The 66050-nt window shown below is 56.6% G+C and overlaps 2 protein-coding genes across 2 annotated transcripts; one reads left to right on the plus strand and one right to left on the minus strand.

Annotated features, from left to right (window-relative positions):
• The first annotated feature begins 6 nt into the window (after positions 1–6).
• Positions 7–5373, plus strand: SNX33 (sorting nexin 33). Its single transcript, XM_039732218.1, has 2 exons — positions 7–2272; positions 4495–5373. Exons 1-2 carry the CDS (start codon positions 832–834, stop codon positions 4746–4748), a joined length of 1695 nt encoding a protein of 564 aa, XP_039588152.1. The 5' UTR covers positions 7–831; the 3' UTR covers positions 4749–5373.
• A 6323-nt stretch (positions 5374–11696) lies between these two features.
• On the minus strand, positions 11697–38957 carry CSPG4 (chondroitin sulfate proteoglycan 4). The gene is made up of 10 exons (XM_039732018.1): positions 38643–38957; positions 25529–25692; positions 20951–24529; positions 20175–20654; positions 19606–19782; positions 16643–16841; positions 16351–16485; positions 16055–16209; positions 14617–14800; positions 11697–14417 (listed from the first exon to the last, which is right to left on the minus strand). The coding sequence occupies exons 1-10, from the start codon at positions 38737–38739 to the stop codon at positions 12514–12516; spliced, it is 7074 nt and encodes a 2357-aa protein (XP_039587952.1). The 5' UTR covers positions 38740–38957; the 3' UTR covers positions 11697–12513.
• Between the last annotated feature and the right edge of the window lie 27093 nt (positions 38958–66050).

Here is a 66050-nt window from a genome sequence, read left to right on the forward strand (position 1 = left end):
GGCCGCTCCCCGCCGCGAGCCGGGCGGCGGAGCGGGGAGCGCTGCCCTGCGTCACGGGAGGCTGGCGGCCGGCTCCGCCACCCCTCCGGCAGCGGGAGCTGCCCCGCCACAGCCGGGGGCTGCAGGAGCGGCCCCGACACCGACACGGGCACCGCCGCCGGCGCCGCCTCCGTCCTGCGCGAGATTTACGGATTTCAGGGAAAAACCAGACCCCGCCAACCATCGGGAAAGTCGGCCCGGAAAGGAATTGCAAAATCCCGGGATCACCGGGAGGTTGGACGGGGTTTGGGGTCGTTCCCGGCGCTCTGCCGGCGCCCACCGACGGGAAATTTAGGGTGCTTTATCCACAGGAGCCCCGAGAAACATCGCTTTGGATTTATTTCCTCATTGGCAGCCAGGGGTTTTCCTCCCGGAGAGTGAAACCTCGGGATCAGCCTCCCGGAGAGATAAACCCTGCGCGGACATGGCAGAGCCCGGCTCTCGGGCCGGCCGGGATTCACATCCCGGAGGAGCCAGGGGAACGCAGCTCGCCTGACTGGGAATCTTGTTTTTATCCAGGGAATGCCGTTTTTAAACGGGGAATGTTCTTTTTAACCGGGGTGCCGGGATCCGGGGGGGTCACTTGGACATAGGGACATTGGCGTCACCTCGTAAGGGATTTCTTCTCCACCTTTTTTTTTTTCCTTTTTGTTATTATTTTCCTGGGAAAGCGGCCAAGCCGTTTCCCACAGCGCGCGGTGGTGATCCCGGAGCGGGATTGGGGGGGTGTTTTGGCCGGGGGGGTTGCGTTCCGCTGGCTCCCCCCCCGCTCTTCCCGACCCGGGACCGGCCATGGCGTTGAAAGCCAGAGCTCTTTACAACTTCCAGAGCGAAAACAAAGAGGAGATCAGCATCCAGGAGAACGAGGAGCTCGTCATCTTCAGCGAGAACTCCCTGGACGGGTGGTTACAGGGCCAAAACAGCCGTGGGGAGACCGGCCTCTTCCCCGCTTCCTACGTGGAGATCCTCCGCTCCCGCTCGGGCTCCAACTACACGGACTGTTCCAGCAGCCCGGTGGGCTCCCCCGGGCACGATTCCTCCTTGTACTCGGCATCCCCCAACCCCGCCATCTCCTACCAGGGCAGTTTCGAGGATGATGATGACGACGATTGGGATGACTGGGACGACACGTGCACGGTGGTGGAGGAGCCCCGGAGCGCGCCGGGCACCAACGGGCACCCCTCGCCCAGCCTGCCGTACCCCGCGGCCTACGGCCACCACCAGCACGACGGCCACCGGCCCAAGCCGGCGCTGGAGAGGCAGGACAGCATGAGCTCCTCCAAGAGGGGCAGCGTGGTGGGCAGAAACCTCAACCGCTTCTCCTGCTTCGTCCGCTCCGGGGTGGAAGCCTTCATCCTGGGTGACGTGCCCCTGATGTCCAAGATCGCCGAGACCTACTGCATCGAGATGGGCTCCAGAGGCCCGCAGTGGAGGGCCAACCCCCACCCGTTCATCTGCTCCGTGGAGGACCCCACCAAGCAAACCAAGTTCAAGGGCATCAAGAGCTACATCTCCTACAAGCTGACGCCCAGCAACTTCAACTCTCCCGTGTACCGGCGCTACAAGCACTTCGACTGGCTCTACAACCGCCTGCTGCACAAGTTCACGGTGATCTCGGTGCCGCACCTGCCCGAGAAACAGGCCACCGGCCGCTTCGAGGAGGACTTCATCGAGAAGCGCAAGCGGCGGCTGATCCTCTGGATGGAGCACATGACCAGCCACCCCGTCCTCTCCCAGTACGAGGGCTTCCAGCACTTCCTCTGCTGCCGCGACGAGAAGCAGTGGAAGCTGGGCAAACGCCGGGCGGAGAAGGACGAGATGGTGGGCGCCAGCTTCCTCCTCACCATCCAGATTCCCACCGAGCACCAGGACCTGCAGGATGTGGAGGACCGCGTGGATGCCTTCAAGGCCTTCAGCAAGAAGATGGATGACAGCGTCCTGCAGCTGACCAACGTGGCGTCGGAGCTGGTGCGCAAGCACGTGGGGGGCTTCCGGAAGGAGTTCCAGAAGCTGGGCAATGCCTTCCAGGCCATCAGCCACTCCTTCCACATGGACCCTCCCTACAGCTTGGATGCCCTCAACAACGCCATCTCCCACACGGGCAAGACGTACGAGACCGTGGGGGAGATGTTCGCTGAGCAGCCCAAGAATGACCTGTTCCTCATGCTGGACACTCTCTCCTTGTACCAAGGGCTCCTCTCCAACTTCCCGGACATCATCCACCTGCAGAAAGGTAAGGAGGCATTCTTCTCCCCAGGAATGGCCCCATGTGAGTGGGAATGGTGCTGCAAGTGGGGTGGGGATGCAATGAGGAAATCCTTAGTTGGAATGGGTAATGAGGATGGGAATGGGGATGGGAACCACTACCTCTGCCTCTTAGGGGCACGGTGTGGTCCCTGCTGGCACAGCCCTCCAGTCAGCCCAGCCTGGCAGAGTCTGCTGGGGCTGTTGGGTCCAGAGTCTGCCCCAGCGATGCCATGGACTCTGTAACTGCTGCTGGTGCTACCCAAAGCACTGCCAGGGGTGGTCAGCACGGATGTCACTTCCCCCAGACCATGAGAGACATCATCCACCTGCAGAAAGGTAAGAGGCATTCTCCCCAGGAATGGCCCCATGTGAGTGGGAATGGTGCTGCAAGTGGGGTGGGGATGCAATGAGGAAATCCTTAGTTGGAATGGGTAATGAGGATGGGAATGGGGATGGGAACCACTACCTCTGCCTCTTAGGGGCACGGTGTGGTCCCTGCTGGCACAGCCCTCCAGTCAGCCCAGCCTGGCAGAGTCTGCTGGGGCTGTTGGGTCCAGAGTCTGCCCCAGCGATGCCATGGACTCTGTAACTGCTGCTGGTGCTACCCAAAGCACTGCCAGGGGTGGTCAGCACGGATGTCACTTCCCCCAGACCATGAGCACTGCTGCTGTTAGGTCTGGGGTAACCTGCCCTGCACCTCTTGTGCATCCCCACCCACTGCCACTTGTCCCTCCTCATCCTCCCTTCCTGTCAAGGCAGTGGGGGGGTGGCCAGCAGGAATACCAGAGCTTGCTCCCTCAGGGCTGGAACATGGCTGGACATGGCCTTGGGTCAGTCAGAGGGGCCAAGGGGGCCCGGCAGTGGCATAGGGGACACACTGAACCTCTGGGGACAACCAGGGTCACACTTTTCAGGAGTATGTCCCTGCACCTCCAAGCCCAGCAGGAGGGGTTAGCACCCCCAGGGCATCAGAGCTCTTCATGTCCCATTTGTCCTGTTTCCCTGGATTTGGTGGGGTCAGAGAGGGGGAGAAGTGTCTGCTGTTCCCTCCCTGGGGCAGGCAGCAGGCAGGCAGGGCTCGGTGCCCCTTTGCACCCAGGCAGCCAGCAGTGTGGGTGTGGGGCCAAAGTCCACACACACTCCTCCCCGCCCAGCTGCCCGCAGCAGGGAGGGGGCACCCACACCAGAGTCCCCAGAGTCTGGAGGACAGGTTTTCCCCAGGGCCGTTTGTGTCCAAGCGTGCAGGGATGTCTGTGCATCACTCCGCATCCCTGGGGGAGGCTGGGAAGGCAGAGGGCGCAGGGAGGATTCCATCCTGCCCGGGCAGCTTCCCTGCCTTTCCTCGGAGTGTTGTTTACCCACGGAGCGGGGCTGGATCCCGTCCGGAAGCGAGGCCGCGTGGGCAGAGCGGAAGGCAGGATTTGGCCTCCAAACTTTGCCTCTTCCTCCTCCTCCTCCTCCCCTCTGGGAGCAGGGCTGGCGCAGCGGGAGCACTGTAACCCCGGGTCTGGTGCTGCCGGCAAGGGGCAGGGAGAAGGGAAGAAAGCCCAGTGCGGGCCAGATCCTGTTTTTAGTTTTTTAGCCTCTGTTCTAATGAGGGGGAGGAATGCAGGGCTGGAGCCAGGCAGGATTCTTTCGAAACCAAGCTGTAAAAAAACATGGAAGGAGAGGGGAAAACTGGTGTCAGAGCATCAGCTGCCTCTGGGAGTGGGAGATGCTTTCCCAGCTGAGCTCCAGACAGCACCACGTGCCCTTGCCACATCCTGGTTCACTGCTTCCTGGGCTGGGGTCTCCCAGGGCTGCTCCTGACCCCCGTTCATGGAATGGCATGGAATATTTGGAGGGCAGGCTTGGCTGGGGTGCTTCGCTGTGCTAACACTGCCCCACGTCAGCTTTGCACCCCAAGCCTTGAGTCACAGCGCTCCAGGAGCCCCAAACCAGCTATACATGAGGCTGGCTGCCAGGATGGAAAAGGAGCTGGGGATGCCAGAGTCCAGAGGGAAAATGCCCCCAGTCTTTGCCTGCCTGGAGGAGAGGGATGGGTTTGATGGGCAGGGGGAGCTGCAGGCAGATCCCTCCCTTCCACGGGGCAGTCTGTGCCTCTGCTTTGGGGCAGGCCGGTGCCCCAGCACGGGATCAAGCGGGGCTGTGCAGGGAAGGGGCCCGAGGGTGGCACGCATCCCCTGACGCTGCTCCCTGCCCCGCCAGGCGCCTTCGCCAAGGTGAAGGAGAGCCAGCGGATGAGCGACGAGGGCAGGATGGACCAGGAGGAGGCGGACGGGATCCGCAAGCGCTGCCGCGTGGTGGGCTTCGCCCTGCAGGCCGAGATGAACCACTTCCACGAGCGGCGCGTGGCCGACTTCAAGAGGATGATGCAGTCCTACCTGAGGCAGCAGATCGTCTTCTACCAGCGCGTCAGCCAGCAGCTGGAGAAGACGCTGCGCATGTACGACAACCTCTGAGCCTCGTCCCCCTGTGTGTGCCCGCAGCCCCCTGGGCTCCCTGGGGCCGCACGGGAACTCATCACGCTAGTGACCAAATGACTTTGGGCTTTCTGCCCCCTCCCCGGGCTGGCAGGGAGGGGCTCGCCCGCGGGCTGGCCGTGCCACCTCTTCCTTTCTTTCCCTGGGGAGCTCCCACCCTGCCACGGGTCTGGCGGGAGCGTGGGGGTCCACAAGAGGGACAGGTGGAGAGGTGACGGTGCTGGGTCTCTGCCCAGTGATTTTTAGCTTTCTGAACACCCACTCTCCTGGAGCAGGGGTGGGTGCATGCCAGCCCGCTGGGAGAAGAAATCCAAGCGGTCGACATTTTGCACACTAAAAGCTTTTCTGATGGAAAAAAAAAAAGAGAGGAAAAGAGATCTTTATTTGGAAGAGATTTTTTTTGTTTGTTTGTCACAAGATATTTTCAATATTTTCCATTTTTCTGCAGCATTTTTACCGATCAGTTTTTAACTAGATGCACAGAGGCAAAGGGAAATCTCTTTCTCAAGTATGGCTGCTGACTGGGAAAAGGGAGAAAAAAGGAAAAAAAGGGAAAAAAAATAGCCCCACAGCCTTTTCAATAAAATCATTGGTAGAAAAAACACCCACCTCCTTCCCAGAGATGTCTGTGGAAAACAGAGCTGCTCCAGGATCCTTGGGAAGGCTCTGCCTGAGCATCCCCTGGCTTCCAGCCAGCTTTGAACATCCCCGTGCTGTGGGGGGAATGACCCCAGGAGGGGTTCCCACAGCAGCCCCCCTCCTGCTCTCTAAACAGCCCCCCAAGGGGCAGATCCTGCCCCGCTCTGCCCTGGCTGGGACAGTGTGCTGCTGCCTGGGAGACAGCAGGGCTGGCACGGGGGCCTTGTTTTTGAAGGGAAATGGCTGGGATAAATCACAGCGAGGAAAGTTAGGGCCGCCTTGGCCTGGCTCCAAGGATAAAATTAGCCCCGGCATGCAGGCCAGCGGGGTATTGTTAAACTAACAGCGACGCTGGGAATGCTGCGGGCTGCGCTCCATCCTCCCGAGCCCTCCCGGCCCCAGGCTGCAGGGACAGCACTCAGGACAGCCCTGCACACAGCCTCCATCCAGGCAGGACGTGCTTCCTCCTGCATCCCACAGCCAGGGCAGGCCCCTTCACCGTGGCCCCATCCCACCCTGGGTCCATCCCACACCAGTCCCATCCTAGCCCAGCCTCATCCCACCCTCATCCCACATCCTGCCTTGGCTCCATCCTACCCTGTTCCCAGCACGCTCTGGTACCATCCCACCTCAGCTTCATCCCACCCCAATCCCATCCCACCCTAATCCCACCCCAGCCCCATCCCAGCCCCATCCCACCCCAGCTCCATCCCACCCCAATCCCATCCCAGCCCCATCCCATCCCAGCCCTGTTCTAGCCTGGCCACATCCTAGCCTGGCCCTGTTCCACTCTAGTCCCATCCTAGCCAGGCTGCATCCTTACATGGCACCATCCCACTCCATTTCCATCCCAGTCCCATTCCACTCTGGCCCCATCCTATCCCAGCCTCATCCTACTGCAATTCCATCCTACCCTGGCCATGTTCTGCCTTGGCCCTGTCCCACCCTGGTCCCATCCCACCCCAGCCCCATCCTCACCTGACCATATCCTTCCTTGGCACCATCTCACCCCATTCCCTCCTCATCCCAGCCCCGTCCCAGCTCAGCAGCCGTGGGAATGGTGTCTGAGCCTGTGCTAATCCTGCAGGAGTGACAGGTCCCCAGCCCTGCTGGCCATGCTCTGGATGACCATGGTGGCCTTGGCCCCACACTGAGGCCAGAACGTGTCCCTTCCCCCAGCCCTGCTCCCTCAGGAGCACAATGGGCTCTGGGATTGAGCCTGCCACCGCCGTCCCCGGGCTGGCAGCCAGCCCCTGGCACTGCAGGCAGCCTCCAGAGCTGAGCCAACATCCCAGCTCCCCTGCACCTGCCTGGGCAAGGGCATCCCCTGCCTGGGGTGCCCCGTGGAAGCTCAGTCCCTGGGATGTCCTGAAGTTGGGGTGTGCAGCTGGAGCAGGGAGATGTCCCAGTGCCCCAGGAGTTCATCCTCTGCTCTGGTGTCCTGGCATGGGGACAGGGATGGGCTAAGGTCCCTGTGGGCTGCATGCACCCCTTCAGAAGGCCGTGCCTCAGTTTCCCCAAAGGTGGAGCTGTGCTCTCTGTGGTCCTTCAGCTTCCACTAAGGTCTCCCAGCTCCACCATCCACCCTCTCTGTACCCTCATGTCTGGACCACACTCTCAGCACACAGCAAATCCATTGGCTAGAACCCATATTCCACTAGGATTCCTGCCTTTTCCCTCTGCCACCTGGCAGTAGGCAGCTGGGCCTCCACTGCCCATGGGTGGGCATTTCAGAGTCTGCCTTGGCCCGATGGGGGGTTGAGCATCCTGCTGCTGCCCCCCACACCTGTGACAGCATCCTGCAAACGTGCCAAAGGCTGGAGGATAGAACCAGCCCCGAGCATTTGGTGGCTGTCAGAGGGGGCAGGATGATGGTGGGGGGCAGTCTGGGGGTGCACACAGTGCTGCACATGCCCCAGCAGTGTCTGTCACTGCCTTTGCTATCTGTGACACAGGCTGTTCCCTGCTCCCACGAGAGAAAAAAGCCAGGGCATAGAGGGCTGAGAGGAAGCACCGGGAACATAGAGCAGATCCGTTTCCTCCTCCCACTTCCCAAGGCTGCTCCCGCGTGGGAAAGCCAAGGCTGAGGCCCTGTGTGAGTCCCATCAGTGCTGACAGCAGGGTTGGGAGGTGGCAGCAACGGTGGTGGCTGGAGCATCCTCCCTGCAGAGCACTGCAGCCAGCACCAGAGAGCCCGTGGCTGCCTCCAGTCCTGCCTGTGGCTTCCCTTGTCTTGCTGCTTCTCTTTGGGCCTCCCTCCACCATGGGAACAAAACCTGGCATCCTTGTTCTGAGCTCTGGGAGCACAGGGTTTGTGCGTGGGCCAGGCTGCCGGGCTGTAGGGACCACCAGTGCATGCATCCCGAGCCCAGCAAGATGCTCCAGGGTGGGCAGAATCAGCTGGGCTCCCGCAGGGACCGGCCACACTGCTGGAGGGCGAAGGATGGGACAGGCAGAGCTGCTGATCAGCCCTGTCAGCCACACGGATACACCCACCAGGGCTCAGTGATTCGGGATCAGCCACCAAAGGAGCGCAGTGACCCAACCCAGCTCCTCCCAGGCGAGCGCAGGGTGCAGCTGCTGCAGGGGCAGGACGGGGCTTGCTGGGCACGCCACGCTGCCGGCACACGCTGGCACGGGGTGGAGAGGCACAGCTGCCAACGGGGAGCAGGGAGCACCCCTGGGGGAGCGGGGAGAAGTCCTGCCTGCCCATTAGGGTCAGCAGCAGCTCGGGGGAGGGAGCCAAGTGGAGTTTCAGTGCCACCCCCACCGTGCTGGGAGGTGGGTGTGTGCCCGCCTAGAGGAGTGATTCCGGGCGGATGCAGGTGGGTGGACACAGGCATGGATCAGGGCAGAGAGAGACAGCTCAGCCTGCCAGCTCCAATCTTTTAATTGCTGTGCTTCTCAAATATTTCCGAAGCGTGACCCTGAGTTGGCTCCTCCAGGCAAAGATGCAAGCACCAGCTGGTTCCCTTGAGCACCCCTGTATTCCCTTGGCTGTGGATAAAATTTCCCCTGCTCCCAGCCCAGGGAAATTATGGTGGATCAGTGGTGACTGTTTTAGGGAGCAAGCTGGAAATCGGCTCTAGTGGGGGTGTGACCCAACCCAGCTCCTCCCATGAGAGTGAACCTCCAGGTTCCCCCTGCTAGGCACAGCCAGGGTGATGCTCAGGTGGGACCCTGTCCCATCTGTCTGTGCCAGCCCGGATTCCCTCTCTCCAGTCCCTGGGAAGGTGCTGAGCGTGGGGAGGTCAGTCCTGCAGTGCCAGGGAGCCGTGTCTCTGGGTGTGTTGTTTGTGCAGGAGGGGTGGGGAGCCCAGGCTCCGGGATGTGGTTATCCCTCCGTCATTGTCTGTCTGCCTTGCAGTTGCTGGGTGTGGAAACAGAGGTCAGGCTCAATTTGTCTGAAATTTAAATCGCAGCTGGCCTGGGGAGCCGTGGCCGGGTCCTCACCACTCCACACTTTCCCTAGGAGCTGGGGATCTCCTCTGGCCCTGCAGTGTAAATCCGTGTGCTCTATCCCACGTGGGCAGGTGCTGGGACAGATGCCAGGCTCCCGGGGCAGCCCCGGCCCTGTGTGGGTTTGTTCCAGGTGCTCCCAGGGTGACGTTCCAGCTCTTCCCCCGGGCTCCATCCCGTCCTGCCGGGCTCGCTGCCAGCTGAGCCTGTTCTGCAGGCTGTGGGCATGACTGGCCCCAATCAGACAGGCACGTAGCAGGGAGGGAGCGCTCCCGGCATCCCGGGCCACGGGGCTTGGCTCGGAGCCACTGGAGGTGCTGAGCCTCGTCACACTAGGCAGCTGTCAGCCTCGGCTCTGCTCTGAGCTTTCCACGCAGGACAGCTCCCAGGAGGACCTGACCCCCCCTCACCTGCCGTGGTGTCCTCCTGCCCTCCCAGGAGACTGCTCCTCATCACCTGCCCTCAGGCAGCGTGGCCCGTGCCCCCTGAGGGGACCCCAGGATGCTGCTCCTGGCTCCTGGTGAAATCCAGAGCATCTCCCGGGGCTGGTGAGAGCTGCCAGGGAGGTTTTGGGGTTGGGACAGAGAGGCTGGAGCCCTGGGACCATACCTCCCCAAAACAGAGTGGGGTTGGCTGCCTGGGCTCAGGGGGCTCCTGTGCATTGTCCCAGAAGTGTGGACAATGCTGTTCCAAGGTCCTGCAGCTGTTGTGGTTTTGGAGGCACGTGGTGCTTCCCTGGGAATGAAGTGCCACCTTTGCTGAACCCCTGCATTTGCATGGCTAAAGCTTCCCGGAGGGGTTTCAAAGCCAAAGGATCCCTCCTGCCCCGGCTGGATTCTTTGTTTGCATTTGAATAGGTGCCTGGAAACTGGCACAGTCACCCGAGCCGTGGCAGCCTCCCCTCCTGCTCTGTGTCCATCCCTACCTGTGAGCCCCAGGCCTCCAGCTCCTGCTGAAACCCGACCTGAGACCAGCTGCTGGTGTTACTCACCCAGGAGAGGTGCTGGATCCAGCCTGTCACAGGTGGGATGGCCCTGGGGTTATGGTCCCCTTCCTTCTTCCCAAGATGCTCTCCCAGGACTCTGGGGACAGGCTGGGAGAACTGGGGGTGTTCATCTGGAGAGAGAAGGCTCCAGGGAGATCTTAGAGCCCTTCCAAAGGCCAAAATGGGCTCCAAGAGACCTGGAGAGGGACTTTGGACAAGGGCCTGGAGTGACAGGACAGGGGGTGAGTGGCTTCCCACTGCCAGAGGGCAGGTTAGATGGGATATTGGGAAGAAATTGTTCCCTGCGAGGGTCCTGAGGCCCTGGCACAACTGTGGCTGCCCCACCCCTGGAAATGTTCAGGCTGGGTTAAATGAGGATTGGAGCAACCTGGGATAGTGGAAGGTGTCCCTGCCCGTGGAAGGAGGGTGGAACAAGATGACCTTTAAGGCCCCTTCCAACCCAAACCATGCCATGATCTTCTCTCAATCTCTGCTAGCTTTATGGCCAGCTTGGCAGGGAAGGGTGCCAGGGAAGGACCTGGCCAAGAAACTTGTGAGACTGACTGGGCTGTGGATTGTGTTTCATGTCCAGGCAGGAGCCCTGCTGGGCCCTCAGCCCTTCCTCAGGTGGGGGGGTGGCAGCACTGAAGCTGCCTCTGATCCTGCAAACCTGGAATAACCCAGTCCTTCAGTTCTGAGGATTTAAACCCTGCCAGCAGAGCTTGGCCCTGGAGAGCTGCTGTCCCTTTTCCAGGTTACTGCCTGTCCTCCCCTGACCTCAGGAAGGGGATGTTTCCCAGCAGCAGGAATACAACCACAAGCCTTAAAAATAACCTGGTTTTCTTTCAGTGTTCCTTACAAAATAGGCCACGTTCCTTCTGTTTAATCCCTGGGCACGAGGTGAGAATCGCTGGGAAGGAAAACACAGCCCTCGGTGGATGGAGGTGGATGCAGCCCCCATCCCTCACTGGGGCTATGTAAATAGTGAAGAGAATAAAAATGTGTGTTTGAATGAGACGGGGAGGTGCAGGGCTGTGATCTGGAGTCATGGCAGAAGTTGTCCCAGCCCTTGGGAGCAGCACAGCCCTGGCAATCTCCCAGTGATGGCGTGGGCAGCACGGTCACCCTGACCCCATTTCACAGAGGGGAGAGGGTGTAATTTGCCTCTGAGCAGAAGGAAACCTCATTTTCCCCTCTAGATGAGGCAGGAGGAGGGTTTTGGAGGTGGGGAGCAGACATCCATCAGCCTCCCCCCTGGGCCAAGGAGGCTCAGAGGTGCCAGGTTTCCACCGTGCCCCGTCCTGTGGGGCGTGGGGACATGAGGTGCCTGCCTGCTCCCTGATGGCTTTGGGTGCCAGAGATGTGCCAGCACCAGCCGAAGCAGGGCAGGTGTGATTTACTGCTCAGCAAAGGTCTGGCACCATAAACCCAGCCAGGAAAACTGCTGGCATGATCCAGGCAAACACCCCAGCTCTGCCGCAGCCTCGGAGTGGGACCACACAGGGTCACTGTTTAGGGAGGGATCATGTGCTGGATTTTTTGGGTGAGAGGGGTGCAAGTGGTCCCCCGTGGTCCCTGGGGGCTCATGTTAGCTTCCCCCAGACGTGTGTGAGCAGGATGTGCCCTGTGATGAGATTCCCAGCTGGAGCAGCACAGGGTATTATTGTTGGGTCCCATCCTGAGCTCAGCGCTCAGTTTTTCCTCTGCCCTCCCTCAGACAGTTTCTATTTAAGTTTTTAGGACTTCAGGCTGGGGAAAATTTGAGCAAGAGCCCAGAATATGGTCCATTACCTCCAAATGCCGCTCAGCAGCTTAAAACAGGCCTGGCAAGGGAGACAGCTGAGGAAAACAGTGATGCACCTCGGAAAAGGCACTTTATTCTGTTTACTTCTGCCATACTGGAGTATACAGTGGAAAACCGTGCTGGCTCCGCTTCTCTGCTCTCCTCTCTGGTTTCACACTGCCCAGGTGAGCTCCAGCCATCCCTCCCTGCCAAGTCCTACCTGTTGTGCAGCCCCCCCAGGGCTCGGTGCAATTGGCTTCATGCAGCACACGGCAAGTAGAGCAAGAGCGAGGCGGGTATTTCTCCAAGTGGGTAGGGATTCCTAAATTCCCCTGGCATTGGCCACAGAATATTTTCTGAGCCTCTGCTCCAGTGTCTCAGTGTCTCAGTGTCTCGCCTAGCCCTGGGGAATTTGGGCAGCTTCATCCCCAGCCTGACTCAGCGCAAGCTGCTCCTCATCCTCCCTCTCTTACCAAGAGCTGTGAAAAGCAACCCTGTGGTGACTGTGCTGCCTTCAGAGGAGCCCCCACTGGGCCAGCCTGGGTGGCTCTGTGGGGACCAGTGTCATCAGGTGCCCCCCAGCACTGTGGCCTCCATCAGGCGGCCCAAATGAGCACCCAAAGTCAGCAATTCCCAGCGATGCTCAGGAGTTTTGCCTGTCCCCGGTTACTTATGCAGTGCCCCCCTCCCCTGCCCAAAGGAGATGTGGGGCTACAAGGTGGGCTGGAGCAGCAGCCCCTGTATCCCCAGGGCCCTCCTGCGTCTGTGGGATGCCAGCTCCCAGGGAGGAGGAGGAGGAGAGCTGGGAGGAGGTGGCTGGTGGTGCTGCAGGAGGGGCTGGACGCCCCGGTGGTCTCGTGCCACCGCAGCTGAGCCCTTCACACCCAGTACTGGTTGTTTTTCAGGGGCGGGTTGGAAGTCCAGCAGTACTGGAGGAGCTCGGGGTCTGGAGGGGCCCCGGAGCCCGTGCCCGGGGGCGGGGGACCCGTGCCCTTGCCCTCCAGGGTGGTGACAGTCGTTAGGGGGATGCTTTGGCTGGGGTCTGTCCTCCGGAAGGTCTCGTGGTCTGGCACGGCCCCGTTCTTGGCCTTGGAGGTGGGAGTGCCCTGGACGTGGTGCTTCCCCGTCTTGTTGCGCTTGTGCAGGTAGAAGAGAAGGGGCAGGATGAGCGCCAGCAGGAGGAAAATGAGGCAGATGGGGATGATGATGCTGAACATGTTGGCCTCAATGAAGCTGAGGAAGGTGCCCCCTGCCCCGGGGCTGGGGCTAGTGGTGGCACTGGGGGCCAGCCAGGGAGTGGGGGACATGCCCAGCTCGCTGGCATTGGGGCTGCTCCGTGCTGTGCCATGGGGCACTGGGGGTGAGGGTGCCAGCGGGACCGTCAGCAGGGTGACACCGTAGGACTTTGAGGCATTGTAGGGCTCGATGTCGTACTCCAGGGATGCCAGCGCCGGTGGCACGCCGGCAGCCACCAGCTCGAAGACAAAGCTGTCCCTCTGCAGGGGTTGTTGGGTGTCCCCAGCATCCAGCACCTCCAGCCCCACCAGCCCTTGCTCCAGCTCGCTCTGGCTGAAGGTTTCGATCGGGGCCGTGGGCTGTCCTGGATCCCTGGATACCCTCACCAGACGGCTGGCACGGGGCGCCCTGCGGACCTTGAAGACCGGGACGCTCTTGGTGTGGTTGGCCAGCTGGCTGGCATCGAGGACACTGGTGTCCAGGAGGGCTGTGGTGCCTCGGGGCCACAGGCTGCCTGCTCGGCTCTTCACCGCAGCACGGACGGTCACGTTCACCACCCCGCTCCTGTTTCCTGCCCGCGAGATGGCAACGAACTGGAAGTCATCTTCAGGCGAGCTGAGGTCACTGAAGGTGAACGTCACCTCCCTGCGATCCAGCTGCTTCTGTGAGAAGCCCCTTGATGGCTTTTGGTTGACTTGCACCTGTCCAAACCTGGGGTCCCTGGTGATCCTGTACAGGACATTACCTGCCCCTCGTGGTGCGGCCCCCAGCAGGTGATGCTGGGACAGGGGGGCCCTGTTCAGGTCTTGGGGCACTTCCAGCAGGGCTGGGCTCGCAGTGGTGCTCAGGACAGGCAGCACCTCGACCTCCAGTGAGGTCTGGATGGGCGGGTGGTGGCCACTGGAGAGCGTCAGGGCTAAGGAGCCTGGGGCATGGCTCCCAGTGGCAACAAACACCACGCGGCCAGCATTGACATCGGCTTGGGTGAAGCGGCTGATGGGCTCCCGGGGGTCCTGGGCGCTGGCCACGTGGCCAGCCAGGGGTCTCTGGAGGACACTGTACACCATCTCCTGCGGGGACACCAGTGGGTCTGCCACATCCAGGTACTCCTGTGACAAGGTGACCACGGAGCCTGGCGGCACCCGCAGCACTTGTTGCCGCTTCACCACCCGCGGTGACGCGGTGCTGCCGGTCACCGTCAGGTTGAATGCTTCAGAGATGACCACCCCATCCTGAGGAGGACGGACAGACCGCTGTTCCCGGGGCTGGAGCCACGCCTTGAAACTGAAGTGGTCTTTGGAGACGCTGTCCCCAGCATGGGCGTACACCAAACGCCTCGCAGCCAGGTCTGACTGCAGGAAAAACGGCCGTGACTGCTCCGGAGGCACACCGGCCACCAAGAGCTGTCCATGAGCTGGTGGCTCCGTCACCAGGAAGACAACATCATATCCAGCCCTCTCAGGGAGCAGGATTTGGCTCAGGAGGTTGGAGGCATCCAACACCGAGGTGTCAATCTCAGCCTGCTGAGCCCTTGTGAGCTGCAGACCTGGAGAGAAAAGGGATAAGAATCAACTAATGAAAGGTGGTCAGAGTTTGTTGCAATGACGGAAGAAGGAATTGGATGCAGTTTTAGATGCCTGATGTAATGTATCAGCCATGGAAAACAACACATTTGGCTTCTTCAGACAAACAAGCGCTCCTGAAGAGCTGCTTTGTTCCATCCTTCTCCATCATCCTACCCTTACCTGCGTTTTTCCAAAGCTGAGTCAAGCGCTGGGGACAATTTTCCTCGAAGGAGATCAGGACGAGGAGGATGAAAGAATCTGAGATGGTCGTGGGAGTGACCACACGGAAGCGGATGGCATCTTGGGCCAGCCAGAAGGGCTTGCCTGGCATCTCGTGCTGGTAGAAAATCAGCTGGCTGTCCACCTGAAAATTAAAAAAAACCCCTTGATCAGCTCCTATCTTGACTCTGAGATGGAGCAACCAAGCTGCAATTAGGTAAGAAATGGGGATTTTCACTAGCCATGGCACGGTAGTGACCATGGAGAGCTCAAGGTGTTTCTTTACCAGGATGTGAAATTGTGGCTGCCCATCCCTGGAAGTGTTCAAGGCCAGGTTGGACGGGGCTTGGAGCAACCTGGCCTAGTAGAAGGTGTCCCTGTCCATGTGGGGGAACAAGGTGACCTTTAATCCCCTTCCAACCCGAACCATTCTATGATGTTTCTCCCAGCAATTAGGGGAACTGAGGCTCAGAGGAAGGTTGAGCTTGCTCAGCATCCTCCGAGGGTGAGCATAGCACAGAGAAGCTTCCAGGGAGGGTAAACCTATGTGTCTTTGAGTGATAGAATAAAATAAGATCCTTGTTGGGCCCTGCAACATTTGGCCCCACAGGAGAAGGGTTTTTTCAGAGCTGGGGCCTATCTTGACTCTGGGATGGAGCAACCAATTAGGTAAGAAATGGGGATTTTCACTAGCCATGGCACGGTAGTGACCATGGAGAGCTCAAGGTGTTTCTTTACCAGGATGTGAAATTGTGGCTGCCCATCCCTGGAAGTGTTCAAGGCCAGGTTGGACGGGGCTTGGAGCAACCTGGCCTAGTAGAAGGTGTCCCTGTCCATGTGGGGGAACAAGGTGACCTTTAATCCCCTTCCAACCCGAACCATTCTATGATGTTTCTCCCAGCAATTAGGGGAACTGAGGCTCAGAGGAAGGTTGAGCTTGCTCAGCATCCTCCGAGGGTGAGCATAGCACAGAGAAGCTTCCAGGGAGGGTAAACCTATGTGTCTTTGAGTGATAGAATAAAATAAGATCCTTGTTGGGCCCTGCAACATTTGGCCCCACAGGAGAAGGGTTTTTTCAGAGCTGGGGTGAAAAAATCGTGCTTGGCTCTTTCCTTCAGCAACAGCCAGGCTGGCTGGCTCTGCAGCAGGGAGATGGCCTAGGAAAAGGGATTATAGCTCCCTCAGCCTCCCCCAGTGCTAAATCCAAGGCTGGGGCAGCAGCTCTTAATCCCTCTTAGCAGCTGCAGAGCTGGGAAAGTCAGGGCACGGCTGGAGCCTCGTGCTGCCTCCTGCCTGGGATCAGGTGCCTGTGGGCTCAGACTGGGACCCCCATGTGTGGTGGGGGCTGATGAAGGGCTGTGTTTGGGGTTCTGAGGGGCTGGAGGAATTGAAATCTCACCTGGGCTTGGGTGAAGTTCCTGATTTCCTCCCCCTGTGAGGTGGTCAGCCTGCCCAGGCGCGGGGCTTGCTCGATGCTGTAGTACAGAGTGGTGGAGCTGGTGGGGCTGTTGCTCACTGCCTGCAGGTTCTGGCTGGTGATGGGCTGCAGGGCACCTGGAAAACACATCCAGTGTGGATTTCAACCAGTCACCTTGCCACCCACCTGCAACCTCTGCCAGGGCCTCTCAGCAGTGCTTGGGCAAGGGCGGGAATCCCAATTTGAACTGGGAGGATGGGGAAGGTGCTGGTACCCACCTGGGCAGACAGTGAGGCTCTGCTTCCTGGCCAGGCTGATGACGGGCTCTCTCTGGGCCCTGATGAGGAAGAAGTGCCCAGGAGATAGGTTCTCACCATCCCACAGGTCGAAGGCGAAGCCGCCATCCAGAGGTCCTGTGGGAAGCACAGACCTGGGCATTTGTGGGGGCCAGAGGAGATGCAGCTCCCCATTAAGCCATCAGGAATTTGGGCCAGGGATGGGGTTGGCATCCCCTGTGTCCCCATCGCCCCGGGGTGGTGCAGGGGGCTGGGCACCTCAGCCCTGCCCTACCTTGGTGCACGAAGAGGATGAGGCCGTTGTCTATCTGGGCCTGGGTGAACCTCTGGAGCTCAGTGCCGGGCGCTGACCTCAGCACGACCTTCCCGTTGGCCGGGGGCTGGATGGAGTAGGTCACCTCCTCTGCTGGGGAGTCCTCATCCTCGGCACTCAGGACGTGGGGGCTGAGAACAGCCGTGGCACCTTCCCGCAGCTGGGGGACAGGGAGAGGCTGAAATCCCCCTGCCATACCCCCGACACCTCTCCCCTTTCTCCCATCCCAGCTCAGACCACTCTGCCGGGTGCCAGAGCACATCCCAGCCCAACAAGGGTGCCTTGTCTGTGTCCTGGGGACGCCTCCATCTTCTGGCCTCTTCCCAGCCCTGCGTCACCACTGCCGTGTTTGCCAGCACGTGCCACACAGCTGGGCCTGTGCCTCTGCACGGCGTGTGCTGGAGGGCAAGTGTGCCTCAGTTTCCCCAGTTCCTGGAAGTGGAAAAGGGCTCTTGGGGCACTGGGGCAGGGGCTGTGCCCTTGAGACCCTGCTTTGCAGGGAAGGGGTTTTAGTGGGGTGCACAAGCTGCTGCTGGGCACACAATGACCACAAGCAGCCCTGTCTCTCCCTGGCTGGGTGTTTCTCCTCGCTCTGCTCCCGTCCCAGTTCCCGTCCCACCACCCCCTCACAAGGCTGCAGCAAGGCCCGCTGTCCCAGCAAACTCTCCAGGAATGACAAATATGTGGCTGAGTTCAGAGCCACTGAGGAATTTCCCAGGACCACTTCCTCCCATCCAGCGGTGCTGACCCTCCCATGGGAACATTGCCACCCCAAAGCCTTGGCATCTCTCATCTCCAGCTGGAGGCAACAATTTTCCCCGCTCGTGACCCTGTGCCACATCCCCATCCTGGCAGACCACAGGGATGAATGTTGTGCTGCCAAACAGGTTCTGCCCACACAGCCCAGAGCTGCCCTTTGCCCTCAGGATGCCTGGAAATCATGGGGTTCATGGATGGAGCCGTGCCATGGCTCGTGTGGGGTGGAGGGGTGGGATGTGCAGCATCCCACAGCATCACGAGGCTGGGATCTTGGAAATCTGCATTTTGGGAATCTGCAGGGCAACACCCAGGCAGGCGCTGGAGGAGGTGCTCTGCTGGATGAGCTCTTTTCTGCTGTTTTCAGCTGGCCTAACCCAAAACATTGCTTGAGTGGGTGTGGGTGCCGACAGAGAAATTAAATCCCTCAGCAGTCCCCACGGGATGGCAGAGGCAGGCTGGAAAACACAGCTTTGGAGAGGCAGGGTGGGGGAAGTGCTGCTGGACACACAGCCGGGACAGGAGCTTCACTGAGCTTTTTGGGGCTTCTTCCTCTCCCCAGCACCCACAGCAGCTGGAATTGCAATCACACTGGGGGCTTGGAGCCAAAGAAAACTCCCTGTGGGCAAAGCAGGGGGGATTGGCAGCCCCAGGGCACTGCTGTCCGCTGGGAAGGGACAGTCAGGGCGGCTGGAGCAGCTCAGAGCCCGCCCTGCAGGAGCTGACCCATTTCTCCCTGCTCCTCGTCCTCCCTGAATTATTAAAGCCTTCCGCCCGGCTCCGCGCTCGCTCGCTGGGCTCTTTGTGTTTGCTCAGCCTCCGTGTCGCCTCTGCTCGCGGGGAGAGCCGGCGGGAGCTGCCGGAGCAGCGCCGGGAGCGTGGCCGTGGGCTCCAGGGCGGCGGTGAAGCCTCTGTCGCCGTGGCATCCAGCCATCCTTCCTTCAGATGCAGCCCAAAAACTGCTGCTCCTTCCCAAGGGGCTCCACTTTGGGGGCTAGACCCAGCCTGTTGTCCCCCGGCATCCCTGGAAACCTTTGTGCAATCCCTCTCCCGGGCCTGGCCTGACCTTTAAACACTGAAGTCATCCCTCAGCAGAGCACAAACACACAGGGCCGGGCCTCGCCCGTCATTCCCGCTGGGGAAGGAAGCCTTTCCCTGCTCCAGAGCTCCTCTGGACAGCTGTGGTCACTCTTCCCAGGGTGCTAAGGGATTCCCATGGAAAGGCAGACAAATTGCTGCCTCAGAGAGCAATTTTAGGAGGTTTTTTTGTCTTTTCATCCTTATTCTTGGCATGATGGCTGAGGGGGAGGGAAGGCCATGCTTACACTGGATGTCTGGAGTGGGAAAAGGGGCTGGCATGGGCCCAGCAGCTGAGGGGTCAACTTCCCCCTGAATTTTGGCCCAGGTGAGGCAGGTCTACAAAAGGGATTTGGTCAGAAGCTTTCTGGGCTGGAGGGGAAAAACTGGAGCGGGCACAGAGCTGGGGGTGCCTCCCAAACTTTGCTGGTGTCCCTCAAAATGGGTGTCTCTGGGGCCAGACAGGGTAACCCCTTCCCCTTGGGCTTCTTCTCCGGAGTCCAGGCTCCCAGAACCCTTCCCAAGGCAACTGTGTGATGATCCTCATGGAGTAGATTGTTTTCCAGCTGCCAGACTGGGAAATCCCGGCACAGTGAAAGTAGATGCAGGGGGCTGGGGGAGGGATGATTGTGCTTCCATGTTTTCCACTAAATTCTTTGCTGGAATTTTGCATTAGTGACCCCGAATGGGACAGGGAGGGGTTGGAAGCAGAAGGTGGGAGTTCAGCAGCAGGTGAGACCCTTCTGCGGTTTTCTGGGATGGATGATAGAGAGGTGTGAAAGCTGCCCGGATGATGAGTAATTGCAGCGCGTTGGCGAAAGGCGGGCACGCTGCTCTGGGGCTCGGGGGTGTCCCGGGAGCAGGGCTGCGGGGCGATGCTCCCACCTCGCGGCCGCTCCCCGCAGCTGCCGGCGGGCACGGCTCGCTCTCCGCCTCCTCCAGAGCCCCACCCCGGCGGGAAAACGCTCCTCCCTTCCCCGTTCCGAACCTTGGTCAGCCTCTGGGCGGCAGCCCGGCTCCGCCGAGCTCGGGTGGCCGCGGGTGCGGGGGATCCCCACGCCGCGCTGGCTGCCCCTTCCTGCCACCCTCACCTGCAAACCGGCGTTGACCTTCAGCCGCGGCGCCTTGGTGCTGCGGGGCAGGATGGTGATGAACAGAGTCCGGGGATGGCTCTGTCGGGATACCTCGGAGGCGTTGGCCACGATGGTGAAGCTGTCAGTGAGGGATCGGCGACCATCCTGCCTGTACTGGATCTGCTGGTTCTCCACCTGCGGGGCAAAGGCCAGGTAGATCCTCCACGGAGGGTACAGACCTCGGGCCCCTCTGGGGAGGTGACCCTGAACCATCCTGGCACGATGATGGCAACCCACCACTAGCTCAGGGCAGCCCTGCGGGTTCTCTGTGGGAAGCAGACCTGGAGCCCAGCACGGGTGCTCTGCCTGCATCCCCACCCCGTACCCCTTATCCCGTATCTGGGGCTGCGGAGCAAACCCATCACCCCAAATGCCTCCATCCCTTCCGATGGGGAGAAGACTCCTGCAGCCCTCCCCAACCTCCCAGTGGGGCTGGGGGCTGGAGACCACCCCGGGCTCTCCCCAAACCCTCAGGACAGCAGCCTGGTGGGCAGGTGGGTGCCTGTGGGTTCCCATGGGTGCTATACCTCGCTCCAGGTGAAGCTGTGCAGCCCGCCCTGCTCGGGCCGCTGGCTGCTCAGGAGGGTGCCAAACCGGGGGGGCTCCAGCACCCTGAACTCCACGCCGAGAGCTGGGTAGTAGGCGTTGGGAATGCTGAGGATGCTTGAGGAGATAGCAGCAGAGCCACCTCCTGGCACTGTGATGTTGTGGACGTCCAAAGGGACGGTGATGGGGAGCACAACCAGGCTGACCACCACCCCCTCCAGAGGGTCTGCACTGCGGGCGGTGATGTCCAGGACAAACTGGTCACGCTCCTCGTTGGGCTTGGAGTGGAGGTAGAGGACTCTGCCACTGTTGATGTCCTCCTGGGTGAAGGACTGGATGGGATCCAGGCTGGGCTGCTCGTTCATGTCCTGGCTGTGCTGAAGCATTGCCAGGAAGCCGGAGGCTGGGGGGCTGCTCACCAGGTAGACTATGTCTTGGGAAGGTATCTCTTCGTGGGTCACCTGGGAGTGTTGGGGAGATGAGGCATGAATGGAGGGCTGGTAACTGAGGCTGGCTGCCCCACAGCCCACCTGCTGTGCAGTCAATCCCTCAAAGCTTTGCTGTGGGATGGACTGCAAGAACCACCTTACTGAGGCCATGCCTGAAGCCCTCTCTCTTTGCCCCCTGGGCAAAACCTGACAAAGGCCTTGGCTCTGTGCAGGGGGAGTATAATGGGAGTCCCATGGGTGGCCACCCTGGTTTGGTGGCCAGGGAAGTCATGCGGGCATGGAGAATGACTAGAGAAGGGGATACTCACCATTAAGTCTTCCTCCTTGATCCCAGCCGCTTCCCCCTGGAAAACATAGATCTCCTTGTGGTTGACTATGCGCAGGGGGCTGGGATGGGTGTCCAAGAATACGCTGATGGCCAGTGTGTCCTCCACTGCCACCTCATTTGCTTCTACAGTGAACTGGAGCTCATCCCGGGTGTTCCTGCTCCCATTGTGGTGGTAGGAGATCTCTCCTGCCAGCAGGTCCCTCTGGGAGAAGGCCATGACCGGCTGCTCCCCTCTCAGCACGGTGCCCCACCTCGGTGGGGTGGTTATTAGGAACCGTATTTCTTCGTCTGACCTGATGTCCATGTTGGTCTCCAGGCTGAGGACAGAGGAGTCAATGCTCCCTTGGGCGCCCTGGTGGATGACCAGACCAGTGTTGTTGACTATTTTGATGTAGGGGTCTGATGCCTGCACTTCCAGGAGAGCCGTGGTTTGGTGGAGGCCATCCGAGACCTGCAGCTGGATCCAGCCCCGGTCAGCCCCAGAATGGACAAAGAGGATCTTCTTCTTCCTCAAGTCATCCTGTGTGAATCGGTAGACCTGGTGGCGTCTGTCATCGACAGACACAATGCTGCCAAAGAGGATGTCCTTCCTGGTGAGCACCAGCTGCGCGTCGGAGAAGCCAGAGTCCCTGTCAGTGAAGGCAATGTGGTCGGTGGTCAGCAGGTGCTGCCCGTTGCGCACCACGTTGAAGACTCTGTTCACTGCCCGGACAGGGCTGTGGTCATTGACGGGCTGGATGGAGACCCTGAAAACGCCCCTCACCTCCTCGGCCTCGGAGTCGGCGCTGCCCTCGCCCTGCCTGATGGCTACGAAGGGGATGTCATCCTCCAGCGTCTCGGAGTCATCGTGCTGGTACAGCAACCGGCGCTGGAGGATGTCGTCGTTGGTGAACTCCGTGATCTCCTCCCGGGAGGCCCAGCCGTGGGACGCAGCCCAGGCCAGCCTCCCATGCGCTGGCCCCTCAATCACCTCATAGACGTAGTCCATGCTGTTCACGCTCTGCACAAACAAGTGATCCTTGGAGATGATGGCCTGTCCACCTTCCGGCACAGTCAGGAGCACGTTGGTCAAATTTGGTGCGTCGGGGTCCCCACCAATGCTGATTCTGTAGGTATAGACGGGCGAGTGCTGCTCACCAGTGTGGACGCGGAACTGGAAGAAGTCCTCAGCTTGCTGGGAGTTCCTGATGGTCACGCTGTAGCTCAGGCGGTTGCCCTGCAGGTCCTCTTCAGTAAATCCAAAGCCTTCAGTCAGCCTGTTGCCAAGCAGCTCCAGGTTTCCCTTTTTGGGAGCCTGGATGATCATGTAGTGGAAGGGAACTGGGGCAGAGTTTGGATCTTCCAGCATTGCTTCCAGCTCTTTGCTGGTGATATTTCTGTGCCGCTTATTCTTCATCTGGAGGGGAGCCATGGTCCTCATCTTAATGGTGGCTCTTTTAATCCGTATGAGGAAGGTGTTGTTTGGCAAGACCTTCTGCCCCACCTGGACTTTGAATCTCACCTCCTCCGTGCTGTCTTCCAGATGGTGCTCTGGGTCTGTGCTAAAATACTGAATGCGCCCTTGCTCCAGGTCTTGTTGGTGGAAGGACTCGACTTTTTTCCATTCCCCTCCCATGCTCCCTTGCTTCTGGACCTCACCATACTTCAAGGGCTCCGTGAGGATGTACAGGATGGAGACCCGTTGTTCCACAGCGTTCGTCTCCACGGACAGGTTGGCTGTGGTGATGCGCGCAGCCCCTCCTTGGGAGAGGGAGAGGCCGGTGTTATTGAGCAGGCGGATATCAGGATCAATGGCCAGGATCCTCAGGGTGGCAATGGGGCTCGGGACAGTGCCATCACTCACCTGCAAGGTGAGCTGTAAGTTTGTCCCACCCTGGTGCACATAGACTACGTTGCCAGCTTCCAGGTCCCTGCAGGAGAACTCTTCAATGGGCACTCCGGGGTGGAAGTCTAGCTCCACGTAACCCTCCTCCACCTGCTGACTGTGCAGCTGGAATTCGAGGTCATCGCAGGACGAGTCATCATCCAGGACCTGCAGGATGTCGGTGGTCAGGTGTTTCCGTGTGTGCTTCAGGATTGTCATGTGGTTCCCGCGGGGAAAGATCACCTGTGGGGCATCGTTGACAGGGTTGATCATGATGGGCAGCAGGTACACCTGGCCCTGCCGCAGGCACTCTGGGACCCCTTGCTGGGTGGTCACTGTCACCTCCAGCATCAGCTGGTCCATGGGCCCTTCGGAGCCATCGTGGATATATCTGACCTTCCGATTCACAATGTCTAACAAGGTGAACTTCCTTCTGCTCCTGGACCCGGGAATGTCCAGCTCCAGTTGGCCGTGCCTGGGGTCACTGGTGATGCTGAAGAGGATTTGGGACTGACGGATGCCTGCCAGGCTCAAGTCTACCGTAGGCTGGGCGTGTTTCCACTCCAGGTAGGCCATGCCGCCTTCGGGGACGATGAGGGGGCTGACGTGCAGCAGCCTGCTGATGTTGGCAAAGGCAGGTGGGAAGCTGCTGTCGGGCCGGCACGGTTCCACCACCAGGCCTGGTGCTCCGGAAAAGCCATTTGGAGGTGGGGAAGGGGATGCCTCATCCTGCTCATACACCTCCTCATAGTCCCAGTAGTGATCCTGCTTCCCACAGCCTGCTGTGATATCCTTTGTGATCACGGCATCCTGCAGGCTCCTCCTCTGCAGGTTTATCCGGAGGTCCTCCAAGCAGCCAACAAACGAGTGGTTGGTCATGGTCCACAACGAGATGAAAGAAAGATGGTGCTCCCTCAGCCTTTGCAGAGCTTTTTCATCCATACCTCCAATGAAGAGGTTTCCCTGAAGGTCCAGGTAGTTGTTGATGCCCCGGTTGGATGTGGATGAAGCATAGTAATCGATCAGTATCTCAAACTTGTGGATGTCCGTGTGGACTTTGACGTAGTGCTGCTGCTCGTCGCTGATGAAGACGTTGTTGTGCAGGACGATGACGCCGTTCCCCTTCTCCACAAACCCCCGCAGGCGCCCGTTGGAGATCTCCAGGTAGAAGAAGTCATTCTCCAGCCCTGCGTGGTAGATGAGGGGTGCCTGGGTGATGCTCGTCGTTATCACAAACTCGATGGTCGCTTCCTGCCTTGCGTCCCAGGTGGGAAAAGCAATGTAGGAGTGTGGCCCCGGGAACCCGAATGGCTCTTCAGGCTCTGCAGAGAACTGTGTGCTGCACCCTTCCTGGACATGGTGGAAGGTCTTGGAGCTGCCACCAGCAGACAGATGGGAGAGGACATCCAGGCCATTGAATGTCACCAAGTGAAGACACCCCCTGAAGGGAGGGCTGGCCTCGGCAAGGTACGGCAGGTCCAGCCTGCCTGTCCCGCCGGCATAGAGGCCGTACTGGATGTCCAGCTCCCTTGCTGGCCCTGCGATGTCTGCAGAGCTGTTGAAGAGGCCATCGATGGTCAGCGTCATCCTGCCATCTTCCACCAGCAGCTCCACATCGTGCACCGCCAGGTTATCGAGCTGCAGCCCTGCTGGGGACTGCAAGGTCACCTCCTCCAAGCCCAACTGCAGCCTGGCCTGCAGGGAAAGACACAAAATCCTCAGCTCAAGTGAGACCTCTCCACCTTCCAGCAGCACCTGCATGGACCCACACCTAGGTGCTCGCAAGGGTTTTGGTCCCTCGGTTCACTCCTCCACCTCTGGAGGTGCTCCTCCTTCATCCTCCCCATGGGCCTGCCCTCTTTATCCTGCTCTCTGAATTTCTCTCCTTTTCCACTCATTCTCAGCAAACTCCAGTCTCAGGACTGGGATCCTCCATCTCCCAGTCCCACAGCTGGGCTTTTTCTCTCCCCTCACAGAGCAGCCCTGCAAGATGCAGGCTCCTCCTCCCCTGCCCTGTCTTGCCCACTGCCCTCCATCCTTGCAACCTGGGCTGTTTCCAGCCCTTTCCCTGGGAACTGGCAGGGAAATAGCAGGCTTTGCTCCTCGTGGGCAGCAGCCTGGAGCCTGCCTAAGTACAGGGTTAGCTGGTGAGACACATGGCCTGCATTAGGGACACCTCTAGCAGTGACTCGCTTGTTCTCCTGCTCTGGTTTAATGTGGTTGGTAGCCCGGCCCAGGCTGCAGGAGAGGCAGGATGTGTGCCTCGGATGCTCCCTGCTCTTTTCCTTCATGGTGGATGCCAACATCATAACCACGACAGGGAATTTTATTGCTCTGTCCTGATTGTTTCCCATGTTCCAGCTGGGACGAGAGAGATCTCTTCTTTCCCTGGATCCTGTCGTCTCACCTCCTCACACCTGAGGGTGCTGTGCACGTGTCTGACCATGCAATGCACACGGGGTGCCAGTGTCGGGGTGTCCCCGTGACCACCCCCAGCATCACCCAGGCAGCGGGTGAGTAGCTTCCCCAGATGGAGCCTGTTTCTCTGCATTTAACCAAACCTTCCAAGACTGTGACCACTCTCCTCTTGGAGCTCCCTGCCAGGGGTCCTGGCAGCTGTGCTGCCTCTTCATCCTCTCTCTGGATGAAGCCGTGGCACAGAGCTCCCAGCCCGGGAGAGGACGGGGTGCTGACCTGCAGGCGGCCGGCTCGCAGCTGCAGCAGGAGGTGGTCGGGCTGGCCGGCAGCCAGGAAGAGCAGCCCGTTCCCCTGGCTGGTGAGCAGCTGCAGGTGGAGCCGCACCGTGCGCGAGGCGTCCGCCAGCGGCATCTCCACGAAGCTGTCCCCAAAGAAAGAGGCTGGGGAGAGAAGGGAGAAAGGTCAGGCAGGGAAGGACACCTTCTGCAAAGCCCTGCCTGGGTGGGTGCTGGGATTATGGAGCCTCCCGAGCCCATCCATCAGCCCTTCCCTTGTTTGCCATCTGACAGGCTGCTGGGGTCCAGCAGCCTAAAAAGACCCTTGGGGGAGTCTGTTTTCTCTGAATTTCCTAAAGAAATCCTAGAAGGGCTTGGGTTGGAAGGAAACTTAGAGCTCATCTAGTCCAAGTCCCCTGCTACGGTCAGGAACATTTTCCACTAGCCCAGGTTGCTCCAAGCCCTGTCCAACCTGGCCTTGAACACATCCAGATATGGGGCAGCCAGAGCTCTGGGCAACCTGTGACAGGGCCTCAGTACCTTCTGATTAAAGGAATTGTGTTTCTCCTCAGTGCTGGAGGAATAAACAGGAGTGCCTGTGATCCATAGGTGGATGAGAGAGTGGATGGAAACCTTGGCTCTAAGTGGGTGCCTGGAGTTGCAGCTGGAACGCGTTCAACACCCAGTATGCATCAGCCCTGGAGGACTCAGCTCAATGGCATGTGGTCATGAAATGACAGACTGTGTCACAGGGCAGAGGCAGGAGAGTGCAGGATAAAGAGTACAGGGAGCGGCCAGGCTTAATTTTAGAGCGCTTTTAGTTTTCAGCTGACTCAATGCATGCATGTGCATCTCACACATGTTAAATGTGTGTGGCTGGGGCGTGCAGCCACCCATCCTGCCTGGCTCCAGCTCAGCCTGTGGCAAAGCTCTGTGCTTAAGCATAAACACTGCAGCCCTGTAAGCTGGAAATGTTTGGGGAGGACATGTCAGGGATGGGGGCAAATGCACATTTTCAGTCCATATGTAGTCACAGGCCTGCTGGAGTTTATATAGTGAAGCTTTCCTGCTGTGCTTTACTAGAGGATTTATCAGATCCACCCAGCTGTGGACCTACACTTAAATTTGGGGTCCCAGATCTGTCTTGCTGAACAAGAACAGGAATTTGTTTTTCAGGGTCCCAGCCCCGATCTCTTTTGGAGAAGGTAGGGATGGATGCTGGATGTTGGGGTGACACCAACCTTCTGCACAGTGAGGTCTGGGTATAAACACCCACATCTGCTCTTACAACTGCTTCTCTGGATGCATTTTCCTCTTGCCCAAATTTCTGGAATGACCAGGGTGGGAAGGGGCAATGCAGGCTTTGCTCACAGGGTGGTGCAGTAGGTGAAAACCCAACCCAGCAAGTGAAAACCCAACCCTGCAGGACAGCCACAGTCACTGAGGCATTTGGAAGGGCACCATCTGTAGAGGTGAAGACAAAAGCTGGCATGGCAGGGACAGAGTTGGAGCACTCTGATTTAGCTTTTCCCATTTTCTTCAGAGCTGAGCCCTGCATGGGGGAAGCTCTTCTGAGCCCTTTGGGAATGGGGAGACCTCCTTGTCCAGGACACCACAAAAAATCATTTCCTGCCACTGGCAGCAGAAGAAAGTGCCTCAGTTTTCCCCTGTGGTCTGGGAGGATGACGTGGGTGTTGCAAGGACCATCACCCCACCCGTTCTGGACAGGGAGGAAATGGCACCATGGAAATATCTGGCCTTTGCTGTAACACCAAGCCCTTTGCCCAGCCCAGGGCAAGGCTGTCAGGGTGCCTGCTCACTCCCTGGCCCTCGTGCCTGCTGCTGGCATGGGGCACTTTGGCTTCCTTGTCCTCTTCAGCCCAGCCAGTGACTCAGAGGAGCTGTTCTGTTCTCTGCAGGGCTCTGTCCTTCCCTGACCTGCTCCCTCCTTCCCATGCTCCCAGCAAAACCAGCCTTGCCCAGTGGCCAGGGGTGGTGGGTGCTGGAGCTCCCAGCACCGCCTTGTCCTGGGGCTTGCTGAGCAGCAGTGACGTGGCACAGTGGAGAAGGGAATTTTCCTGTCCCTCCTTGCACAACCACAGGCACACGTGTGTGCACACGTGGTCCCCAGAGACATCCATGGACATTATGTGCTGGCTCCCAATGAGCTTCCCTGTGCATGCTCCGTGCTCCAGCTCCCACTGGGATTTTGCTACATTTTAGTGGCTTCCCCTAATTCAAAAATGTTTTTCAGATGGGTACTGAGTGGTTGTTTTCATGGGGAGGGAAAGCTTGGCTGGGCTGGAGCCACCAGCAGCTCCCATGCCCCCCCAGGGGCTGGGCAGTGTCTCGCTGTGGGTGCTGGGGATGAGGGTTTGGGGCTGCTCCAGCAAGACCAGCTTGTTTTCCAGTGTGCCAGGGGGCACCAGCTCCTGCAGCCAGCACATTTTGTCCTCCCTGCACTCTACCAAAGCTGCCAGAAATGTTTTCCTTATTCTCTCATTAAATACTAATAATAAAAAGCTCCCAGAGGTGTGGATGCCTCAGGGAGTGGTGCTGTTTGTTGGGGAGGAGGAAGGACCCTTGCCCAGATCCAGGAGGCGCCGGAATTTTTCTCTAGCAGCAGAGGCAGTTACTGTTGTTTGTCCTCCCAAATTCCTGCTTTATTTCAGGGCCACTCTCCTCCTCCCTCATCAGCCCAGCCAGGATGTGAAGCCACTTGGCCTGTGACATTTCACTTTCAGGAGGGAGCTGCAGCTTCTCCCCTCTTCCTTGCCCTCCGCTTTGGAAAAGATGCAGAAAACATGGATTTTTTTGGGGTTCTTTTCAAATGCACTTTGCTCTGGAGGGGCCTCCATAGGACAGGGTGCCCCATCCTGGTCCATCACTTGGAGCAAGGAGGGACTTCCAGGCACCCATCCCCATCTTTGGGCAGGCTCGGGTGGGCTCCTGGGATCATCCCATGAGGATGAGTTCCCATGCCCCAAAAGCACCTATCTCAAGTGATTTAAGGCTGCCATGCTCATACCACAGGAGTGTTGTGCCCCTCATCCCTGGATGCAGATGCCCAAGGGGGCCCCTCCTCTCCTGTCATGGGGAGCAAGAGGTCCCCATGTCCTGGCCACGGGCCGGAGCGGACACCCCGGATGTCCCACTCACCCCGGATAAAAACAATTGACATTCCCATCTTGCTGCGTCCCACAGGAAATCACCATCGGAGCCTTGCCAAGCCGATTGAAAGGCGTTGGACGAGGCGAGAGGAGCCTCCGTCACAGTTTCCGAGCAGCCCGCCAGCAGCCAGCAGATTATAGACTGCAGTGTCACTTGGGTTTGGGTTTCTTTTTTTTTTTTTGCATTGAAAAAAACAAGGAGATGAGCCAAAAGCTCTGAGGAGCTCTGAGGAGGGGTGTCGTGCTGCAGGGCCGCTCCTGGGGCCGGCACACAGCGAGGGCTCTGTGAGCCGGCGCTGCCCGGCCGCCGGACACGCGCGGCCCCGCAGCCTTGGCTCTCTTCCCCCGCCGCTGCTCCGGCCTCTCCCGCCGCTGCTTTTTGGTGTTCGGGGGTTTTCCGACTGGGGGAGCAGGAGCAGAGCCTGGTGGTGTTCGGGGATTTTCCGACTGGGGGAGCCCGGTGGGAGATCCCACCAAACACTCCCTCCGAGTGTTTGGGGCTCAGCGAGGCTGTTTTGGGCTCTCCTTTGTATTTCGACAAGCACCTCAGCACAGAAACTTCTCCCACCTCCTTCCCAGCACGTAGGAGGTTGAAGGAGCCAAGTCCAGGCCAGGCGAAGGGAGTGCTCGGAAAGCTGAGCGCGGAGAGCACCGGCGCTGGGGCAGGGACAGCCCCGGGCACGGGAGCCGGTGCGCGGCTGCTGCCCTGCCCCGAGGCTCCATCCCAGCCCTCTCCAGGCCAGGCGAAGGGAAGCGCTGGGAAAGCTGAGCGCGGAGAGCACCGGCGCTGGGGCAGGGACAGCCCCGGGCACGGGAGCCGGTGCGCGGCTGCTGCCCTGCCCCGAGGCTCCATCCCAGCCCTGCCGCAGGACAAGGGGGGCAAGAGGAGCAGCACCGGGGTGCAGCCGAGCCCCAGGGCTCCCCATCGCTCTGGCCACCACGGGAGGACGCCGAGGCTGAGGAGGAAGGAGCGGAGCGGAGCAAACCCCGCCCGGGGACAGGGGTGTGGAGCCGGGGAGGGGCTGGATGCTCAACAAGGCTCCATTCAGGCTGCGGTGGGGCAGGTGGGGGCCAGGGCCGGTGGCCGGCTGTGTTTGCAGGGAGGGACTGGAATTCATTAAAGCGGCTCTCTAATGACCGCGGCGGTGCCAGGAGAGCCCCGTGCACACACACGCGCCCCCCTGAAAGGCTCCCTGTGTTCGCAGCCGCTTCCCATCCCGGCCACACCGCTTTTCCAACGGTGGAAAAACAGCCGGGGAGTGAAAGGTCCTTGTTGCCCGAACAGCCCCGGGCTTGTGCGGCCGCTGGTGCAGCCCAGCCCGCCGGCTGCCCTCCTTCCTGCCTGCCTGCCGGTGCCAAAAGCGGCCCCTGTGCCGGCCTGCTGCTGGGGTGCTGCGGGCCCCCCAAGGGCAGCCTGCTGCACTCCTTCTCCGCAGCCTCGGGAGCTGGTTTTGAGGCCCTCTGAGTTGTTTGGGGTTGTTTTTTTTATTTGTGTAACTTTCAAGGTAGTGAGGTCACCCCTGTCCAGCCTCATCGTGCTGCACCCCCGCCGCTGTGCAAACGGCAGAGGGGCTGGGGATGTGAGCACCGGGGAGATTCGGGGAAAGGTGGACACTGGGGAGATTCGGGGGGATGTGAGCACCAGGGAGATTCGGGGGGATGTGAGCACTGGGGAGATTCGGGGGGAAGTGAGCACCAGGGAGATTCGGGGGGATGTGAGCACCAGGGAGATTCGGGGGGATGTGAGCACCAGGGAGATTCGGGGGGATGTGAGCACTGGGGAGATTCGGGGGGAAGGTGGACACTGGGGAGATTCGGGGGGATGTGAGCACCGTGGAGATTCGGGGGGATGTGAGCACTGGAGAGATTCGGGGGGATGTGAACACCAGGGAGATTCGGGGGGATGTGAACACTGGGGAGATTCGGGGGGATGTGAGCACCAGGGAGATTCGGGGGGATGTGAGCACTGGAGAGAATTGGGAGGATGTGAACACCAGAGAGATTCGGGGGGATGAGAGCACCAGGGAGATTTGGGGGGATGTGAACATCGGGGAGATTCGGGGGGATGTGGACACCTGAGAGATTCAGGGGGATGTGAGCACCGGGGAGATTCGGGGGGATGTGAACACTGGGGAGATTTGGGGGGATGTGAGCACTGGGGAGATTCGGGGGGATGTGAACACTGGGGAGAATCAGGGGGACATGAACATGGGAGGGGTTCAGGGGAATGCCAACAGCAGAGGGGCTGGGCAATGTGAACAACACTGGAGGGGCTCGGGGGTGGCTGCCCAGCGCTGGGGATGCTGCTCAGCAGCTCGATCCCCTCCTGTTCCCCCTGCAGTGTGTGCTGAAGGCTCCCGTCCCACTGCCAGCGCAGGCAGGGTGGGCAGGCCAGCGCCGTGGGTGGTCCTGGGGACTCAGGCTCCCTTGTCCCCAGCCTGGCTCTGAGGCCCAATGGGACCTGCAGCCCCCCGGAGCTGGAGCTGGGCTGTGCCCCTGTCCCCACACGGGGTGGAGGGGCCACGGCAGGAAGGGATCCAGTGGGATTTTGGAGAAAGGCTTCATTATGTTCCACATTCCCTTCGTTTTATGGTGTGGTTTTATTTATGGGCAGGGAAGGAAATGAGCAGCCTGAGAGGAGTTAAGGCAAACACAGTAGCCCTGGGCTTTGGCTGGGGCTTTGCTGGGGGACAAATGGGGGGCTGCTGCCTTCAGACATGCCTGAGACCCGAGCTGAGCACCCATCTGGGTTTCCACAGCAAAGAAACCCCAGTGCAATGGAGATGGCTGGGTTTAGTCTGCAGCAAGGGCATTCAAACTCAGCGGAGGCCTTGGGATCACACCACAGTCCCCCTGTGCCTGCCCCAGGAAAGCCTGGGGTTCTGCCTCAGGATTTATGGAATGGTGTGTCACGGGCACAGATCCATCCCTGCTGCGATAGCTGCTGGCACGCAGGAGGACTTTTTCTTTTATCCCCAGTCCCAGTGATTCCAGGGACTGCTCCCACATCCTGAGCCAGGGCTGTGCGTGCTTTTCCAGCCCCAGCAATGGGAATGAGTGCTCTGGTTCTCGCCTCCCCCCTCCATCTGGCCTTCCCTCACGGCGGGGCTCCCAGGGGCCGCCGCTTTCCAGGAGCGCTGGCCAGCAGAGATTGCTGGAAAGCAGCACCCACAAAACCACCAGGAAAGCTGTGGCTGATCACCTTCCCCGGTCTGGTCACCTTCCCAGGTCTGCTGACCACCAGAAGGGCCATCAGCCTTGTTTTGGGCGTGGGAGGAGAGTGCTGGCCAGGGGTGCTGTGCTGCGCCCCCATCCCAGCCGGGTGGCCTCTGGCTGCACCACGCTGCTTTGAACCCCTCCTCCTGTGTTTATTCCTTCAGTTCCTCTCCCCCGTTCCCCGGCCAGCTGCTCTGAGCTCGCCTTCCCCAGCCTGACAGCTTTGGGGAAAAACAGCCTTTTTACAGCCCACGGACTCTGGGGTCAGGGGAAAATGTGAAAACATGCCCCCTGCTAATTCTGTGCTGCCTGGGAGGGGGCTGGCTGTACCTTCCCGTGTCCTGCCAGTCCCCAGCCCCTGCCCAGCGCCTCTGCCTGCTCCTGCCTGCCCTCCCCGTCCTTATGGAGCAGCATTAGGAGCTGTGATACAGCAGGGAGGCCATAAAGCAGGGTCCAGGAGGCTTGGCTAGAGCTCCAGAGCTCCACGGCTTATCCAGCATGGTTTTACAATGATTCAAGCACAGCCCTAAAGCTGATGGTATTTCCTGAGCTCTCCTGCTCGGCCAGATGCAGAGCCATGGAGGGGAGGGCAAGGAGCTGGGAGCCAGCCTGGAACCCCCCACAAAGGTCACAGTGCTTCTGGGAAGAGCTGGGGAGATCACCCTGGAGCGAGCACCCCCAAAGCCTGGCAGGAGCAGGAGCAGGCATGAAGAGCTTCTAACGATGTGTGGCTCAATGGCTCCGGAGGGACTGAAGGAATAAGCCCAAGCTGGAAGCAGTGTTTGGAGTGTTTGCCCTGGGAAGTGAAGCGGGGGGAGAAAGTGGGAGGATTTGGGGAAGCAGGAGGCTCAATGGGGCTTTTGTGCCGTCCCCTGCAGCGTGACTCAGGCTCACTCAGGCTCCCGCTGCCAGGAGAAGTTGGCCTGGAAATACTGTATCAGCCCCAGAGGACGTGGTTTCCAAACCATTCGAAGTCGGGTTTTGTTCTATTTTTTCTGTCTTTCTCTCTCTCCCAAGCCCTGTTTCCCTGTCTCGCAGGCTGGCAGGTTTTCCAGCTCCACCCTGCCCATCCTGGCACCCTCTGCCTCGGTGTTCCTGCCCCAGCTGCCTCCCACCCAGCGAAGGAGAGGCTTGCAGACCTGAGGAAGGACACGTGGTGGCACAGGAGGGGACAATCCCGGCCAGCCCCGTGCTGGAGGATCTTGGAGGAGTGGGGCACTTGGTGCACATCCCACCTGCAGACCCCAGAATCCCACCCCGCCTGTCCAGCAGAGCCAGTGCCTGTTCCCAAGCTCACTCCCCGAAAAAATGAGGGGAAGGAGGAGCCGGGGGGGCTGGAGGAGCCGGGCCAGGGGATGCTCCCAGACACGCCTGGAACGGCTCGGCTCGGTGTTACCGGAGAGATCCTGCCTGCTGTCAACAAACAGCCCGCGGCCGCCGGGGGCCGGCTCCGGCTCCAGCCGCCCGGGCTCTGATGCTTCCCAGCCCCGCTGGTGTCAAGTGGCTCCAGACGTGCCAGGATGGGGGGAGTTAGCAGCCAAAACCGAGGGGGAAGAATGAGCACGAGCGGGAGTGTGGAAACCTTGCCAGAAGATACCTGCTTGCCTTAATTGCAGCATCCAGCGCTCAGGGGTGGGGAAATGTTTCAACAGGGATGGTAAAACGTGCAATTGTGGTGTAAAATGTGTAAATTGGGGCGGTTCAGCTCTAGTTGTGCTGGTAAGGCAGCACCCACAGCACCCTGCACGCCACAGGGCACCAAGGACCACGGCCAGGATGAGCTTTTGGTGATGCTGAGTGCTGTGAGGGGCAGAGAAAAGTGTCACTACAGACAGAGATGGGGGTTTGCAGTGTGGATGGGGGAAAGAGAGGATGTTTTTTGCTCCTCTGGGGCTGACATGCTAAACTGTCTGCAAACAAAATTAGTATTTTCTTTTTCCTGCTCCTTCTAGAGCTGAAAGCTCTGCCCTCTCCTGTCCTGTCCTGTCCTCTCCTCTTCCCCCATCCTTCCAGAGGTCCCCCTCCCTGCCTCCCCCTCCCCACTCCTGCCATCCCTGACTTTTCCATCCATGAGAAACACCCGCCGGGGTGATGTTTATAGAGAAAATAAATGCCTGCTCTATTTGTAGCACGGGGGGAGGCCCGGCTGTGGGGGGCTGTGGGGGTGTGGAAGCCGGTGCTCACATCCCCTCCCAGGGCTGCAGGGCTTTCTCAGCCACATCCACCTCGGGCCAAGACTTCCCTCTCTTCTCCCAAGCTCCCAGAGGAAATGACCCTGGTGGGCTCAGAAATTTCTGTGGGATGGGATGCTGAAAACCTTGAAGCCCTTCTGAAGCCCAGGCAGAGGCTGGGAAAGGGAATGGGAAATTCCTGCTGCCTGCCCCTCTCTCTGCCAGCGCTGCACCACGCCAGGGGTGTGAGCTGGTCCAGGGTGGGGAGCACCCATCAGCACAGCTGGGGATGGCACCACGAGCAGCCGCTGACTCCAAACCCTCCCATCCCTCGCCCGCCTGCAGCAAAGAGGAAAAACAACTTCCAGAAAGCCAAGACTCGGGCAAAAGTAGCAGCAGGGATTCACAGGGCCATCCCCAGCTGACTCACAGCTCCTTCCCCAGCCAGTGAGTCATGGTGATGGATCCGTGTTGCTTCTCTGTCTCCTTGTCTGGGGGGCACGTGATGGGCCCGGCCACCTCCAAACCACGCTCTTTGCCCCATCACTCTCTCCACTCCCGGCAGTTTTTGGCAGCACCCGCCCTTCTCAGGGCTGCTTTGGGGCTGTCAGGCAGCCAAGGCCGCCCCTGGGCACAGGGCAGCTCCCAGAGGCACTGCCCAGAGCCACAACACCCGGGGAAGGGGATGGAAAACGGGAATTTATCACCCTCCTGGATCCACAGCCCGGGGCACAAACATCTCCCACCCCACCCTGATGCCAGCTGGGAGGCCCTGTTTGGTCTGTCCTGAGGGTAAAGGAGTGGCAGTGGGTGACAAATCAGGCAGCAAACCTGCATGGCCCCTATCCTGGGGATGGAGCAGCTACAGCAGCCCTGCTCCTATGGATTGTAACCTGGCTTTGCAGACCCCAGTGCTGCCCTGACTCCCAGCTCTGCTGTGCAAAGCAAAGGCTTTGTGAAAGGTTCTTTGACTTCATAGAACGTGTCTGGGATATGCTTCATAAGATATATTAACATTCTATCAATACAACAGACTAAAAATTATCCTCATATACCAATGCCTAACAATATTCTGCTATATTGGTCAATATATTCTACTGGTAATATATATTAAATATATATATATATATACACATATTATATAGATAATATACATATTATATATATAATATACATATAATATATATAATATACATATATTATATATTATATATATTATATATATTATATATTACCAATATATTATAGTGGTAAATGTGACCTCCCTTTTTCTGGTTTATTGACCTCAGGAAAGGTCTGAGCGGTGTCCCATCCCAGTGCAGCATGGCAATGTCCAACCAAACACAGGGCACGATGGAGACAGCTCAGGAAGGGCTGGTTTGGGAATGAGGGAGCTCTGGTGGACACCTTCCCTCCTGTGTGCCCAGGGCTTTGGAGATGCAGCGTGGTGAAGGACTGGGGGCAAACAAGGCTGGGGCTGCCCAGGTGAGGGCTGGGAAGGGCACAGGAGTTTCTAGGAGTCTCCCAGCTGAAGGCTGGGGGTGATGCTCACACTCAGCCTTCCCAAAAAGGAGACAAAGCGAGCCCAGCACCTGGAAAGGGCCACGGGAGCAGCCCCGGGAGCCGAGGCTGGGCTGGGCCAACGCCTGCTGCGAACAGTCTGTGCTTGGAGCTTTATTTAGGCACGCAGGCTCCCGCCTCCCAGGCCCCGTTCCTGTCCAGCCTTCGACCTGACGTGAGCTCCTCGGGGTGAGCTTAACCCTGTCCTGCAATCCTGCAGGAATGTGCTCATTATATTTTTGCCCACAGCCCTCTGTTGCTAAATATAAGAGTGAGACGAGAATATTCCTCCCCGATTCCCACGATACCAGTTTGTGTTCTCCCCCCTTTTCAGCATTTTTCCTGTTCTTTCCCATCAGCTGGAAACTTTTCCAGCTGCTTTGAGCTATGACCTTAAAACATGTGGCGCGACCATAAAAAAGAAAGTTTGAATAAATCAGTCAGATTTCCAAAAGTGGAGGAAAGGAAGAGCCGAGGTGGCTCCGTGGAGCTGAGGAACCTGGAGAGAGCAGAAGGGATCCTGGATGGACAGCCCAGGGCAGACACTGCTCCCTGCCCACGGGCAGGATCCTGGACATGCCAGTGTCCCCCTGCCTCGCCGGGACCCCATCACTGCCCCTGGGGTCCGCCTCAACTTTGGAGGGTGTCACATTTTTGGCGCCCACTCGCTGAAATCTTGGGGTGCACTCTCATGGGGAGTCTACACGTCCAATTCTCTCTTCTCCCCTCACTCCAAACCTCCCCTAAAAGGGATTTTGGGGAAGGGGGAGCCCAGCCTGTGGGTGACCTCACTGGGAACCAGAGGGGAGCCAGGCTGTCGAAAAACAGTTTACTAAAGCTTCACACTCTGATGTCAAGAGGACAAGTTTTATGAGTGTTTTTTCTTTTTGGTATAATCCTGTATTTGATGAAGTGCATGATGACTCTTCCCATGCTGGGCTGGGCAGGAAGACCCAGATTCCTGAACCTGAGCTTGGAGGGAACACAAAACACAGGCTTCCCCCCAAAAAACCTCAGCCCCATGCTCAGCACGCTGCTCCTGGCTCTCCCTGATGGAGACACGGGATGTCCCACGGTGGGCAGCCAGGGAAAGCTGGAATGAGAGCTGCTGGGCTCAGCAGGGATGTTCTCAGCTGCAGGGGGCTGCTGGGAAGCTGCTGCCCAGCCCCAGGGTCACAGCTGGCACATCTGTTTCAGCCCAGTGCAGAAACAGTCCCCGGTATCTGAAAATGGGGGTAAACCCCCTTTTCTTCCCCAGCCCCACGGGTTGACCCCCAGAGCTGTGTCACAGCCATGGGGGGAGACACCTGGGGCGAGTCTGGGGGTGGCAGTGAAAGCCATGGGGATTTTGGGGATTTTTGGGGTTTCTCCAGCCCCTTTACCATGAAAGAATTTGGGACTGCCAGGGCAGCCCTCAAACCCACCCTGGACACCGTGCAAGTAACAGATCCATGTGGGGAAATCCCATCCCGGGATGGAAAGGTCAGGGCTGGGAGGAAGGAGACCACTCTGTTCATTAACAAAAGGGATTTTTTTCCACTCAGCTTGCCAGGCGCCCTCCTATTTTGGTGCATGACAAAAAATAGAAAGAACAAGGCCTAAGGTAATGAAAGGAGCATGTCCCAGAGGCCACCTGCTCTCTGGGAGGGAGCAGGGACAGCAGGAGACCAACAGCAGCCCTGCAGGTGCTGAGGGCCACAAGGCTGGGCTCTGGGATCATCCCCCTCCTCGCACCGACCCAGGCTGGGATGCAGAAGATGGTTAGGAAGCTAAAGGCTGGAGGTTTTCAGTAATTCCTTTGGGAACTGCCGGGAGCAACTCCTGCCTCCCTGCTGGTCAGTGGCCTGGTCCCTGGGGGGAAGTTTGGGGAAGAGACACTGCTCACTGGAATGATGTATTATTTTTGGGGTGAGTTAGGGACTTGAAAGTGCTTTTTAAACGCCTTCACGTTCAAAGCTGCAGGTGCTGCTGATGCAGTGCTGTGCCCAGTCAGAGCCCAGGCACAGCTCGGAGGGTCAGACCCCGTCCAGACCCGCAGAGCCTGCTGAGGCAGGGAGGGAGCAGGGAGGGAGCAGGGCTGTGGGACGGCGGGCAGGATGCTGAGGCTGGACACACGTCTGGGTGTGCAAACCTGGCTGCTCCATGGGGAAAACTGGCTATAAACCCCACACCTCTGTGCCCAGCGCTGACCCTGTGCAGCCGCCAGCCCTGTGCCACCACGGCCCCAGGAGTGGTGCCACAACCCTTGCGGGGCTGTGCTGCTGGGAGAGGTGAGCCACTCGCCCCTGGCCCGGGGCCAGCAGCCACCGCAGCGCCCAGGACGGACAGCCCGGGCGGTGACACCCCGCAGACCCCCAGGACGGACAGCCCCGGGCGGTGACACCCCGCAGACCCCCACTCCGGGGTGAAGAGGGGCTGCCCTCGCAGGCGCTCCCGTGGCGAGGCCAAACATGGGCAGGGAGGGCTGGCGAGCTCCCTCCCCGTGGCACCGGGCTTGGCGGGGAAGCCACGGTGCCTTTCCCCCGCCGGCCGCCCCTGGCTCCGGCCGAAGCTGCTCCGAGCCGCATCCCACACAGAGCGCACACCGAGCCCTGGGGACAGCACACACCGAGCCCTGGGGACAGCACCCAGAGAGGCACACAGAGCCCTGGGGACAGCACCCAGAGGGGCACACCGAGCCCTGGGGACAGCACCCAGAGAGGCACACAGAGCCCTGGGGACAGCACCCAGAGGGGCACACCGAGCCCTGGGGACAGCACGCTGAGGGGCACACAAAGCCCTGCGAGCCGCTCCTCTCCCGGCCTCGGCTTCCCCAAAAGTGGCCCTAAACGCAGCGCTCCTGCCAGCCTGGACAGGACCCCGCAGCCCGGGGAGGGACAGCCAGCACCCGTGGGTCACCCACGCCCGCAGCGCTCCCCGGTGCCTCCCCAGCTCTCCAGGAGCAGGATTATCCCGCAGGATTTCCCACCCTCACTCCCGGCTTGGGGACGGGACTCACCTCCGGCCGGGGGTCCCGCGCTGAGGGGCTGGGGGTGGCCGGCCAGCAGCAGCAGCAGCAGCAGCACGGTGGTGGCGATGCCACCTCGGGCACCCATGGCGTCCCTCCCCGGGGCAGCGGCGAGGGCTCCGGCACGGCTCAGCCTCGGCCGGCTCCCAGCCCAGCGCTCCCGCTACTACTATATTTAATAAAGCGGAGCGAGGGAGGGACCTGCAACTTCTCCCGCCTGTCAGAAAGGAGAAGTTCGCTCAGATTCCAACCCCAATTTTCCCTCTTAAAGAGCTAGAGGCCCTCGCCACCCACACCCGCCCCTGAAAGCAGCCTTGTTGCCGCCGGGAGGGGCGGAGGAGCGGGGACAGACCCGACGCGGGGTGCGAGGGGCGGCTCCGCAGGCACCGCCCGCTCCGGGCTGAGCGGGATGTCACAGCCTCCCAAAATACTCTGAGCTGGAAGCGACCCACGCGGATCATCGGATCCAGCTGCTAAGTGAGCGGCCCGTGCAGGGATCAAAGCCTGGTGTTATTAGCACCGTGCTCTGACCAACGGGGCTAATCTCCACACATCCCTTGGCACTTCTGGGGAGCAAAGCCAGTTCCTGGTGTCCACACAGCCCCAGATGAGTGACTCGGTCCCAAAGCTGCTGGTCCCCACCCCTGAGTGCCCTGCAAGCCTCACACCTCTCTCAGCTGGCAGGCAGGATGACCTTTGGCCCTCAGGGCTCACAGCACTCCAACTGTGTTAGCACAGCACTGGGGAAAGAACTTTCCAGCTTCTCCTCCTGTTGCAAAGCTGATTCAGGACAAGGCCACCACCCTCTGGAGACCCAGCATCCCACCCAGCCTGGCTCCTTGCTCATGCCCCATCTTTCCAACCCTATCCCAAGGTGTTCCCATCCTCCTCCTTGGCTCTTGTGCAGCACATCCCTCCTTCCTCATGGATGTCTGGATTTCAGGCCGTTTTCCACTCGTGCCATGCTTGGCTGAAGGATTACATGTGGCTTGTTTCCTGCTGGGTTAATTCTAGCCCCTCTAGGGCCTCGGCGTGACTTTGCCGTCTTTGGCAGCATTTGCAACACCTTCCAGTGCACAGTCATCTGCAAACATAATTAATTTGTTGTTTACTTTTGCTTTCAGATCATTAATAAAGACATTAAATAAACCTGGGATGCGCTGTTTTTTCAGTAACTTTTTCTGAGTAATTGCCAGGGGCTCGGTAAGTTCATTAGCTAATTCTGTTTAGTCTGGGGGTTTCATATTAGCCGGGCTGGCTGATTTGTGCAGATTCAATTTTGTAAAGTATTCCCTTTCCTGCTCTTTATCTTAGGGTCTGATGAGGACTCTGGGAGGGTTTTCTCCCTGCCTGTGCTCAGCAGTCCCCTCTCCTTGCCCCTCTTAGGGGCTGGTGAAGGAAGAGGGGGGTGCAGGGCTTTAGCCTTCAGGGTAGAGTTGATCCCTACTGCCCCCATCATGTCATGGGCAGCAGGTGGGCTGAGCACACCCACGTCTCTCCCACCTACCAGGACCATCTCCAACCCACCAGAACCACCTCCAACTCACAGGACAATCCCCAAACCCCCAGGACCACCTCCAGCCCACCAACAGGCATCCCTGGCTTTACTTTAGGCTCTGTATCCTGAGTTTGCTTTGCTCACTGGGCCACTGGGAACTAACCACCCTTTGCCAGGGGAGCTTCAGACTTGGATGAGGGCAGCAAGTACAGCTTGAGCAAGGAAATGGTTCCAAGCAACCTGAGTATCCTCCCCCTCAAGGATGCTCAGGGTCCACTCCACAGGCAGGAGTTGGTGGGAAAATATCCAAGACAAACCTGTCCACAGCAAGGACAGAGGAAAACTTTCACTGCTTTTTACATTTTTTATATTGAAAATATTTAAATTTGAAAATATTTAAATTTTTATATTCCCCCTCTCCAACAAGGAAATCACAGCTTCTGCTCGGAAGTTCCTGTGTTATCCAGAGGAACATCCCCAGCCAGTCCTGCCTCAGGCAGCCTCTGCCGCCCCCCTCGCCGAGCCCCCAGCACAGCCCTGTGCCCCACATCTGGCCAGCACATTTCCGAGCCCTCAGCCAGGCCCCGGCGGCAGCGGGGGATTTGTTTTTCCCTTTCCCAGCCCACATCTGGCTGAGCGGCAGCAGGGCAGAGCCAGCACGGAGCGGTGTCTTTGCCCTCCGGGCAGGGCTGGCAGCCTGGCTCTGCACGGGCACCCTCGTCCTGCCCCGCAGGGCAGCTCCAACCCCGGGGAGCCGTGCCAGTGCCGGTGCCAGCTCCATTTGCAGGCAGTGGGGACTGCCCTTGCCCTTTGGTGAGTGCCCACCGTGGGGGGCTGGAGGCTTGCGGGGGCTTGGAGGAGGGAAAAAAAAAACCAAAAAAATTAAATTCTTTTCTTCCCCTGCAGTCCTGGGGCCAGTGTTTGAGGCAGCCACTGCTCCCATCCCTTCTGGCTGCTCCCCTCCTCCTCCTCCTCCTCCTCTCGGCGCTGGCTGACCCGCCGGCCTCCGGACGCTTTTATTTATCCGAGCCCAGCTTTATTTAGGATGTGTTTCCAGGGCAGCCGGTGCAGAGGGAGGTGTGGAGGGCTGCCGGGGGGGTCCACAGCTGCAGCCCTCCACCCAGAGCCCTGCCATGCCTGCGGGGCACCCTGCTCACCTGGGCACCTCTCGGTCACCCCGTCTCTCACGGGAACCCCACCTCACCCGCTGCACCTAAGCTCTGTGTGGGCTGGCCAGGCTGGGAGCCCTTTCCCTGGCAGAGCCCTTTCCTGGGAGAGCCCTTTCCCTGGCAGAGCCCTTTCCATGGAACAGCCCTTTCCTGGGAGAGCCCATTCCCTGGCAGAGCCCCTTCCATGGCAGAGCCCTTTCCCTGGCAGAGCCCTTTCCATGGCAGAGCCCGTTCCCTGGGAGAGGCCATTCCATGGAACAGCCCTTTCTTCCCCTGCAGTCCTGGGGCCAGTGTTTGAGGCAGCCACTGCTCCCATCCCTTCTGGCTGCTCCCCTCCTCCTCCTCCTCCTCCTCTCGGCGCTGGCTGACCCGCCGGCCTCCGGACGCTTTTATTTATCCGAGCCCAGCTTTATTTAGGATGTGTTTCCAGGGCAGCCGGTGCAGAGGGAGGTGTGGAGGGCTGCCGGGGGGGTCCACAGCTGCAGCCCTCCACCCAGAGCCCTGCCATGCCTGCGGGGCACCCTGCTCACCTGGGCACCTCTCGGTCACCCCGTCTCTCACGGGAACCCCACCTCACCCGCTGCACCTAAGCTCTGTGTGGGCTGGCCAGGCTGGGAGCCCTTTCCCTGGCAGAGCCCTTTCCTGGGAGAGCCTTTTCCTGGGAGAGCCCATTCCATGGCAGAGCCCTTTCCCTGGGAGAGCCCTTTCCATGGCAGAGCCCTTTCCTGGGAGAGCCCTTTCCCTGGCAGAGCCCTTTCCATGGCAGAGCCCTCTCCTGGGAGAGCCCTTTCCCTGGCAGAGCCCTCTCCTGGGAGAGCCCTTTCCCTGGCAGAGCCCTCTCCTGGGAGAGCCCTTTCCCTGGAAACCCCATCTCATGGGACAGCCCTTTCCATGGAACAGCCCTTTCCATGGCAGAGCCCTTTCCCTGGCAGAGCCCTTTCCTGGGAGAGCCCTTTCCCTGGCAGAGCCCTTTCCATGGAACAGCCCTTTCCTGGGAGAGCCCATTCCCTGGCAGAGCCCCTTCCATGGCAGAGCCCTTCCCCTGGCCGAGCCCTTTTCATGGCAGAGCCCGTTCCCTGGGAGAGCCCATTCCATGGAACAGCCCTTTCCATGGCAGAGCCCATTCTATGGCAGAGCCCATTCCCTGGCAGAGCCCTTTCCTGGGCGAGCCCTTTCCCTGGCAGAGCCCTTTCCCTGGCAGAGCCCTTTCCATGGCAGAGCCCGTTCCCTGGGAGAGCCCATTCCATGGAACAGCCCTTTCCATGGCAGAGCCCATTCCCTGGGAGAGCCCTTTCCTGGGAGAGCCCATTCCATGGCAGAGCCCTTTCCATGGGAGAGCCCTTTCCCTGGCAACTATTTCCCTGGAATGCCAACATTCACCTGCAGGGAAGAGACTCCCTGTGCCCACACAGCTCTGTGGCCTTATGTTTGCTTGGCATGGGCAAAGCCATCCCTGGCAACTATTTCCCTGGAATGCCAACATTCACCTGCAGGGAAGAGACTCCCTGTGCCCACTTCAATAAAGCAGAGCTCAGCTCCTCTGTTTGCCTTTCCCCCAAAGCTGCACACCCTGCACCCGGGCTGGGCCTTGTGCCAGGGCCAGGCTCCCCGGTGCCACCCAGCCCCAGCACAGGAGGAGGTCTGGGGGCCCTGATGCTGTGAGGGGATGGAGATGGGGAAGCAGAGGGAGGAGAGAGGCGAGCGTGCTTGGAGCGAGCGCCTGGAAGGAATATCCCATTCCTCCCCTGGAAGGAATATCCCATCCGGCGCTGGCAGGAGAGAGCACATTCATGAATGCTGCTGGGATTTAGCTTCTCAGCATCTGCCTTCCCATGTGCTGGAGGGATTATAAAGGAAACGAAACAAAGCCCTGGGATCTGACCTGGCTGAAGCAATGCCCTGGCCGGAGGTGCCGGCTGGGTCTGGTGGCAGCTCTGCAGCCCTGGCTGTGCACCCCTTCCCCAGGAGCAGGGGCTGCCCCTGGGTGCTCGGGGCAAAAGCAACGTGAGCCTCGTGTCTGTGGTTGGGAACAGCTGGGCAGATGTGCTGGCTCACCCAGGGGAGCAGAGAGAGATGTCACAGGGGTTGTTTGGTGTTTCTGGCGTGCCTGTCCTGTCTCAGGATGAAGTCAAAGAGGAAGAGGATGCTGCAGGGCATTGGGGGTGCTGCAGGCAGCTGGGGTTGCTGCAGGGAAGTTGGGAATACTGCCTGCCTCTGCATTAGATGGGAGAAGCACAGTTCAGAGACTGTTTCATGTCTGCAGCTACCAACAAACCCGACTTTGTACTTGTGGTGCTGTTAATTTAAGGAGACAAACAGTTGGGCAGGAGGTGCTGACTGTCCTGGCAAGCTGCACCTGGGCTCTCACCACACCCTCCACCCCGGCTGCCCTTACATTGAGGTTCCTTCAGCTCCTGCTCCTTCTCCTACAGCTGTGCTGTGCACTGGGCAGGTGCTAGGCCTGGCAGAGGGTCTGCACCCCTTACCCACTTTGGGGGAGTCTCTTCCCCTCAGAGGATGAGGATGTGGCCGTGTCCCCAGCACAGTGAGTAAACCTCTCCCCTCACTTGGTGCTACTTTGCACTGTTGCCACCTGCTGGGATGAGGATGAGGCAGTGTCCTCAGCACGGTGAGCAAACCTCTCCCGTCCCCTCACTTGGTGCTACTTTGCACTGTTGCCACCTGGGTACCTCACACGCAGCCTCTGAACAGGGATGGGTTTTAAGTCCCTGAAAAGTCACCTGCTGTGACTTTGGAGCTGTGCTGGACCATGCACAAGCCCTCTGGACCAGCCCCACAGCTCTGCTGCTGCTGCCCCAGAGCCTGTGAGGGGGTTTGATGTGAGGTGAGTGTTATTTACACCTGTGGGGGGTTTGAAGGGCTGTGGCTGTGCTTCCCTGTGACTAATGCCTTTTGCTGTTCCTTGAGCACAGAACACATCACTCCCCAGCATTAGTTTTAAAAAGGAAATCAATACAGCCCATTTATTTTTAGCCTGGATTTAGGGTGCTCTGGAAGAGGAACTGAGCTGTGATTTGGAGGCAGCAGGCTCACCATCTTTTCCAGGGCTTGTCAGACACAGTAACCAGCTTTTAACACTAGGTAGATATTGACTGATGTGCTCTCAAGGAAATAATGTCCCACTGTGTGAGTGGGGAATTCTCTGAGGGCTTGGGAAGGGGTGAGCTGTGCTGGCTGCTCGGGCTGATTCTGTGTATCCAGTGAGGTCTCGGGATCTGGCTGGGCTGTGGCAGGCAGGGCTTGGTCTTGGGGACCTCGTGATAGTAGAATTGTAGAGGATTTGGGTTGGAAGGGACTTTAAAGGTCATCAGGCTCCTGCCATGGGCAGGGACACCTTCCCTATCCCAGGTTGCTCCAAGCCCTGTCCCACCCAATTTTGAACTTTTTTTTTGTGAGGCAGCCAGAACTTCTCTGGACAACCTGTGCCAGGAATTTCTCCCTAATATCCCATCTAACCCTGCCCTGTCGGTTTGAAGCCATTCCCCCGTGTCCCATCACTCCATGTGACAAGAACAGTGTCTGAGGAAATGCTTTTCCTCACCAAGCCAGAGCTAAAGCCCCCAAACCCCGGGCAGGCGCTGGCAGCCGGGGCTGGCAGAGCGCGGGGAGCTGAGGAAGGTGCAGGAGGAAGGCTGGGGCGGTCCTGCTCGGCTGGCTGTGACAACCAGCGTGTCCGCGGTGCCTCGGTGTCGCAGGGGGTGCGGAGTGGGGACCCTCCCGCAGCAGGCAGGGCTCGGGAGCCGCTGGCAGTGCCGCAGCCCAGGAGATGGCACCAGCGCTCCGCGCTCGCCCGGCCAGCGACGGGAGGGAGGGAGGGATGGATGGATGCTCCCAGAGTGCAGGGTAGGGATGCTCCCAGAGGGTTGGGACAGCCAGGGGCCGTGCAGGTCCCACTGCCAGCTCGGGCCGTTGTCACTCCCAGGTCCAAGCAGGTGGGGACACGCTGGGGACTGATCCCCCTGCTCCTGGTCTGGCTCTCGTGCTAATTTGGGAGGGTCTTACCTTGCTGCTATTTGGCCCCTTGTTGTCCATGTCTGCTGTCACTAAACCAGCCTGGCAAGGTGTGCAGGTGCTGCCTTCCCCAGGACACATTTGCAGGCACACCAGAAGCACCAGAACAGCAGCAGCTCGAAGCCCTGAGCCTGGAAAGCCGTGGCTGCTGCTTCACCTGCTTCTCAGAGGAAGATGAAGGTGTCTTCTTTACCTGGGAAGGTGGTGGTTGCTCCAGGTGCACTGACCTGGCCAGGGAAGATGCTCATACTCCCTCTCTCCATCCCCAGCAAAGCTTGTGGTGCCTGAAGCCCCCAAAGCTGTTATTCCTCCCCATTTAATGTGTGGATAAATAAGCAGAGAAAGATGCCGTGGCAGCACCCCAGCACTCCCCCCTTTCACATTGCTCCAGCTTCCAGTGCTCTGGTTCCCCTCCCAGTCAGGTTTAGCCATGGGATTTCTCTCCCAGCAGAGGAACCCATCTGTCTTGGAGCAGATTAGAAAGATGTCACTGCGCTGGCACAGCCATTTATCACAGCGGCTGGGGAAATTAGCAGGGCCCGGGCTGGGAGGAGGGAAATTGGGCTTGTCCTGGAGCTCTAAGTAGAGGTTGTGGGGAATTCTTGCTGGACTATTTCTAGCTTGGCATTGGTTTGTCCTGAGAAGAAAACCAGAGCCTTGGATTTCCACCTTCAGGTCCTGATGCAGCAGAGAGCAATAAATTCTATCAAAATTTACAGGCCAGAATAGCTGGGCTCTCTCAAGCATTGGGGTTTTATCCAAAGGCTAATATCCTCCTTCCAGTTGTTAATCCCAGGAGCCAGGGTATAAATGAAGCTGTAATAACAACAAGGCTGGGACAGACCACATCACCCTGCTGTGGTTTGCAGGGTTACCTACACCTCTCTCTGGGTGGGAGCAGCCTGGGGGACAGCAGTGGGACACAGTCACTATTTGCCAGCTGGAAACATGACAAAACTCAGGAAAGGCAGTAAAAAATTTAAAAAACCTGCGATATTGCAGCCACAGTGCTGCAAACAAATGAAGAGTAAAATGCAAATTAAAACAGATAAAAATTCCTTGGCAGTGTCCCCTTTAAGCGTCATATATTTTTATCCTGCCCTGGTTTTATTTGCTGGAAAGAGAAACATAAAGAGAGAAACATTCAATTAAACCTGCTTGTCAGCTGGAGCCCCCAGGCTGTGTCACTGGGGGCTGGGAGGGGGGCTCTGCCTGGAGTCTCCTCTGCCCTGTCCCCATCGGGGGCTCAGGGTGCCTGGGCCACCCCTCGCCTGTCTGCTCGCCCACCACAACCAGCTGGTGGCACAGGGCTGTGTCTGCAAGGCAGCACTGATCACCATAGTAACAAAGGCTGGTTGCTGCCAGGATTTGTCCCCCTGCCTGTGTGGCAAAGTGGGACCATGTCCTCCACAGAGCAAGGAGCGTCCTCAAGGCCACCCTTGTGTCCTGTCCTCTTCCTCTGGGACAGCAGCCTCCCGTGCCCATCACCTGCTGGGCTCCTCTCTGTGCCCTTTCCTTCTGTCCCAGAGCACCTGGACTGGTCTTCAAGGACCCAAACCCTGAAGATAGGAGGTCCCATGAATCCAGGGGTCAAAGCTGGGGCTTCTGGGGCAGAAAATGCCTCTTCAGTTGTGTGTCCACACTCTCTGGCATGAGAGGGAGGTGCTTACAGGGTGGTTTCTGCTTGGGTCATTGTCTTTTCCTTCTGGAGGGTGAAATGTTGGAGCTCCCATGAGCTGTGTCAGTCCTCAAAGATGAGCAGAGATGGCAGCAATGAGGATGAGGGCCAGCTGGGAATCCCAGCATGTGACATTTTCCTGTGAATACAGTACCTGTGGAAGGAGTCAGAGAGAAGGTATGGGGGATAAGTTTCTCCCCAAACCAGGCAGGGCTTCTGTGAACATTCCCTGCCTGACCAGAGCTGATTCCCAGTAAAAACTGGTAATGTGGAGGATCCAGGCCATGTGCTGGAGGGAAGGAACCAGCCACTGGCTTTTTGCTGTGAAGGCACAAGGCAGTGGAGAAGATTCCTCCAGAAATAATCCCCTTGTGGGTACTTAGACTTGTCTTGGTGGGAAGGGAATCTTCTGGCCTGGGTAGGAGGTGCTGGTTAGCAGTGGTGTGACAGGAGCAGCTGCAACGTGGACATCTGTCTCCTCATAACTAGAGTGAGACCAATGCCTTATTCCCTTGCATGAATTCATCAGTTGGCAATGACTTTCTGTCTCCATTGACCCTGGGCTGGAGCTGAGCCAGTGACATGGAGGAAAAAGGGTCTATTTACCCATGAAAAATATCCTGAGGTGTCTGGAGCCGCTCTGAGCTCCAAACACTGGAGGGACCATGGATGTGCTGTGTGTGGGGAGGTGCTGGTGGGACTGGAGCACCCAGTTAGGTGCATGGAGCCTCGCTGAGACCTCTGGTGGTGCCCATGAGATGTGGGAGAGCTGCTCTCCAGGCATACAAAAAATGTCAGGGAGAGTGGCAGCTCAGCTCAGCTCTCCTCCTGCCAGGATCCTGCAGCCCACCAGCAGCTTCACTGAGCCCCTGGAAATCTGTCATCCACTGACATGGCACAAATAGAGCTGTTTCACTGGAAAAAACCAGACAAAACGTCCTCTGTTGTGTTTCCACTTGATGTGCTCTTGGTGAACCCCAGGCTGTGTGCACTCGGGTGTGCCTGGGTCACGCTGCAGATGGGGACAGGGAAGTAGAAATGACAGAAATGGGACAAGAGCCACCAAAGACTGGCTCGTTGGAGAAGGAAATGGGGTAAAAATGCTTAAGGTGAGAGAAGAGCCCCATCCCTGAGGCATGGGTTTGCTTCAGCCATTCCATCACCTCCTCAGCCTTCTCCAGTCAATGTCCCTCATCCCCCTCACCACTCCTACATCCTCTGAACCTTTCCAGCTGACCCCGTGCATGTTCCCAGCCTCTCTTACCCCCATCAGAATGCCCAGTTAAGGAGCTGTACTTGCTTCCACAAAATCATGCATCCTTCTCCTCATCCTGTCTCCTTAAATGGATGAAAATTCCCCCTTGTTGCTGACTTTGCTCATGCCACAGCCCCTCAGGGAGGCATATCAAGTTTAATTCCTGTACAGGTAACCATTACTTTTATTTTCTAGGTTGTTAGAAGGGCCAGGTACATGCCAGAAGACTTTTCTGTGAAAGCCAAGGCTGCTGGAATGGGTGTGGAGAAAGGATCAAGAAATCTTCATCAGGATGCAGATGATCCCCAGAGAACCCAGACCATGGGGGAATTAACCACAAGAGGAAGAATTCAAGTTGGAAGAGGAAGAGTAAGGCAGGAGGAAGAAAGGCTGAGCCAGCTGTAAAGAAAGAAGGAGAGAGCAGGGAGGCTGTGAGGATGGATTTTTGGAGTAGCTTTGGGTTGTGTTTGCTGGAAACTGCTCCTTTGTCAAACAAAGAGTGTGTGGGGAAGGTCAGGCTCCATAAATCTCCCCAGTTTGAAAGCAGGCATCCAGAAACGCTCCAAAATGTCCATTCCTGTGATTTGTAAGCATCCAAAACGTTGAAGAGTTGGTTCAAAAGACTTTTTGCCTAGGAAATGTGAGTTTGCTGTGCAACATCTAAAGACAAAAATGTGAAGCAAAGCCTGATGACCAAATCCAGTCAGGATTTCTGCTGGGGTGGGTTTGGCTCCCATTCTTTCCTGGCAGCCCTTCCTGGCCACCTCTGTCTTTGCAGTGAAGACAGCAGCCCTTTTGGGTGAAAAAGCTTTCCTATGTTTTCTAGCAAGAAAGTGTCTGAAATCCAGGACCCTGAAAAGACGATTCAGGAAACTGGAAATGCAGTCCTATTGAAAAGTGAGTCTTGCCCAAATTCTGGTTTTGGGAGTGCTCTCACTGACTCCCAGCCCTGATTTTCCAGCATGGCTCCAACCCTGGGATGTAGGGAACATCCTCAGCCTGGTACTGACACAAGGTAAGTCTCTGAATTTGGGCAAACTTTAAATATCCTGCACTGGAGTGGCTTGTGAGTGTTGTTAATGGGGATTAATGGAAATTAAATGAGAAGCCTGACAGGACTAAACTGCATTGGAAATAGGCTGTAAGGGGGAAGGATACCTGGAAAGTGCCTGGGGATGGAGCTGGGGGATGATGTGGGAGAACATCCCTCACCCTGCAGGAGCTCTGGGAGCAGGGGCAGGGATGCAGGAGCAGCCCCACAGCTCCTTCCCCCATAGCCTGTCTTCCCAGAGGGGTTCAGACCTCCAAGTCTGGCTTGTGGGGTTTTGTGTTTATGCTTTTTTTCATCTGGAAAAGTCTCATGGGGGCAGCTGTTGAGAGGCAAAGAAGCTGAATTGGATTTTTGTGCCTGCACGAAGCAGGCTCTGGTTACACAGTCTGAGAGAATAGGATCCTAAATTGGATTTCACTGCTCACTTGGAATGGGCTCCAGTCGTGGGGGATTATTGGGGATTTAAAGCTAACATATAGGAAATGATAATGAAACCATCACCCAGCCAAGAAGCTGGGGAGCTGCTACATTCACAAATGAGGAGGAATCTCCCAATTAACACCTGAGCCATGAACAGAGCATTGCTCGGGATGCTGGAGTGTAAATCAAAATTTACAGGATCACAGGTGGTTATTATCTCCTCCTCTGATGTGAAACAAAGGCACATGTGCCAGCATGGCCAGCTCCATCCCACTCATTTCCTCTCCATGCCTTTGCCAGCCAGGCCCTCATGGGGGGCTTGAGGGTTTTGCAGATCCATGGATCTGCAAAATCCCTGTGCTCTCTAGTAAAATCAATAATAGATCTCCTTTTGGCTTTCTGAAGAGTGAAATTTGGGATGCTCTGCTGGCTTTGCCTGGTGCTGAGATTCGACATCTGATTTGTTTCCTCTGCTCTGCCTCACCTTGCTGTGGCCCCAGCAATGTGGCAGCTGGCTGGCAGTGTTGGTTCTCCTCTTGTTTCAGCATCACCCACCAGAGCCCTGGGACTTGGGGTGGAATGTCCCAGAATCACCTGGTGCTGCTGTGGGCAGCCCCTGCCCCAGTTTGGGGACTCTCCCACAAGATGCTCAGCCAGAGACGTGGCTGAGAGCTGGGGCCTTGATCTGATCCAAGAGCCCTTTTCATGGACAGAGGATCCAGGTGGAGCTGTGGGAGCGCAAAAGGGGGGTGGTCAGCAGGTGGGGTTTGGGGGTGCAGCAGGGTGTGAGGCTCCCTGGGTGCCTGCACAGGGATCTGCTCTGGGTCTTGGGGGCTCCTGGGGGGCTGGCACTCCAGGATGTGCCACTCGGCCTCCTGCTCTGCAGGGGCTGCTCCAGGATGGCTTCCCCGAGCTGGGCTGGCTGCCCTCCATCCCCTCATGCCTGCACACCCCCTGTGCCCCACAGCTCCTGCTCCTCATCCAGGTGCTCCCCAGCCTCTGCTTTGCCCTCTGTGCTAAACCAGAGGCCCTCTCCTGCCAGAGGGGGCTGCCCAGAGACCCCAGCTGGGGGTTTTGGGGCTCGGGTTGGAAAGGGGAGCAGCACGGGAGGAGGGCTGGGAGCAGAATCCTGCAGAGGCAGTTTGTTTTGTGTCCCTTGGGTGGTAGGCTCTCACCTCTGCCTCAAATTACAAGTCATGTCACATCTTGGGAGGCTTGAAATTGTGTTTCTCAGCAATGTTCCCAAAGAGATTAGAAGCACTGAGATGGCTGAAATACCCTCTGAGCCCGGAGCAGAACAAGCCACTAAACAAGGAGTGGGACGAGGAAAGAGCTGCAGCATCCTCACCAGGGTGGAGGAAGGGCTGGGGGTGGCTCAGTCCTGGCCCCTCCCCAGATCCCTCCAGGCTGGGCATTGTTTTTTCTGTGCTGGTTCATCCTGGTGCTCATGGGATGTGGGAAGAGGCAGGGCAGCCACCTCTGCACGGGATGGAGGGGCCCAAGCACCATCCCAAATAGTTCATGGTGTCTTTTAACCCATGGAACACAAGGTGCTGCTCCCCAAATTCACAGGTGGAAAGTGAGGAGCTGTGATTTATGGGAATGAAGAAGGACCAAGCAGCCAGGCAGCAGCTGGCCCAGGGTGTGGAAGGGATTGGTTTCCAGCACTGAGAGGAGAAGGCAGAGATTTGCACTGGGGCACCACTAAATGCTGGTTTTTTTTTTTTTTTTTGTTTTTTTTTTTTTTTTTTTTTGGTTTTTTTTGTTTTTGTTAAGTTTGGGATTGAAGTATTTGAGATGTTGATGTTTTGTGTTTAGATTTAGGTGCTTATTATATTTTATTTATATCACAGACTTATAAGCTGTGAATTTTGTAGTATTTCACTAATGAAGTATAAAATGGTCAATTATATTTTAATATGTTTTTTAAGGCTAAACTATTTAATTAAGAAATTATATTTAAATTATTTTCACTTTTAACTCAATAACTAATCATTCATGTTTTGTAATGTGGAGTTTTCTGTTGAATTATAAAACACTACTTAAACTTGTGAAGAAGAAGGTGAAGAAGGACTAGTCACTGCCTTAAAACTTCTTAGTTTTATATATTTACTATATTCTAAAACTTTAAACTCTTAGTTTTCTACTCTGTGGTATTACACACTTTTATTTAAGCTACACACTTATAATCTCAGTTTTAAGAGAGAAGGTTTCAAGCTTAATAATTAGTATTGTGTATTAATAGAAAGAAGACCAGCAAGCATTGTGTGAAGCAGTGTCACATTCATATTTTCTGAAAAATCCCTTTGCCCAGGATTTTTCTTCTGGAAAGCTGAGAAGCCTCAGAGAAAAAGGAAAACAATTCTTATCTCATTTGCTTCTTCTGTGTTGTGCTCCTTTGGAATGTGTTTGGGGATTGTTCCATTGGGTTCTGCTGTGAGTTGTTTTCACTCTTTGGCCAATCAGGGCCAAGCTGTGTCAGGGCTCTGGAGAGAGTAACGAGTTTTCACTATTATCTCTTTAGCATTCTGTAAGTATCCTTTCTGTATTCTTTAGTATAGTTTAGTATTCTTTCATATAATATAGATAATAAAATAATAAATGAGCCCTGTGAGAACATGGAGTCAGATTCATCATTCCTGCCTTCATCTGGAGATCCTACAAATACAATAAAGCAGGTGTATGTGTACTTTTAATAATTGGTTAAGACAACTGTCTGTAAGCTTTGGCAATATGCTACTGGCTAAAAAGTTTTTAAGATGCTCTGTAACAAAGAAATCTTTGGCTGCTGCTGGCTGTAGGTGAGCTTTGCCATCCTCCTGTTGTCTCAACCGTGTAATGAGGCTGATGCTGCAAATAAAGCTCAAGAAACGTGCTCCAGCAGTCCCGTCCCGTTCGGGAAAGAGAAAAAACCACCAACACAAAGGTCCCCGCAGTGCTGTGCCCCTCCCTCCCATCCTCATGCCATGCCTGGGGCTGTGCGGAGCTGTCTGCGATGTCACCGGAGCGAACTGGTCCCAAGGTGGCTCTTGGAGGGCCGGGCAGTGACAGAGTGATTTGTGACCAGCCACACCTCACAGCAACTGGAGACTCCTGGAGCGGGAGAGATCGGCCAGGCGGGGATGGAGCCGGGTACAAATATTGGGGGAGCTGTTAGAGGTGCAAACTTGTCATCTCCCAGGGATATCAGTGCCAGAGCAGCACACAGGGATGATGGATGCATCCATAGGAGTGGCTCTTGTGTTTTGGAGGGGATGGCAAGATGAGCTCGAGGACAGACATGTCTGCAAATCATCCCAGTTATGGCCTGGGAAGAGCTGCAGGCTGTGAGGAATGGGAATGGATGGAAGGGACAAACCCCCAGCAGTGGGACAAACCAGAGTTTGCCGCAGGAGAGGCCTCCAGTGTTGAAATGCCAGAGATTTAGTAAAAGAGGAGCTGGGACTGAAAAAGAAGCTTGAGTGGTTTAGTTGTTGGGGGAAGATCTGCCTCCCCCTGGGATTCACTGCTCTGGACTTCACTGGCTAATTGTGCTGCCCTGTTCCTGTGACCTGTGAGACTCAGCTGCAGCCCTGCCTCTGAGGTCAGCAGAGCTGATTGAGCTGAATGTCCTGCGAGAGCGTTTACGTGGCTCTCTTCAGAGTGGGCTTTTTCCACTCTGAAGTGGAAAAATGCCAGCTGAAAGGGAATTGCCCTCTCCTCTGAGCCTGGTGGGAGCTGCTGCTCCAGTCCTGGCTGAGCTGAGCCCAGGGGAAGGTGGTCCTTCAGCACACCAGGAGGGAGAGCTGCAGGGCACTGCCATCCTGCCCTGGTGAGAGAACCCCAAACCTATTTTTGTCTGGTTGTGCAGCTTTCTGTTTGCAATAACAATGTGCTCAGTGTGCAGAGCGAAATTAATACAGAGCCACATTTACCTTGGGAATATTTGAGCAAGTTTTGAAATGAATATTCATTGGAATTTTTGTGCTCTTACGTCTTGCTTGGCCCATCATGGCTGTAACTGGGCAGCTGGGTCAGCGCTTTCCGGGGCACCGCTTGCCGTGTCAGAAATTCTGCAAATGTCCCAAAAGACAGCCACCACCTCTGATTTTCTCTGCAGCCTTTGAAGCTGTGGATAGGATGTGAAGCCTGATGTTGACACCTGCAGTGTGAGAAGAGAGGAGGTGCCCGAGGGGCAGCTGCTGCCTCCCATCCCAGTGGTGCTGGCTGGCTGGAGGAGAGGGAGTTTGCAGCCCTGAGAGGGAAGGTGTCCAACACCCAGGAGCCAGGTCAGAGCTGCAGGATATGCTTGGACTCTGCAATTGTAATAAAAGTATGTGAGCTGACCTGTGGTCAGCTCCATAGAGAGCTCTCAGAGCTGCAGCGAAATGAGCTGGTGGCAGATTTGGGCAAGACTAAAATTAAACCAGGTCAGGTACAGGCAGTATCGTGGAGCCAGAGTTTCAAAGCACGCTCGCTCTGAGAGAGGGAGAGCAGGAAAAAACCTTCCTGTTTGCAGAGGACATTTCCAGAGCTCTAATCCTTTGATTATAACAGATCTTAGGAGAAACTGTGCTACTGCTTGAAGATGGGAAGGGAAAAAACCCATAACTATTCTGAACTGATGGAAGTGGAGTTGCTAATCAGAGGAGAATAATGATCTATTTATTGGATGTGAGACATTTAATAATGAAATACCAACTGTCTCCCCTGATTCCTGTGACTAATGGAGAAGGACATGGTAAAAAGTGCTGGAAGACAGACTGAGGTGGGGCAGTGGGTGTTTAGACAAGGACAAAGAGAAAACATGAACCAAGGGCTGCCAGCAGCTTCGGGAGGGAATGGGGGTTTCCAGGCTGTATTTCAGGAGAGGGGAATCAAAATACAGCCATGCACACAGCCAGGGGAGCTGGGGTTGATGGAGAGGAGCAGCTCAGGGGGCTGGTGGAGTGATCCTGCCCTGGCCTCTGGATGGAGAGTGTGACATGGGAATGGCTTGGATGGCTCAGGGGAGCTGTGCTTGGCAGAGCAGCTGAGCCACACGATGGATGAGGCGTGACAAGAGGATTCTGCTCCATTCCTGGAGCTGCACGTGCCTCCCCCAGTGCAGTAGCAGAGCCTGTAGCTAGGTGCCACTCAGCACCAAGGCGTTGTTATTTTTTATGAACTCGGAGAACATTCCCTGATGCGCCTTGGAACATTATCGTAAATAATTAAATCTGAGCTGCAGTTGTCACAGTAAATGAACAAAAGATTGTTCCGCTCCCCATGTGCAAAGTACAAATCACAGACTTTTAGTCTCCCTCAATTTTTACTGCCAATTTAAGGAAAACGGCAAAGAACTGATATAAAGTTCCCAGGTTGGGCGAGGATCCAAAATCCCTCCTAAAAAGCCAGCATTTGGGCAGATCGAATCTGTTTTTCTCTCTGCAAGGGCTGAAGAGACTGGGAAGCTCGTTGTGATGGCTCACATTATAGAATTTCAGAATGGCTTGGGTTGGAAGGGGCTTTAAAGATCACCCTGTTCCAATCCCCCTGCAGGGACACCTTCCACTAGACCAGGGTGCTCAGGTTTCCTGGGATTTGCAAGTCCTACCTTAAAAGTAAAGTTCAAATCCTCCTCTAGCTAAGGAAGGACTTTCCTTAAGTTCAAGGGATATAACCCTCTAAGGGCACAATTAGAGGGTTATTTATTAAAAAAAGGTTTAGTTTAACTCTTGGGCCATCTCACTGGTCTACTCCTAAACCAGCCAAGCAGAAAAGTGATGTTCCCAAAAGGTGGAATCAACAGCCTGGCATGGCCAGGACCTAGGGAGAACAAAATACAGCCTGTGCCTGCAAAGATGGCTCCTGGGAGATATCACAGATATCACAGGGATATCATAGGGACCCCTGTGGCCACCCAGCTGTGCTTTGGGGAGTATCTCCTGCCTCCTCACCTTGCTTTGATTTAGGGCTCTTGGTGTTGAGGACACAAGGATTTGATGAGGTACCTCTCTGAGGTACATCTCACCTCCCTAAATCTCCCTGCATGGGTCTTAATTCAGTGCAAATGACCCTGCAGGTGTCACCAGGGCTGGGTGCTGGCTCAGGTGGGATCCCCAGGCTGTGGCCACCATTCCCAGCACACAGCCCTGGCTCCAGCAGGGGAGAGTCAGTGGCACAGTAATCACCTTCCTCTGCTCCATTCCAGGTTTATGATGCAAAACGTTTTAAAAGGGTGAATAATTAAGTGTTGCTCATAAAAAGGGTTGCTTGGCACTGCTGCAGGACTCCTCTGGCTCCAGGATCCGTGATCCAGATGGGCTGTGCTGAGCTGAGACCCATCCTCTGCCGGGCACTGGGCTCATCCCATGGGCAGAGGGGGGACCAAACATCCCCGTTTCCTCTGACAAGGAGGACAGAAACTTTCTATCTGCTGAGCAGCCCCCCATGGCTGAATCCATCCACAGGCTGTCCAGCCCAGGGGGTGTTTCTCTTGGCAACATCCAGCAGTGGTAAATAACCCGGAATTTGTGCTTGATGGATGTTCATTCCGCACCAGCCTGTCTCCTGAGAGTTATATAATTCCCTTTCCTGCAGCTCAGCTGTAAATCCAGAGTGATTCATGGCAGGCCCCTCCACCAAGAGCATTTACAGCCCTGCCACCCTTGGGCAGGCAAGGACGGGGCTGAGGGCACGGGTGGCCTGTGCTGAGCTGGGGGATGCTGCTTGCCCAGGCACGCTGGGTCTCCAGGGCTGAAGCCCTTGAGCAGGGTGGCTCTGAGTGGCATCAGCTGTCCCACGGGGATGGGACAGTCTGGTCCTCTTCCTCTGGCTGGCAGCAGCCTCTCTTTCTTTTTGCTGGCGTTGTGGTGTGGGTGAACCAACCTCTGTGGCTCTGGAAGGGTCCCATCAGCTCTGGGAGACGCAGAAAGCAGGGAAAGCCAAATTACTGGTGGGTTTTTGGAGGGAACCATCCCTTATTCTGCTGTGCAAGCTCCTGCCTGGCCAGGAGCCTGGCTGAGGTGCTGGAGACCTGTGGGATTTATGGTCAGGCTGGGCCCTCCTCACTCCAGTGCTGCTGGAGGGGGCTGTGGCACCCCAGGGACTGGGGAATGGAGAAACAGCTCTGCAAATATTCCTGTTGCAGTGTGTTCAGTGCTCAGGGGTGATATCCCATCTGCAATATTAGCACGAGTGAAACCGAGTATATCCCTGTTCCCCCCTTAAATCAGGTGGACCCCGTGGTGGAGGGAGCCGAAAAATTCCCCAGGCAGTTACAAAGGCAGGGAAATGTAATTAACTCTTATCTCTGACAGAGGCAGCAAGCAGCAGGCAGGAAAAGGGATCTTTCTGGCCTCGTCTCCATGCTGAGGAGCTGGAGAGTCAGGGAGGCTGCTGGACTTTGCCCAGCAGAGGGGCTCCCCATTCCCACCCTGATGCCTGAGCTTGGGAATCTGCTGGGAGGAAAGGAAACAGAGACCTGTCAGCCTGCTGCTCATGGATGGATCCATCAAAACCCAGGCACCTAACCATGTCAAAACACTGGGACATATAAATAGCTATTTCCAGGTACTGGAAGTATGTCTAAATAAAACCAGCTCGGCTCAGCTGCTCATCCCAGACAATAAACACCTGTAAATTGTGAGGTGCCTGTGACGCACTCCTGGAGCACACCCATTCCCACTTGGATAAATATTTTGGAGTGGTATTTGTCTCTGGGAAATCATGGCAGGGCTGGATGGTGCAGTGAGGGTCAGCCAAGAGCAGGGAGCAGGGTGGTGCTGGGGAAAAGGGGGCACATGTCTGATGGTGGGATGGACACCCCCTGACAGGGTCACCTCCTGCAGCTGCTCCAGAAGCTTCAAAGCAGCCTGGAGCAGGAGGCTTTGAGCAGATTCAGGGTCAGGGGTGGTGTGCTCACCTGCCCCTGGGAAATGCCCTTTACCTCGGGGCAGAGGTGGGGATGGTGGGAGCAGGTCTCCAGGATGAACCCCAGGCACGGTGAGGCTGTGGAGCTCTGCTCTGGACATGAGGAAAAGGTCCCTGCCCTGTGCAGGGTGTTTGAGCTCCATCCAACTTCACCAATGCTGATCAATTGCTCAGTTTTTAATGTTCCTGTCCTCCCAAGAATCCTGGCTTTCTTTTTTCTCTTCTTTTTCTCCCTGTCACTGGCCATTGCATTTTCATCTCATTCTGCCGATAGTTCATTTTCATTTGACGTATTAATCTATGCTTCTTTCTGTAAAGATAACTCATCCCTGCCTGATGGCAGGAGTGCATAACCAGCACCACGCCAGGAATATTTCACTCCCTTTGAAAAGACGATGGAATAACAAGTAACCAGAGTTGAGCTGGCATCACCCATCCGTTTTAAGAAGCCAGAGGTCCCTGGCAAGAGGCCTGGTGTAAGAACTTTGCAGGTGGGTGAGATTTGGAACAGGAGCTGGGGGTCAGGATGCCAAGGTGGGGCTGGATGCTGGGCCCCCCTTCCCTACACACACTGGAACGTTGGGCTGTTGGCACTGGCTTCATTTATTTGCTGCTGTTAATCAGGCTTGTGGCTGGCTGGCAGCTTTAATGCTGTTTATATAAGGAACGGTAGCAGTGTACAAGAGCAATTATTCCCACCAATCTGCCCGGGGGTGGGAACTGTGCTCATTCCACCACCCCATCCCTGACAGCAGGGGCATGGGAGGTACCACACGGGGTGGCAGATGTCACCCAGAGGAAGGTTTGACAGCAAAAGCTGCCCAGTTTCCCCTGCACCCATCTGCCAAAACCACACAGCTCCGGGGATGCTCCCGGTGCTGTTCCCTTAAATGCTTAAAAGGACTCCATCTGGTTTTAATTATTCAAATGAGCTGACAGGGTAATCAATATAAATGGTTAAATGTGGCCAGGACTAGTGTCAGCTCTGCTGCAGCACCTATAAAAGCTCTGGAGAGTGGGGGTGAGCTGTTGGAGGGTGCTGGGTTCCCCTGCTCTGTGGGTATGGGTGGCATGGCAGCCCGGGCTGGGGTCACAGGGAGGGTGCATGCCCACTGCCACCCTGTCAGAGGCAGGATTTAAAGCCATAACCGGCACTACTTCTGGCTCTGGCTGCTTTTTTATTGCTAATATACTGCTAATTGCACTCTGCTGTGTGGTGATACTAATAAAGAGAGATTTAGAAAGCAGGAGGCTGGAGAGAGTAAATCAAGGGCACGGTACAGCCTCAGCTCTCTGCATCACAATCACCCCCAGCTCCCTGGCACCGGGGAAGGGTGAGGAACCCCAGAACCAGGACCTGCAGCTGGGGTCCCCATAGCACCCCGAGGTGCTGGTGGGTGACACATCCTGGGGTGGGAACCTCAGCTCCTCCCTGCTGCTGGAGTGCTTGTGTCCCTGTGCCCTCCATGGCAATAAAGTTTCCCCTGACCCCCTTCTCCTCTCGGAGCTGTGGCCGTGCTGCTTTTTTGTTGTGTTGCCATGGAAATGCTGCCTGCATCCGTCCCTGGTCCTGCCTGTGTCCTGTCTGCATCCCAGCCTGGTCCTGCAGCCGTGAGTGCCACCAGGCTCCTCCCTCGGGGCTCCACAGGGGCTCTCCCATCTCTGCCAGCACTCTGCACAAAGCATTGGCTAGAGGGGAAAAAGAGAGAGTGAGGGAGGGGGTGGCACCCCTGGGTCACTCACTCTGTCCCTGCTGCAGGTGAGGTTGATCACAGCAGCCCCACCTCCAGTGGGGTCGTGCAAGGGCAGCCCCCAAAAGCAGAACAGCTGAAATTCTGCATGTGGCAGGAGGGGAACGATGCTAAAAGCTGTTGGGGGGGACAATGATATCCCTGTCACCACCTTCAGCCAGCCGTGAGCCTTCCAGGTTTGTCCAGCCCTCGCTGAGGGCAGAACTGAGGTTGGGCTGTTCCTGCTCCTTCTGTTCCCAAACCCTCATTTTTACCTTGTGTTATGGCATGGAAATGTTTGACTTTACAGCCTTAGTTTATATTGCCAGGAAGTAACTTAACCGTGCTCTCTAAGTGTTGAAGCTGCATTTCTTTTTGATGATTTCAAAGATTTATTAAGTTCTCCCAGGGAGAAAGAAGGAAAGGAAAAAAAAAAAAGAAACAGCCAACCCAAACCACGCCAGCAAATAAGATTCAGTGGTAAGCCCAGCAAATAAACCCAAAATATATGTGCAGCGTTTAGAGATTTCGCTGGAGCATTCACTTGCTGCCAGCTCCTGTCTACAATAGGATGTAGATGTTCAGTGTTATCCTTGGCTGTAGAAGCCTTGGGGATGCTGTTTTCAGAGTTCCCTCTTTGTTTTGGGGGGTGGGATGCAGGAGCTGAGCAGGGGGCAGTTTAAGGTTTGCTGTTTGCTAACAGCTGGAACACGGGGAAGCGATCATCCAAAGCACTCAGCTGAAATGAAAACACAGTAAGTGCTTCCTGAGCTGGAATCTGGAGCGGCTCCTGGGCAGCCTGGGAACATGAGAGATGGGTCCAGTTCACCGCACAAGTTAGTTGCAATTAATTAATGAACTGGTTCTATTAATTTACTCCAAAATCCAATCACTGGGGGATGAGGTCACAGCTGGCAGAGACGTAGCAGCAGGTTGCAGAGTTTTCTGCAAAATAAATTAGCAGCATTTAATTTCAAGAATCCAAGAGAAAAAAAAAAAATGTGTTGAGAAGTGATGGAGGTCTGGAAATCAGAAGGGCTGCAGCCAGGAGAGGCAGAGCCAGCTGTGAGGTGGGTGAGACACAGGGCCAGGCTTCTATCCAGGGGTGTTTATGTACCTGCTCCATCAATCTGCTGCTCCCAGGACCGAGCCATGTGCCTCCAGAGGAGAAATTCCTGGGGGAAGCCAGCCTAAATTACCGTCTCCCCCAAATAGATGTGATTTGAAGCAATTTTCTGAAGTGTGGGATTATTACAGGTAAGTTATGTATTGATTTTGAAGGCTTTCAGGTGAGCAGAAACATTCTTGCCTTGTCACAGAAAAGCTGAAGGGTTGGGGTGGGTTTTGCTTTTTTTTTTTGAGGGAAAAAGAGGAAAATGCACCATAATAAGGCAGAAGTGAGACATAGGAAGGCAGAGATGGGTTTGAGATCTCCAGAAGAGCTCTAGCCACTGAATTATCGTCAGTGAGAGGCGAAAAGCAGTGACTTGTGGTTCTCAAGGTCCCACAGGTGTTTGCCTTCCTCCCTTTTCCCCTGCACCCAGCATCTCTCCAGCCCAGAGAGGGGGCTGCTCATCAGGGGGAGTGCTGAGATAAATCCCTGTTAATCTCTGCTCGCTGTATGTGAAGGGCAGTGGCTCTGCAGGTTATTTTCTCACCTGTTTGTTGAGCTGATGGAAAATCAAGTCATATTCCTCTTCCAGTCCCTGCTCTGACAGAGGCCAAGCTGCTGTGGTTGGGTGTGGGATGCTGTGGGAAGATGTACTGGTGTAATTACCCACAACACACCAGCAATCCACCTGCCTTGGGAGCTGCAAAAATTGCAGCTTTCCTCCATAAAAGCTACCCTTTGATGGGACCTGGGCTGCCCAGGTCCTCCCCAGTGCTGCTGGAAAGAGGATTGCTAACATCTAACCTGTCCCTTCCTCTCCTTCCCACATTGGATGCAGGGAACAGCTTTCTCTCTCCCACTTTGCAGCCATCCCCAGCTACATTTGCAGACTCAGTTTTGCCCTTGACACTCTCTTCTCTGGGTTAAGCAACTCAAATTCATTCAACCTTTTGTGTTCCCCAGGTCTCCTGGACTAACTTCATTGAATTCATTAGTGGGTTCTTAGGCCAGGGAGAGGGAAGGTCCTGCCTGAGCCCAGGCTCATCCCTGGAGGTGAGTATTCTTCCCCTGCCATGACGCCTTGGGGTCCTTTGGGAAGGTACAGGGGATATTTTAAGCAGTTTTGGGGACCTTTTTTGCCCTTATCCCTTTTGCAGAAGGCTGGCAGCGCCACTTGCAGCTGAGGAATCCGCTCTCAGCGGCTTTATCTAAGCGCATCAATTTGGCTTTTCCTGAACTCAGTCCTGCAGGAGCACCTCGCTGCTTCTCCCTCCGTGTATATATTTAGGTATTTTCCCATATCCAATTAATCCAGCCCCTGCCTCGATCCATCCTGCCTTTCATCCTGCTGCAACAAAGGCTCTTTTGTTAGCGGCGCGCTGCTCTGCCAGGCTGGCGTGAAGCAGCCCAGACCCTGTGGGACAGGCAAGTTCATTCCCCTCCTCTGCAAACCTCGGCGCTGGGAAGGGCAGGGGAAGAGCTTCATTACACTCTGAGCCCCAGCCCCCTGCATGAGAGGCAGCCAGAGGGAAGGAGAGCTCAAGCATTGCTGTGGTTAGTCAGAAAAATTTGGGGCTGTAACCCCAGGAATTGGTACAAATCCTGCTGGAGCATCATCCTAGGATTTTTTTAGCACTGTATTACTGTGGCTGCATCTTACTTTGGCTTCCCAAACTGGGCCTGAGAGAATCTGAACCTTTTTCTCCCCATCAAAAACCCTTTGAGGTAATGAATGTTTTTTTCCACAGATGACATGTTTTATTTTCACTCTCTCCCCTCCTTTCCCCTCCCAGCCCAGGGATAATGAATCCAGCCTGGCTGGAGTGCTCAGGTGCATTCAGGGAAGGAGATGATTCTGTAGGGCTCTTCCTGTACCTGGTGAGGCTGAGGGTGTCCTTCCTGCCAGTGGGATGTCATTCCCAGAGGCTTGGGGAGATGGCACTTGGAAATGCAGTTCTTTCCTGGCTCCTCCTGCCAGCAGCACAGAGGTGTTTGCTGGGAAAGATGCAATCACTGAGCTGGGCATCACCTTAACTCTGCCCCATTTGAGTGTGTTGTGCAGAGCAGGGACATCACAGGGCATTTGGAGATGGGATAGCTTCTCCAAAGGCCTGAGGGATACAACTCTTCTCCCTTGCCCTTTCCCAGCAGAGGCTTGTGAGCAGGTCATTGCCATCCCTCTCCTTTCCCTCCTGATGGATGCTGTGCTGTTCCAAGTTTAGCATCAGTGGGTCTGTCAGAAAAATTAATTTTTTAATTAAAAACATTTTTTTTTGTGGTGCTTTAATGTCTGGATCTGGAGTAATTATTAGTAGCTCCAGGGAGACTGTGCTTTAGAAAAATTGTTGGTGCTACTGCAAAGGAATTTATCTGATTAACGTCAGGCTTCACACGTGGCTGTCGGGGGGGATGGATGAGGGTGGGAGTCCTGCTGCTCTCAAGCAAACTGATTAATCATGGAAAATGAGGCAGGGCTCTGCAGGTGCTGATTTTCCACCTCAGAGGTGGGCTGGGAGCATCAGTTGGGAGCTCCCTTGCCACCCCCTGCCCTGCCCACAGGTCCTGGGATGTGGCTGGAACGATTGGAGAGGTGAGTGATGGGTTTGTCCCTAGCTGGAATAAAGAGACAAGAAAACACCAAAAGAGAGCAGGAGCAAAACCTTGGATATTCTTGCTCCCATCCTAGGTGGGAATGGAGGGGCTGCTGATGCTTGGTGATGTCCCTGTCCAGCCCCTGCCCTGCTGTGGCTGCTTGCACCATTTTTCATGGCTGAATCCTTCTCCCAGCCTAAGATTCCCTGAGGGAAACAGCTTTTCTCCCGGTTTTTCCTTCCCAACTCCTTAACACAGGTTTATTCCTGTGCTGAAACGTCAGATTTAAATTCTTCCCAGCACTCCTGGCTCTGGAGGTTTTTGCTCATTTAATCCCTGTAGCCCTGGCTGTGCTGGTTGGTCCAGCTTTGGATTCTCTTGGCTGGGGGAGATTAACGGGACAAAGTGGTGTGAAGGCACCTGTTTGCTCATCCATCCTCCTTCTGCAAGCACCTCCTGATGGACGGACGGATGGACGGACAGATGGATGGATGATGGATGCTCTGGGCTGTCCAGAAGCAGGAGGACCCAACCCCTGCACTGCCCAGGACCCTCTTCCCCTCGCAGAACCCGTTTACCCATTTCCTTCATAACATTACCACATGCTTCCCTAATGGGTTCTGCAGGCTCCAGGCAGATCCTACCCTTTGTGCCCAATTAACAGGCTGTACCCTGGAGAGTGGGAGGCAGTACAAATATTTTCCATGTAGTAATAGGACTTTTAAAAAAATTTCCTTTTTAAAAAATATTTTTTGGCTGTGGTGCTGTCATTATAATATTGATTTGACATCCAGGTGTCAGAAACAGCTGGATGGCAGAAAAAATGGCAACTACTTTAATTCATTTTGCAGGCAGGGGAGTGGGGGGAAGAGTTTCCTCGAGGCTTTTCTTCCCCTCACCACCTTCCCTCTGCGATGCTCCATGTTCTACCCTGACAGGAACATTTATAAACTGCCACTGTGGGGAGTATTATTAACAGCTCGATTCCTTAAAGATGCAATTAATTATTCACCTGCTTCCAAATCAGTTTAAGCAGCTTCTAAGCTGCAGTGTAAATAAAACCTTCCCAACTCTCCTCTCCTCTTTCGCACACGAATTCCTGGTATTCATAAAGTGGAGCTATTTAAATTGAGCCAAACTAGCAGTTATTGTAAATTACTGCAGCTCCATTGGCTTCCCGGGCTCTCTGCTGAGTTACACCAGCCAGGATTTTAACTCATCCTTGTGGGGATGGCAACTGTCGCTATTTCCTCATTTGCCGTATTTTTAGGCTATTTTTACCTTGTTGCTAAATCCCTCCTGTTTTGTTGTGCCTGTCCCCCCTTAGCCCAATCTCCCTTTTACCTGTTTGCTATTCAATAAATCATCCCCTAAATGATCCCCTGACTTGAGCATCAGCTACAACGCCCTGGTGCAGGGTTTATTTATATTTTTTTCTTCCCTCTTTGGAAAGACGTTGATTAGGTCTCAGCTGACTGCTGCCTTCAAAGGAGGAAATGCCGACTGTGCTCCAGGGGGGTCTGCAAGCAAAAGGCTCATTTATTGTGGTTAAGTTTCTGGGCTGAAATTTAGGTTTGGCAAATGGTAGATATTTGGGAAGAAAACATTTTAAAAAGAGGTTTGGACTTTTTTTCTCTCAGGAAAAGCTGAGACCTGCGGTGGATTTTAATGGGATTGGATGGGGAGAGCTCCTGAAATACCTTGTCATCACCACCTAGAAATGTTGAGCCCCCGGGGCTGAAGGGACAAGGGAGCAAGCAGGAATGCCTGGGGGATGCTCACCTCCATAAATAGACTCTGAAAAGAAAAAAAAAATAAATTAAATGGATAAAAATCCCCTTTCCTCTTGCAGGGTCCATCTCCAGCATGAACACAGCAGCCGCCTCCCGTGTTTCAAAGAGGCCAGGCCAAATCTTTGCACAGATTAGTCATTAACAATGGAGTTAATAATGATAATGGCACAAACGTCCTGTACCTGCGTGAGCTACACTTAGGAAAATCTGCCAGCACCAGGTAATCACCATGTTTCACACTGTCAATGAGATCAATCATGTCGAGAGCCCATTCATCAATCAGCTGCGCCTGGGGCTCAGCAGGCAAGGGGGGAGTGCAGGCAGCTCTCAGTGCCTCACACCCCAGCTCCTGCGGGAAAAGGGGTGGTACCCCGGGATTGGAGCAGGGAGGGGACGTGTCCAAGTCCTGGTGGGCTCCAAACCCAGCTGGGTGCCAGGCAAAGCCCATGCTCAAACCCTCAAGGGTGCTCCCCTCTCCGTGGTGGCTGGGGCTGTCGGGGCCCCTCTGCTGGAGACAGATTGTTTGTTGCTGTTTCTCCATCTGGCTGGAATCACGTCTGTCTTCCACGGTGTTATTTGTTGCCCGAGTGCCACCTGTAAGCCATCCTTTCTGCTTGGCTTGCTGGCACGGAGATGTCCTCAGCTGCACGGCCTCAGCACCGCCCTCGGGTCCCGCTTCCCCACGTGGGATCCCAGTCCACCACTGCTGGAAATCCTGCCCCAAGGAGCTTTCTGCTCTGAAAAATAGGACCTTGCCTGAAAAAATCCTCCCTAAACGTGTAGTCCTGGCGGAAGGAAGCCAGCAGCAGGGAATGGGCAGCTGTCCCAGGGCAGCTTCGCTCCAGCAAGCAGCCGGAGGTGATGGATGTTATGAATAGAAAGTTATCTATTTTTTTTTAGGTTACAGAGTTAAAAACGAGTCAGACCAGTTGCCGTAAGTTAGTTTCACTGTTAAAAGAGGAGTTCTTCAATTACCTGTTAATGGCTGGTGATTAACCATTGTCCCCCTGATTCTGGCCGCTTGCCAGGGAGGGACACCGGCATCCTCCCAAGTACCAGAAGGATAGGAGTGACATCAGAGCCAGTATGCAGATGAGAAATGCATTGTGCCACGAATTTTTACAGTTTTCCCAGGAAAACCCCTAAAATTACGAGCCAACAAGTGACCTAAGTGACG

This window comes from Passer montanus, unplaced genomic scaffold (assembly GCF_014805655.1).
Source record: "Passer montanus isolate IOZ18808 unplaced genomic scaffold, ASM1480565v1 scaffold111, whole genome shotgun sequence".
Lineage (NCBI taxonomy): Eukaryota > Metazoa > Chordata > Aves > Passeriformes > Passeridae > Passer > Passer montanus.

Coding starts and splice junctions, on each gene's coding strand:
- CSPG4 (XM_039732018.1), bottom strand. CDS start 38,739: ATGGGTGCCCGAGGTGGCATCGCCACCACCGTGCTGCTGCTGCTGCTG. Junction 24,530..25,528: donor TGCGAGCCGGCCGCCTGCAG/GTCAGCACCCCG, acceptor CTTTCCCTGCAG/GCCAGGCTGCAGTTGGGCTT. Junction 14,418..14,616: donor TCAGCTTTGGAAAAACGCAG/GTAAGGGTAGGA, acceptor TTTTCTCTCCAG/GTCTGCAGCTCACAAGGGCT.
- SNX33 (XM_039732218.1), top strand. CDS start 832: ATGGCGTTGAAAGCCAGAGCTCTTTACAACTTCCAGAGCGAAAACAAA. Junction 2,273..4,494: donor CATCATCCACCTGCAGAAAG/GTAAGGAGGCAT, acceptor CTGCCCCGCCAG/GCGCCTTCGCCAAGGTGAAG.